Source organism: Chenopodium album, chromosome 10 (genome assembly GCF_948465745.1).
Source record: "Chenopodium album chromosome 10, dcCheAlbu1.1, whole genome shotgun sequence".
NCBI lineage: Eukaryota > Viridiplantae > Streptophyta > Magnoliopsida > Caryophyllales > Amaranthaceae > Chenopodium > Chenopodium album.
This window is the reverse complement of record NC_137843.1, coordinates 18,780,954-18,853,042: the sequence shown is the minus strand read 5'-3', so window position 1 is coordinate 18,853,042 and position 72,089 is coordinate 18,780,954. Positions and strand designations below refer to the sequence as shown.

Here is a 72,089-nt window from a genome sequence, read left to right as displayed (position 1 = left end):
AGAAAACCGCCACAACCGGGCTGTGGAGTGGGCTGCCTTCGCCTCTCCCTTGCTCCAATATAGACGCCCACAACCAGGTTGTGGCCAACATATTACACGCCACAACCAAGTTGTGGAGTAGGCTGCCACAATGCTCCCTTCGCTTGACGCTATAAACGCTCCATATAAAGAAATATCTTGCGATCAAAACGAATTCCATGCAAATCGAGCCCTAATCCTACAAAAACAAAAACAAACAAACCGAGAAGAGCAATATTGAAATAGGAAGAGTAATAGTTCAAAAAGGTTAGGAAAATGAAGAAAACACAATAAAACATGACCAAATATCACATATAGATCGTGTATAATATCGTGTTATCAATAGGTTATTTGTTTGGTGAACAAGGATAACAACTTCAATGTCAATAAAAAATCAAGATTCTTAACCCTACAACTGCAAACAAGCTAAAGAATAGTCTTGAAAAATGAAAATATAAAAAAAGTCCAAGTAGATTAAGAATTGCTAAAAGAAAGAAATAAAAGGGACAATAAAGAATGGGGATGTTGTTATTATTATTATTATTGTTGTTGTTGTTGTTGTTGTTGTTGTTGTTGTTGTTGTTATTGTTATTGTTATTGTTATTGTTATTGTTATTGTAATTATTATTATTATTATTATTATTATTTTTATGTTAATTATTGTTAATTATTATTATTATTATTATTTTAATTATTGTTAATTATTATTATTGTTATTGTTATTATTGTTATTGTTATTATTGTTATTATTATTATTATTGTTAATTATTTTTAATCATTATTATTGTTAATTATTGTTAATTATTATTATTGTTAATTATTGTTAATTATTATTATTGTTAATTATTGTTAATTATTATTATTGTTAATTATTGTTTATTATTATTATTATTGTTAATTATTATTATTATTATTATTATTAATTATTGTTAATTATTATTATTATTGTTAATATTGTTAATTATTGTTAATTATTATTATTATTGTTAATTATTATTATTATTGTTAATAATAATAATAATAATAATAATAATTATTATTATAAAAACTCAAAAATATTATAAACAAACAAGTGTATAAGAGTTGCAAGACTTGTAATACAAAAAGAAAAGTGTTTAAGAATTACAATAAGTTTGCATGGGAAGTAAATTATATTTCTTGAAACTTTTTCCCACATTGACAGAGAGAAACAAAAAGAAAGAACTTCAGCATTATAAAAGGCAAGCTTGTGCTTGGCATATTGGTAGTTCTGTACACACTTGGGTTTAGTAATTGTGCACTTGTAATTCAAGGTTTTAGGACTATGATGATTGAAATGAGATGCAAACTATTGAGATCTATACTACTATAAGACTAAAGCCTTTAAGGAGACATAGACCCTGTTCTCTTCAACTGATTTTTGCTGATCTAAACTATTTTTACTAATTAAAAATGATTTTTACTTATTACAACTTATTTTTACTGATTAAAACTTATTTTTACTGATTCCATGTTATATTTGTTCTTTAAGTTTACTGATTTTTACTGGTTAAAACTAATTTTCACTGAACTGAACGTATTTTTACTCATTAAAACTTATTTTTACTGATTAAATTAAACTTATTTTTATTGTATATTATTTTTTAAGGTGAGGAGAACAAGGCCTTACTATTCGTTTGCCAAAATGAAAAATGATTTTGCATACATGGCCTTTTCCTTTACAGCTCACCTAATTCCTTCCCCTAAACATGTCCAAATGGCTCTCCAGCTCACATCACTCCTCATCTACTTCCCGATTTGTTTTCTTTTTCTTGTTTCTTTTTCCGTTTTTTCAGCTTTTCTTCCCACCAGCTGATCTACTGTGGAGTAGAAAGCTTTTAGCCGCAGCACAATAACTCACAAGATTTTCATGGCAATTCCACCCCTTTTGACCTTCCTATTCCTTCTGCTCCAAGCATGTATGTTCTTCTCTTTCTCTTTTATTTTCTTCTTAGTTATCAACTTATTTTTTTTTTCTAAAGTGCGATTTATTTCGATGTTCCATCTTGTTGTTAAAATATCTTGAATCATTTTTCAGATTTTTTTTTCAATTATTTAGGGTTTAAGGTTTGATTTCAGGGATTTTGTGTGATAGTGTTTTCTTAAGAACGAGAAAAACAATAAAGAAGACAAACAAAGAACACAAGGATTTATGTAGTTTGGTCATATTAATCCTACATCCACAGGTAAGGGATTCGAAAACTTCTTCACTATAATGGAGAAAAACAAATAGAATATACAAGGAGTCCTAAATACTTATCGACTTAAAGGTATGATTGAATTGATCAATTAAAGGGTCCTTTTATAACACAAAGAAACCCTAGTCAAAATTCTAGAGTATTCCCCAAGTATAGCTCAAATAGGCGTCATAGAAAATATATAATTTTAGAATACATTCCATAAAACAAAATATGAGTCTAAACAAACTAGATTTCAAGACATAAAAATAACAAATTTCCACCTTGACTTGAAATTGACCAAACAAGGTAACTCCGCCTTAAACCAAAAATCCATGAAGTAATGCTCATAAAAAACGTAGAACCTCCACCTTAAGCAAAATTCCATAAGCCTACTACCTTTAGGCAATCAACAAACATACATCTTCCATAACTTGTGAACAGGTGTGTCCCCAAACACAAAATTTCGTACACGAAACCATCACATGGCCTAGATTGAGAGTATAATGTCACAACGCCAAGCATGCTTATTATCAAAATTGACCAAACTCTCTTCAAACACTTCTTCATCTCAACAACAAACTTAAGCAATTCTAGAAAATAAAAATTACGTTAATTATTTTTGGTTATCATTATTGACCATCCCATGGCCTAGATTGAGAGTATAATGTCAAGATGCCAAGCATGCTTATCATAATTGACCAAAGTCTCTTCGAACACTTCTTCATCTCAAAACCAAATCAAAAAAGAACTTGAGCAATTCTAGAAAATAAAAAGATTATATCAATAATTTCTAAAGTACAGTTGCACTTAAGAAATCATGAGTACCTAATTGAGATAAGTTATAGCATAACTAAAACAAAAATCTAATGCATAACCAAGATAGCTACTTTATTACAAACTCAAGCAATCTATCATAAACTTCATAACAAAATCACACAGTTTCTCGTTTCACCAAGAGATCTTAAAAAGGAACTTATCATGAAGAGATCGTAGAAAACGCAGCCCTGAAGCTTGTAACCCTAAAGTGTAATATCATCATCAAGGTCGGCGTTGGCGATATTTGTGGATTAGTCCTCATTGGAATTTTCCTCATTCTTCTTTTTCGATTTCCAACACTCGGCTGTATATTACTCTTCACATGACAATAGTCACAAATTTTTCCTTTACCAAAGTTCCTTATACCACCATCAGCAACCAGAGCATTAGTTCGAGCAGGATTATTAGATTTATTAACTAATTTATCGTCAATTAAATCTCTCTGAGTTAAGGCATCCTTTAAATCTTCCAAACTCAAATCATCTCTATCATACAATAAAGTACCTTGAAAGTGCTTATACAAAGGCAGTAAAGAACACAATAATAACCTAATAGTCATATCCTCATCATTGATCTTAACACTAATGTTTTGCAAGTCCATAATAATAGAGAAGAATTCATCTAAACGAGACTCAAGCAGTTTACCTTCTTCTAGACTAAGATCACGAAGTCTATATTTGAGTAGTAGACAGTTGGTCACACTCTTTGTCATATAAAGTGACTCCAACTTCAACCACAAACCCGAATCAGTTGTCTCCTCGGCAACTTTTCTCAAAACTTCAATAGATAGACATAATTGAATTGTTGAAAGAACCTTCAGATCGATCTCATCCCACTTAATATCCGTCATGCTTGTAGGCTTTTTGTATACATCTTCAAGAGCCTTGTGACAACCAATTTGAACCAAGATGGCTTTCAACTTCAATTGCCATAGGCCAAAATTTACTTGCCTATCAAATTTCTCAATTTCGAATTTCATTGACATAATTTTATCAAACTCTTCTATAGACACCTAAGACCTTGAAAAAACCTTGCTCTTGATACCAGTTCACTAGAAAATATGGGTGTAATTGTGTTTTATTAATGCGGAGCAATTCAATGAAAAATAAGAACGAGAAAAGCAAGAAAGAAAATAAACAAAAAACACAAGGATTTACGTGGTTCAGTCCAATTAGACCTACGTCCACATGTCATGGGGATTCGAGAACTTCTTCACTATAATGGAGAAGAACAAAGAGAATATACAAGGAGTCCTAAATACTTATCGGCTTAAAGGTATGATCTAATTGATCAACTAAAGAGCCTTTTATAACACAAGGAAACCCTAATAAAACCCTAGAGTATTCCCCAAATATAACTCAAATAGCCGTCGTAGAAGATATATAATCTTTTGAAACATTCCATAAAACAAAATATGATTCTAAACCAACTAGATTTCAAGTCATAAAAATAACACATCAAACTAACCAAAAGTAAGGTTTTTGCAAAGGAATCTATAGTTTAGCTTGAGGTTTTAATTGATTTTTATTTCATTGATTATTTGAGTTCCCTTTTGTACTTGCACCTTATTCGATTTCTCTAATAAAGATATTTGTGATATGGTTTTGGGTTTTAGGGAAATTTCATCTAAGAGTTCTCGGAAGCTTTTGAGAATTTAAATTGATCGAGATGAAAAAAAAATAATTTTGAGTTTTTTTTTTCAGATTACCATTATTAAAGCGAAGATTATGGTTTTAGATAAGCAATGTCACTGGACCAAGGTCTTCTTGGTTAATAATCGACTGAATGTTATAATGTTAGTTTTCTGGGTTTTTTTAATTCTTTTTTATGGAACGAAATATGATTTGAATGACAAATTAAATTCCAGAGTCATAATTTGACCTATAATTATTTTTAAATATAATATGAACTTTTTATCACAGGATGGCGAAATGCATTACAATAAACTTCTTTTGATTCGGCCAATGTGCTCTTAGCTAAATGACCCATATATTGGTCTATGTTTGTGGATGTAATTTAATGTTTTCCTGGATTCACAGGAGGAGAAAATTGTCAGTATCAAATAGTCTGCAAGTTTTAATATTAGGTTGGCCTCCTAGGAACTGGTATTATAGGTATGAAATCTTAAATTGTACACAAGTGGAGTAATTTTGTCGTTGTTGTAGTTGATGTTCTATCCTAGGTGGTTATAAAGTGATTTTTAAAGAGTTATACCGCATTAGAGGTAATCTGTTTGTGTTTAAACCAATATAGACATGTAATATCATCAACAATAGCTTTATCCATGTATAGTACTTCTGAAAATAATGTGTTATTGCTCACTTTAGAAGAATATCTCATTTACTTAACTACAAAAATATGGCCTGTCAGGCAATTAAGCACTTTCTCCCATTAGTTAAAAGCAAATGCATGTCTATGTATTAAACAACCAAGGTTTTGACTAATCTACACTGTTGTATATCCTTACTTCTTCCTTAGTATAGGATATGTAAAAGTTATATCTTTTATTATTAGAAAGCTCTACCTGACAGTTTTGGTTATATGACTGCTTTTCAGAGTTAGCTTTGTGGTGAAACATGGACTTGTGGACTTAATTTCTAAGGAAGCTAGCAAACATTGGAATGGAGTCGAAAGTGGGTGAAGTTTTTTTCTTGTCCGCGTGTTTGTGGACTATAGTGATGGATAGTTGTAGGGTGAGAGTCAAGTTGTCTCTTCCTTTCAGTTTCAATTAGCTTGTTTTCTAACAGTTGAGGTTGTGATTTTGAATGTGAATGGTTTGATATCTTGATGGGTTAGTATCTCCTTATTTTCTCTTGATTTTAATGTTAGTTGCATATGCTTATAGCTAAATTGGGGATATTCTAAGTCCCAAAAATGCATTAACATGTACAGCTTTTAGAATATTTATGTTGCATTTTAAGAGTAAGTAATCAATTCATGCATCATGATATCTTTCTAAATATTTATGTTTAGAGAGTATAACATAAGGTGATTGATATATTTTTTTTTTACACGATAAGGTGAACGGTTCCTTCCTATCTCAGGATGGGTGGGGGATAAGGATCAAATTTCTGCCACTTGGGGGGAGATGGAGGGACTAACCATCCCTCCACTCCTTGATCCCCACCTAAGGTGATTGATATGTAGGAGCAACGTTGACGGTATCCTTGATTGTGCTTTCAAGGGATTAAGAACTAGTTTCTTGTTTGTTGGGGTAAGTCATATGATTTTGCCTATGCTTATCTCTTTTTCTTTTAACTATCTAATTGACCTATAATCACATCAAGAATCTAATCAGTTATGGAGAGGAAAAACTTGAAAAGAATAATATACCCCAAGTTCCCCTAACTACCGGTTAGTTAGACCTATCTTCTTTAGAGCTTTAGTAGGAACATTTTAGTTTCAAAATCTGCGCATCTGTTAAATCCATAACTCTTGAAAATTTTTGGGTTTTTGTAGGACCAAAAAAGCTGCATGATTTTGGGTTCAAGTCATTGGAGAAAAAACACAAGCCTCTTTTTTTCAAAGAGTTGAACAAACTGTGGCAAACCTTAGCTCTATCAAGAGGACTAGTGTTTTCTGAATCAAACACTTTGCTGATTGATGATGAGCCCAGGGGCAATTTTGGGGTGTGCGGGGTGGGTGACTACACAGGGCCCCCAAAAACCAAGGGCCTCAAAATTGATAAAACTTTATTGTTTCCTATATATGCTAAGAGGAAGGTAATGGCTCAATGGTTAAAACGTGGGCCTTAGGATAACATTGGTCGTATGTTCAGAACTTGTCAGCTGCATTTTTAATTGTGAATTCCTAGTCCACAATCATTTTTTTTTCGGGTCATATTACCGAGATCCTTGGAATCTCTATAAATTTGAAGTTTGTAATTCCTTTTTTTTGGGTAATTTTTGTTAATAGTTTTAATTGACGAATCTTTTGATTATTTTTATATATATTTTTGTAGGTTGTAGAAATTAGTTTTTAATTAATTATGCTTTTTTCATATTAATCATGTAATTTGACAACGTCTCATACGTAGAGATGCTTTTTTTTTTTTAGCATAAATATGATATAAGGGCTTCCTAAAAAAATACTTAAATAAAACCTAAGTTTTAAGGGCCCTTAATTAAGAGCTTGCACTGGCCTCTAAAAGCCTAACCCCGCCCCTGGATGAGCCTTACAAAGGCCTCCTTAATCCGGTAAAATATCTTTCTTTAACTGCCAATTAATCTGACAAAGCAATGACTAAGCTGTGTTTTTATCCTTACAGCCAAGCACTGGCATATTTCCCAAACCATATGAAGCAGCAAATCGGAATGATGATATTTTAGGTAAGAAATCAAATCGAAAGTTTACCAAATACAAAGATTTTGGTGATTAATGTATTTAATTGTTAACAAGATCCAAAGAGAGAATTGTGCTCTTATCTCAAAGGTGTAGCGGGTGCTGATGATGTTCCATCATATGTCAAAGCACATGATTTCGAACAGCCGGTTATATGACCGCAACATCCAAATTGGGACTTTTACTCCATAGTTCTGCATCGTGCTGTAGGGGATGATTGGATTGTGTTGCCTGATTGCTATTGCCATGGAGTGAGGTGGATAAGATCATTGTTTGAGCATCTCTTGACTTAATTAGTCACAAACTTTGTAAAAGTGAACCATATTACTTTCAAGTTAGTTCTTGAATTTGTTTTCTTTTAAGTATAAGGGCTTTTTTTTTTTTTTTTTTTTTTTTTTTTTTTTTCATTTAACATATATTGATTATATCTAAAAGCAAATGTTATCATTTTAAAGTTTGATTCTTCTCTGAATAGGAAGCTATATATAGCTTTGCTATGATATACAACGTATATTCCATTCTAAAATTGGTGATCACATTCCCTGAGTATGGTATTACCAAGCAAGGTTTGACCTAGTTTTTATATGTTTGGTTTCAAGACTTGAAGGTCATAGGATCAAACCAAATTAAATCTTGACAAAGGGAATACAATACCTACATTGAAAGTGCATCATAGGGAAGTGTAGACACCTACTTTTGGCCTCCCGTCCCGTCGGACAGTGCGGTGATGAAACTATAACCCATCTTTTCTAGATTGGGTCGCCTGACATGCTATTATGGACTTCGGAATTGGAAAGTGTAAACCGGGAAACCCATAACGATAGTTGAACCCTTTGAAAAGCCCAAACGAGCTAGCTTGAGCCTTACAAATAGCCCACAGACCTGTACAACTCGTACAATTGACCAGGCCTGATATGTGCCTAAGGCCCAAAATCCTTTACACCGGAAATCCACGCGCAACCATAATAGTTGCGCGTGACAATTCAGCACATCCCACCTAGTTGCGCGCTGCATGCATGCGCAATAGGATAAGGCATGCTGACGTACGCGGAAAAAATAAAATCTTGAGATTCTGCGTATCTTACCAGTGCAACCTAATGGCTTGCGCACAGAAGTACCGCGCAACCAAAAAAGCTGCGCGCAACAGCACAACGCGACTGTGCTTGTTGCACGCAACATCTCTACAGCGGCGCATTAAGGCCTCCAAACCCTAGCTCCTCACCTATATATATGCCTATTTTTTCGAGCATTTCAGTCATGAACAATCATTCAAAAAACAATATTCATTCACGACCAACAAGTTCTGATTAAGAAATCTGACGAAACACTTCTCTTTTCTTCCCTTTCTTCGCTTAATTTCTTCGAGCACCCTTATTTCAATCTCCAAAAAAATGCTGGAAGGATTAAACCAAGAACGAGTTTATAAACAAGCAAAAAGGCGATCTAGCGCGGAAAAGTGGTAAGAATCTAAGCACCGAATTTAATCTCTTTTCTTCGTGTTCTTGCTTCATTCTTCGTTCTCCGCTTTCGTTCATCACCTAGTGTCGCTTTTCATGTTTTAAACAACTAAAACGAATACTTGGTCTCTAAATTCAGATTAAAGCACAAATTTACATCGCTTTCGCAGTTTGTAATTGGAATAACAAAGAACAACGACCTTGGTATAAACTTCGTGTTCGTCGTGTTTTGTAAATAATGTACTAACTAGTAATTAGGAATCACGTTGCACATATTCTCCTAAAAATGAAGTCGTGAATAAGAGGGGCTAGTAGAGGCTGCACTAGGGCTGGAATGATCGCACTTAGTACGACATTCCAGTACCCTCGTTCCCGAATCCATCTCTGGTTTTTAGGACCTTTGGTGGGCAATCCTTCCATAAGGATCAGAAGGAAAACCCATGTCTTGTATTAAAATCCCCTTGCATAACCTGTTCGAAACACAGAACGGGGGACCTGAGGTACGATGCAAATAGGGTTTTAGTGTTTATCCCACAGGAAAACACCGTGGCGACTCTCAACTTAGCTTACATCATAAAAGAGGATTCACTCTTCTCTATTCTATGTCTCCCAAACAGTCCGGAATTCCAATCCGACACCGAACAAAGTCCCGATTGTTTTTAAAGGACGAACGGGCCCGAGGCGGCGAGGACCCTGAAAGGGGGCGACCCCCTCACAGTGGCAACTCCATTGGGGACTTAGAACTCACATGCATAGCTCATGCTAACATGTGACTTTCTAAATAGAGAGTGAGACTTGAACGCTAAAAAAAAAATTACTTCTTCATTCACGAAAGTAAAGATTAGGCGAAGCAACATTGCATCATGCATAAATTATTTAGCACCCATTTTGAACTTGGGCGGCCATCGGATTTGAGGTTTCCCACTCCAGGATTCTTACTTCTCGAACTCCGGTGACAGTCATCCCACCCACTTCTGTCGACTATGTCGGGGGATTGCCTAGCTGGCTTACTCGAGAGAGCCTTGCAGCTTACAATCTCAAAGGAAGTGGTACCTTTCGGACCACCCTGGACTTACCTATTAGAGAGCATTATGTGTTGGACTTAGGTCTAGGTGCTATGTGTTTTGTGCAATGATGTGCTACGTGATTCAAGCCTTCAATTGAGACCAAGTTAAGGTTATTTTGGTCGCTTCACGCGGACAAACTGAAGGAGTTATGTCTTCGATAAGTACAATTACTAGATATATCGAGGATCACTATTATAGAGACAATAAGTTCGTTCTTTTGGGTCGTCATTATCTGTTGTTAGACTATGATCAATGATCTTTGGGCTAGTCAAATAGTCCAAAGCCCGCTAGAATGGATCCTATGAGGTCACACACAAGGGTATTGGGTTAAGCAAGTTAGAGGCCCATTTATGGGTCTCATGAGCAATTAACTAATCATGAAATGGATTGGGCTAGCATAGTTAGATTGGAATTAGGTTTTGGGCTTTTGACATGGGCTCTTATTTAGAGATGAGATCTATAAATAAGATCCATGCCTAGGGTTGCCTGCAAGCAGTCATAATTCACACACAGTGTATTTTGACATCAAGGCAACCAATCCCAAAAACCCTAATTCCTTTCTCTATCTCACGGCTATCTCTCTTCTCCCCTCGTCTGTATGGCCGGCCACCCTTGGTGGCGCGTGTGGTGGTTCGGTGCTCCCTCTTCTCCATAGAAGGTCAATTAAAGGGTTCAATTGCAACTAAATAGCATTAGTGGAGTTCTTAATCTGTGCCTGTGGACCAAGTAGAGGAATCACACTTGAGGTTCTTTATCTCCCTTGTTCTTGTTCGATCGCACGTGGAATCACGCTTCAAAGGTATTAATTCTAATTCTATATGTGTTATGCATTAGATCTTGGGATTAGGTACTGTATGAATATGATTCATGTTTATTCCGCAATTAGTACCTATAATCTCCTACAGTGGTATCAGTTAGCCTATGCATGTACATATATTGAATTTTAATTCTTTGATGATACACAATTTTAATTCAATTAGGAGGGAGAATAATTTAATTATGGTTCAATCTTTATATTAAATTAGATTTAATTTTTGGAATTGTTTAAATATGATCTAAATTGCTCAATTATTCTAGAAAAATCCGATTTAAGCCCTGGTCCTGGTCAGAGACCACTGTGTTCGCGCCGACGGTCCAACAAAGAGGCAAAGTAGTGGTCTTTGTGGCCCTTTTAGCCAATTCTTGGCTTAGTCATTATGTATATCCACCAAAAATATATCTATGTACATAGATTACATACAATAAGTTATTATAGTAGAGCGGCGCCCAATACACTGGCAACTCCCATCATATGAAATGGATTCAGTGTCCAATTATGAAACCCTTGAAAAAAGAGAATGAAAATTAGGCATAAATGTTATGTTTTAATTCAAAAGACCTAATATTAGTTTAATTTAACAAAAGTTGTTACATTAAATTAAATCTCTCAAAAAAAAAAAGGAATTAATTTTGGGAGGGGGCAACCGTGGCTGGGTTGACGAACCACCGTCAGGTCGCCACGGCGGCTACCGAGATGGTCGAAAAGGGTGTAGCAAGGAGGGCGGGAGTGGCGGCAGATAGCAGCGACGAAGTGTAACTGTTGCACTGTCGACTGCTGCAGCCGTGCTCTGCTTGTGGCTAGGCTACATAAGCCCTCAACCGCAAAGGGTGCATCAGAGTGTTCTGCAATTCCAATCAGACTGCCTGCGCCGTGGCTGGGATCGGTTCCTGGTTGCGTTTGTCTTGCGGTTGTGCGTTGGTTGGGGTCTTCTCCCTGACTGACGCACATCGGTGTCTCTGTTGCTGCGTTGGTTGGGTTCCTCCTGGCTGACGTGGCAGCAGACCTCAATAAAAAAAATTGTTTTTATTAAAATTATTTTTTTAAAAAATATTTTCAAAATAAAATCTGATTTTATTTTGGGGATAAAATCAAATTTCAAAAGTTGGTTTTTGATATTTATCCTTAATTAAAGTTGTTAATTTTGGATAAAATTTATTAAGATAATTTCAAATCTTAAAATTTGTTTTAATCTTTGAAAAATTTGAAGGATTGTTGAGCAAGATTCCAAAAAGATAAAGATTGATTTAAATAATGTGATTATCCCATAATTATTTTTGGATATAATTGATTTAAAATTTTGTGATTGGCTAGTAATTAGGATAGAAATTCCTAACATTCTTAGTATAATCTTTGAGGATAAATATGATTTATCTTTTAAGATTAAAATATGATTTGATTCTATCTCTTACCTTAAATAAAATATATGATATTTTATGGTTGGTTAGAAATAATATATGATATTATCTAATTGCAGTAATTAATTAATTAAAAATATGAGATATTTTGTGCCATGTTTCCTTAATTATGATCATTCGATGTTGTAGTTTAGGAAAGCATGATGAGTGATTTATTATGTGGTAATTTTATAATATACGATGTTGTTTATTGCTATATAATGACTAGTATGGCCCAGTAGATTACTAAATACGATCTGCGCATCGTGATGTATTTTTGTAATCTTAGTACGGTCTACGTACCGATAAAGTATTTTTGTAATTTTATTTCATTTTTTTTAAGTAGTAGATAGAATAGAGTAAAATTACAGGTTGTAGTTAATCCAAAAAGCCCATGAAGTGAAGGCCCAAAGGAGCAAGGTGGATGAGATCCATCATGATTCAAGTGGGAGCATTTACTTTATTAGTTTTCTTAGGATTAGGGGTCATGCTATGTCTTGTTTATGCATTCAGTATTTTATGCATGTTAGATTTTATTGATGTTTTGTGATGATGCGCTAAAGTTCACTAAATAATCACAACATAAATGAATCTAGGTCCCAGTAATATTGAGGTTGCTTTTCCAATTAAAAACCCAATGAAACCTTCGATATTTATGATGAGTCATGCCAAAGCTGGGTGTCATATTATATCTTGGGGAAGTTGGGGTAAATCAAGTTTTACAATTTTAATTGGTTATACTCAACAAGGTTACCTAAAGAGTTTATAACCTTGAAGCAAAGGGTAATAATTAAACATGTGATGGTTAATTATTCAACCATGAATTACAAGAGTTGTAATCAGTAAAGAGTTTACTCACCTTGAAAATGTAATGGTTGATGGTAGGGCCAAAGTCCGGTCAATTATTACACAATTAAAGGGTCTTGGAATCATTTTATTCAATAGGGATCAATTAAAATTGAATAAATGCTTTAAAGTTACCAATATTTAATATCGCTTATGGTACTTTAAATTTATTAAACATAATTGAATTTTGCGTTTACTTACAAGTAACATGTCGTTCTAATTTTATTATTATATATAATCTCCTCGATTGAAAATAAAGTTGAGAAACGTTCTCAAAAGGTTAAAAGATAATCCATAAACCTATTTTGCTAAGATGGTTCTAAAAGGCAAGTTTTAGAAACCCATGTCACATGTCTAAGGTTGGTTTTATTCAAAATGTTTGAGTAAAATGCCAACACATCTTCATTTTGAAAATGTTTCAAGGAATATAATGAGATGGGAGGTACAAACCCTCTAAAATACAAGTATAGAAGTCCAATAAAATCTCTTATCTTCAATATGATTGAATATAAGAAAGTGATTGGAAATCTCTATGATCAAAAGTTGATCAAGTGACGTTATTCTTCATCCATTTTATATAAGAGTTAAATAGTAGATTGAACTCTAATATGAATAATGATTGAATATACTTAGAAAAATCATGAAAGGTGCTTAAAGAAGTTAATCAAAGTATCATTTTGAACCTAAGAGAAATGTTCTAAGTGGCTCAAATAGGAAAGGTTTAAGAATATATGAGGATTGCATTAAGAAGTTATAGGCCAAGAAATGCAAACAAGTTGCTAATTCTCAACCTAGACTGCTTACATGCTAAAAGTTGTTATGAACAACAAATGTTTCAAATTAAATGGACCAATTTCAATTGATTAGAAACTACCTCATATAGTTGGAAGGTAAAAGAATGGAAATGTTCCAAATTTAAGAAGTATATTATAGAAATTGATTTAGCATATTGCTACTTCTTGGACATAAGATGTCTTGTTTAGATCACTCATTTCACAATGTGGTTGAACTAAAGGAAGAAGTTATGGCTAAAGGAGAAATAAATCTACAAGTTTAGAAGCAAATATTGCTACTTCACAAGTAGAATCTACAAGTTTGGAAGCAAAATTTGCAACTTTACAAGTAGAACCTATATTTCACCTCACCTTGTTATTGGCTAGAATTAAATAAATGTTATTCATTCTTGCCATCATCAAAACACCATTCAATGTTAGTAATGACTAAGCATCGAAGATTCAAAAACGTAGAATAAATGTTATTCCAGGCTTCATTGAGTCATAATGTGTTTTGAATTGCTGAATAGGTTTAGAGTTTTATATGATAGAAATAATTAAACCATTTCTATATATATAAATTGTCTCTAATATGTCAATTAATTCGAATGAACAATGAACATTGCATGCAGAAGATCCAAAGGGATGGACTTTCAATATCATTAGGTTATGAATCCATTGATATATGTAAATATCATTCTAATTTGAAAAGTCTTGACAAAGTCACCATTTAGGGAAATAATGATGCAAACTCGAGGTCGAATACATATTGATGTAAGAAAACCAAAGGTTCAAAGGCTAGAGACGGACAATGAAACTTCATTTGTGATATGATCATAATAATGAGAATTAAGCCAAGACCTTGATGAACATCTAAGAGTTGTAAAATCGTTTTACAACAAACTCCGAAAGAAAACCTTATGAAGTGTTTATGAAGGGAGATATCAATCTATATAAGATATATTTTGATAATGGATGAAAATTACCTATCTTCCAACCATTTTTCAAGGGATATACTTTTAAGATAAGCTACAAAACTAAACAAAGATACATAGGTCAAATCAAAATGTAGTAAAGGTTTCATATATGATATGGATAAGAAAAGTTCTTATAAAGTCTTTCTACAAAGCGAGAAATAAAAGTTGTATTAAATCGTTTAATGCACGATCAATTCCTATACGGAACACAGGGTAACAAAAACAATACTTGGCACAAAATGTTTGTTGCTCAAGTCGGTGCCCTTATGGAAATTGTTCCAAAAGGTCAAGTGGGAGTAGTATAAATCTCGAAAGAGTTCGAGAAAAGCAACAAACAAAAATGGTTCAAACCATGGTTGGTTCACCCAATGCGGAATATGCCTCTTCAAAAGGCAAGTGGGAGTATAAGAATCTCGAAAAGTTTGAGAGCCTTGAAAGAGTTCAAGAAAAGTGATTTCAAAAATCTTGAAGAAATTTGAGAAGTAATCGAATCAAAGCAACAATATGAGCATGATTCACCTCATGTTACAAGTGACAACGCGTGGTCTCATTAAGTGTAATGGGAATAATAACTATGTGTCGAAGGTAGTGCATTCCAAGTGCACATCCTCTATTGTCGTTTCTCATTGAAAGCTAAACAAAGTTGTTGTATGAGTTTCAATTGTTGCATAAAAACCCACTATGATGACTAGCATGTGTAAAACTTAGCCAAAGAAATATGATTTCATATTGACTAAGAATTCTAAATTTTTTATTTTGGAACATGATGATTATGCAAGTAATAAAGATGATTTGACAAGTGATAACTCTAAGTGGTTTAAAAACCAGGAAATCTGAAATAGATTCTTAGTCTGTAAGCAAGTGTATGACACTTGATTAATTTGCCTAATTGGGTGAGACCCATTATAAGCAAAACAAACAAGAAAGAAAAATGTTTTCTAAGTATAGCAAAGACTTGTTAAAGGATTCAACTAATTCATAGTATGACTATGACTACGATGAAACCTTTACATTAGTCATGTTGCAAAGATCTATTAAAGATATTTTAGTGATTTCTACCTTATAAGATTTGGTAGATGGATTTCAAAACACTTTCTTGAAATTATTCATTATTTATTTTGAAATTGGCAGATGGAGTTGATTAATGTTCTTAATTTTGTGAGTTAATCAAATCATTTGATGTTCTCATAAAATGAAGAAAAGGTCTTGTGTATACAAGATGTTTAGTGGGAGTTATACAGTCTTCTTGGTCTAGTATAAAGAGTCATTATTCATTGCTTGAAGAGTCAAGTGGTGGGTAATGCATTTTGTATGAAAAACCTGGAAGAGGAAGATGAGTACGGTTGGAATTCAAGATCTATAGAGATAGGTTTTGAAGTATGTTTGAGCTTAGTTAAGAAGCTTATATTGATAAGATTCTTATAAGGTTCAACATTATATTGAAAGGAGTTTCAATCCCATTTAACATGGCACATTGCTTAATGATTCAATACTTTGAGAAAGGTTGATGAAATTAAGGTTTTGAGTGATGCTCCGTATGCATTTTGCAAAGGATGCATAATGCATGTCATGGACTATACTCGTCTATTTAATTTACATGTTTTAAAGAACTAGCGATGATAGATTTCAATCGAAATCCAATGTGATGTTGGAATATGAACTAGAAATTCCTAAGTTCCTTGCGAAAGGGGCAAAGGAAAATTCTTAGTGTATGGAGGTGAATGTTATTATAAAATTTAGAAATTGAAAAATTCATGTTTATGAGAATATCTCATGAACTCTACTTACTAAACCCCTTCCATGACCAAGGTATGAGAGTCATACTAAGATTCTTGGATTGAAGCAAGTTATGTAATTTAGGTTGTGTATGTTTTGAGAAAACATATTACATAAGTAATACATTAACTTGCAGAATTATGTTTATCAATTGAAACAAAGTTTCAATCTTATTTAATTATGGTTTTTAATATTAAATAAAATGTCCAAAATAATTATGGATTGATGGGCTCATCAGGTTAATTTATTTAAATAACCTGGTGAATGAAACCCCATAGGTGAACTAAATTCATATATTATTTAAGTTCCTAGTTTGGAATCATTAAACTGGACATAAATGATTTCAATTAATGGACTAGCATGTAAGATTGATTGGATAGCGCTGTTTCTTGGGCTATAGGAGCATAGTGAAGCTCGGTCAATCACATGGATATGCATGAATGATGCATGATCGAACTATAGACCTACTTTGAAGCTCAAGTATAGAGCTTTCGGATATATTAGTGGATTCTTTTGACATGAGTGGAACATTGATTTCATTCAATGATTGATGTAACTGTGTACATTCAAACGTCTTCCCGTAACTGGAGATTATAAACGGTGTTTCCTGGTTACTTCATGATTTGAGTGCAAGCCTTGGTTGCCACAAAATTGGATTGAGTCTACCTATTTAATTAGGAATGTGTCTTGGCCCCTTGAAGAGGGAAAATTCAGAAAATGCATGGTCGTGCTCAAATGGATTACATAGTAATCATTTGTTTTGTAATTCTAACTCAGTTTTTCAAGAAAAGATTTGTAGATTAATATGATCACGACATGAGATGCAATCATATTATCAAATCGACACACATTGACTTAAGGAATTTGAATATTGCGCACTTGTCTTAGACAAGTGGGAGATTGAAGGAGTTATGTCTTCGATAAGTGCAATTACTAGATATATTAAGGGTCACCTGTTATAGAGTTAATAAGTTCGTTCTTTTGGGTCATCATTATCTGTTGCTAGACTATGATCAATGATCTTTGGGCTAGTCAAATAGTCCAAAGCCCACTAGAATGGATCCTATGAGGTCACACACAAGGGTATTGGGTTAAGCAAGTTAGAGGCCCATTTATGGGCCTCATGAGCAATTAACTAATCATGAAATGGATTGGGCTAGCATAGTTAGATTGGAATTAGGTTTTGGGCTTTTGACATGGGCTCTTATTTAGAGATGAGATCTATAAATAAGATCCATGCCTAGGGTTGCTTGCAAGCAGTCATAATTCACACACCGTGTATTTTGACATCAAGGCAACCAATCCCAAAAACCCTAATTCCTCTCTCTATCTTACGGCTATCTCTCTTCTCCCCTCGTCCGTACGGCCGACCACCCTTGGTGGCGCGTGTGGTGGTTCGTGGTGGTTCATGGTGGTTCGTTGCTCGCTCTTCTCCATAGAAGGTCAATTGAAGGGTTCAATTGCAACTAACTAGCATTAGTGGAGGTCTTAATCTGTGCCTATGGACTAAGTAGAGGAATCACACTTGAGGTTCTTTATCTCCCTTGTTCTTGTTCGATCGCACGTGGAATGACGCTTCAAAGGTATTAATTCTAATTATTTATGTGTTATGCATTAGATCTTGGGATTAGGTACAGTATGAATATGATTCATGTTTATTCTGCAATTAGTACCTATAATCTCCTACACTAACTAACCCTAGTTTGGGTCAAGAACGTACTAGCTAGGTTCCACCCCGCGAGGAACCTTTCTAGTGCGATCCCACTCACTAGTTGGCTTCTAATGTGTAAATAGAGTCTAACCCTTAGTTTGGTTTACCACGGAAACTCGAACTTATTAGCCTAATCATGTTTAAGACTAAGAGCGATCCAAGTCGAAACTATGGTTGGATTAATAGAGTTAATTCGAAACTATGCTAGCTTGGTGCTTTTCGTCAAGAACCTTATTAGCACTGTTTCTCTCCGCAGTAATCCTTTAGTCTTCGTCCTAGTCTTATCACGAGAACTTGACTTTATTAGCTTAACCATGGGCAAGACTATGAGCAATCAAGGTTGAACCTATGGTCAGATTAATAAGGCTTGGTCTGGATCCATGCTAGTTTGGTTCTTTTCATCAAGACCTTTATTAGCACGGTTCCTTCTCGAGGTAATGTTCGAGTCAGTTTTAGGTTCTAGTCCGACCACGAGGGCTAGACCCTATTAACTCAACCATGGGTAAGACTATGAGCAATCAAGGTCGGACCTATGGTCGAATTAATGGGGTCCAAGCTCGAAGTCATGCTAACTTGGTTCTTTTCACTAAGACCCTTGTTAGCACGATTTCTTCTCGTGGTCATGTACTAGCTGTCGTTATAGTCAAGTCTCACCACAAAACACCTAACTTTATTAGCCTAGCCATGGGAGAGACTACGAGCAATCGAGGTCGAACCTTTGGTCAGATTAATAAGGTTCGGTCGAAACCATGCTAGCTTGATTCTTTTCGTCAAGAATCTTATTAGCACGGTTTTCCTTTTGTGGTAATCTAAAGCCAGTCCTTAGTCCAGTCTTACCACAAGACCTAGCTTTATTAGTTTAGACATAAGGGAGATTACGAGCAATCGCAGTCGAACTTATGGTCAAATTAATAAAGTTCGGCTCGAGACCATGCTAGTTTGATTCTTTTCACAAGGAGCCTCGTTAGCACTGTTTCTTCTTGTGGTATCTCTTTCCCTTTTGAGTCCCACTTAGATTAGTGAGTATTATTTCCAAAAAATACCATTACCTACTAGGTTGACATAAAAACGTAAGTCATGCCTTGAAAGCAAATAATAACCCTTCACTTAACAAATCAATTCAATCCCGCGATTTGACTAAGACTAAGCGACCTTACTACTGTTTGTCGTTTAGAAACGAAGGAATGTCGACCTTGTAGGCTAGTGGTTAAGTTTTCAAAAATCCTAAGAAGTGTTCTAAAAGTCTTATGTCATCCTTTAGGTCTCGTACTTGGCAACGAAGTTCCGGATCACGCCTTATTCGAACCTCTGCAAGCACCTTACCCTTAATCACTTCAATCTCTACTTCACCTTTAGAATCGTTCGAATCTTCACCTAATACTCCGTTATCTCTAGTCCTACAAAGTCCCTCTCCAATTCTCTCATCATCACCGTTACCCACCGAAATGGCCGACAGTATTTTGACCACCATTGAGGCGCTAAGACAAAAACTCGAGGCCATGATGGCCGCACAAGAACAAGATGCCCAAATGAAGGCACATGCGGAATTGGAAAAACAAAAGCGATAGGTCGAAAAGCAACTTCTCCGCGAAAAGGAAGAGAAAGTTAGGCTCGCTCGTGAAAAAGCCTTAGACAAAAAAGAAAAGGCTATGGAGCAACTTGTTCTTCGCACTACGATGGGGGATAAGTACTTTGACAATAAGAAGTTAGCGCCGCCCACCGGACTAACTCTACCAGAAAAGTTCGTGGCTACGGATTTACCCATCTTCAAAGTAACGGATAATCCAAGGATCCACTTAATGAGCTTTACTGGAACCATGGCTTTAAAGGGAGCCGATGAGAAACTATACCCATTGACTTTCCCTTTATCCCTAGACCAAACCGCAAGGTCTTGGTTCTATGACCTCGATGAAAAGTGAAAAACTTCCTGGAATGAAGTTTCTGCGGCTTTCTTGAAACAATATTAAAGCAACATCGAGCTCAAGACTACCATGCGCGAGCTTCAATTACTCAAGCAAGGTAGTAACGAAGGCTTTTTAGCCTATTACGGTAGATGACGGGAAAAAGGCGGCCCAACTTACACAAAGGCCACCCGAACCCGAATTGGTACAGAAGTTTGTTGATAACAATTCTGAAGCGTACCATCAACATCTACGATATCTTGGTCTAGACTCATTCCAAAGGGTTTACAAAGTAGCCACTCAAATTGGGGACGACATCGCTAAAGAAAAGTCCTTGAAGCCTCAAACAAGTAGCTACAAGACCAACTACAGGAAGTGTAACGAAGCTTCCTCTTTTACATATGAGGTCCACGCTGTCAACGCCCTTAAAGGCGAAAATAATAGGTGGACCAAAGATAAGAAATTTACAAAATTCCCTGTGCCATATAAGGAGGTCTTCGAGAGGTTACACTCTCGAGGTGCTATCCTTCCCATAGGGCCTACACCGGACGCCCTAGTTGAGAAAAGGAGTCGTTTCTGGGACAGAAATTCCTATTGTGTCTTCCACAGAGGCAACAACCACGATACCAAGCATTGCTTTGTGCTCAAACACACGCTCGAAGACATGATCGAAGACAGGAAACTACCTATCCCTTTGAAATCCAATAACAACACAAGTCCACTAAGTGTTTTTCAGGTTTCGATCCGTGACCCTAAGGATGATGCTTTCGACCCTACGTCTTACATCACCCTATAAGGGAACCTCTCATGGAACTCCTACGCATAAATGACCATAATGAAATATGCGGTATTTGGGGAGACAATACCGATGATGTTTATGCATCATCGCATTATACGGCTATACCACCTCCGGCAAATCTCCAAAGTGCCGTCGAGTGGATCCAAAAACTCATAAGAGATGTTAATTCCAAAACTCCTCAAGACGAAGAGGAAGAGTGGCATCTTGACCAAACTAATCCTACTTTGAATCTTCGGCTACGCCAAACATAGTCGTAGATGAAGATTGGTATCTAGGTCCGGTGACCAAACCAAGTGAGGTAGATCACCTCACTCGTTCTGGGCGCGTGTACCAAAATGTCACGCCTCCACCAGTCACTAATCCAACGGCCCCTCCGGTTCAAAACTGAACCAATCCTCCAAATACTACTAAGGAAGAGGACCCTCTTGTCAGACAATTACGTCGAACTAAAGCTGACGTCAACATTTGGCAACTTTTGAGTACCTCAAAAGAACACAGAAATGCTCTCATGAATGCTCTAACTGAAATATCCGTAGGCACGGATACTACATCAGAGTCTCTCGTTAGCCTTCTTACTAACGACAAGACAAGTATGTCCATCATCTTTTCAGATGAAGACTTACCTACCGAAGGCGCAACCCATAATAAGGCATCATACCTAACCGTGGAATGCAAAGGGTACAACGTGCCCTTAACCTTGGTCGATAATTGGTACGCCGTGAATGTGTGCCCATTAAGGACGGCAATACACCTAGGTCTCAATCCCGAGAAGGATTTCCTTGCCTCGAATCAAGGAATACGAGCCTATGATAACTCTCGAAGATCGATCTATGGAACGGTAAAACTTCATGTTACCACGGGCCCTATCCAGAAGGTTGTTTCGTTTCAAGTGGTGGACATCAAGCCCACCTTTAACTTCCTTCTGGGACGACCTTGGCTCCATGAGCTTGGTGCGGTGCCTTCTTCACTTCACCAAATGGTCAAATTGAACCATAATGGGATCCCCATGACCATTCCGGCATCTCCATTAAAAATCGCCATCAATGATGCATCTCTTCTAGAGATCACTCATGATGACAAAGATGGAGACCTATGAGGCTTCACTACCGAAGAAGTCCATGCCTTAGAGGACGATCTAGCTTCACTCGAACTAGATCCACACTCAACCAGATCATAAATAGCATGCTCTGTAAGAGTATCTATTTTCCGGGAATGCCACTAGGCGTAGGGTTAAAACCCACATTGGTGCCTCCTATGCCTACTAAGAGCTTTACCTTCGGGTTAGGGTATAAACCGAGCCCCAAAGAACTCAAAAAGAACGATGCTAAACTAAAAACTCCTAACACTCTCATCAAAATGGGGATAGCTTCTTTCTTCCCACCATACAAACGAACCCTCAATGGCCAGTTTGTTCGGGAAGTCGAGAACTTCCCCTACTACGGATTCCCTGAACCAGTAGTTCAGAATGGAATCAAGAAACCCGGATTTGAGATCTTCCATGATTGTCATTTCCTTGACAGCGCACCTAATGTTGTCTCCACCTTGCACTCTACCACATAGTGCTACGAAAAGCAAGCCTTTGATTTTCTTTTCAGACTGGAACGGACCTTCTATCCTAACCACGCTGCAGCTACCCAAACTACCATCCAAGATGATCTCTTTGACCCAACTCTGCTTATCACCCCTTCAGCCGACACTGAAATCGAGCACGGGTGGAGGAAGACCTTCAAATGGATGACTAGCCAAGGTGTGACCATCAAAGTCACCGCCGGGAAGGGACCTATGTTCGAAGAGTTTGAGTCAGAATCAGAATCTGAGTCCACATTAGAGTCAGAATTAGATTATAAGGTTGTTTTGATCCAGTCCATGTGACCACTCTTGAGTGTGTATTTTGCTTTAGTTCTGAGGATCCCAAAAAGGATGCTTCTAGTGATGTAATTTTTCTTCCAAGTAATAAAGTGAACTCTGTTTCTAAGTATATGCCTTTGTCGTTATCTTTTGAATGCTTAAAACTGATGATTCTAATTATGACTTAAATGATGAAATCCAAAAATTGGCTGAATTAATTGATGAACGTGATAAGAAAACCCCAATTATTGAAGAAACCAAAATGATCAATATAGGGACCACCGATGATCCAAAAGAGGTCAAAATCGGTCTAACGTTAACTTAAGAGGAGCGCTTGAGTCTCATCTCAACGCTTCAAGAATTTATGGATGTCTTTGCTTGGTCATACAAGGACATGCCTGGAATAGATATGGACATTGCCGAGCATAAAATCCCTCTCATTCCCACCATGAAACCAGTGAAACAAAAGCTTCGCAGGATGAAACCGGACGTAGCTTTGAATATAAAATAAGAAGTTCAAAAACAATTATACGCTGGATTCATACAAGTATGTAACTACCCCAAATGGGTAGCTAACATCGTCCTAGTCCTAAAGAAAGATATGTAGGAGTTTATAGGTACTACGTAGCGGAAAATCATGAATCATATTCATAAAAGTACCTAATCCCAAGAACACATGCATAACACACATGACACATAATCATACCTTTGAAGCGTGAATTCCACGTAGCAATTTGATTGACAAATCAGGGAGAGAATAGAGCCCCAAGAGTTGCTCCTCTACTTAGTCCACGAGCTTCGAACGAGCCGTCCACCAATACTAGATTGGTCGAGTGATTGAGGAAAACCGCGATCACCACCTTTAATGGACTAACCGACCACCACGATCTACCACCACCACGAACCACCACACTGGCGCCAAGGGAGGAGGAGAGGGCTGTAAGAGAGAGGAGAGTTTGAGAGGGGTTGGTCTCGTGTTTGCTAATTAGGGTTTGATCACACTGATCAGATAATTACATACTACTTAGCAAACCCTAGGCACCTAGTCTATTTATAATCATATTACAATTAGACTAGGGTTAGGAAGCCTAAAACCCTCAAACTTACTCCATATGGCCGGCCATACTAGAGGATGAGGCCCATCATAGGCCTTGTCCTCTCGTGCCCAATCTAGACTCTTTGTGTGACCTTACAGGATCCGTTCAATTGGGCTTTGAGCTATTTTACTAGCCCAAAGATCGTTAGTACCTCTAGCTATGATAAAACGACGACCTAAATGTACGAACTTAATTATCTCCATAATTTGATCCATTTATATATCTAGTAATTGCACACGACGAAGACATAAATCCTTCAATCTCCCACTTGTCTGAGACAAGTGTGCAATATTCAAATTCCTTAAGTCAATAGGTGTTGATTTGATGATATGATTGCATCACATGTCGAGATCATATTAATCTACAAATCGTTTCTTGAAATCTGAGTTAGAATTACAAAAACAAATGATTACTGAGTAATGCATTTGAACGCGGCCACGTATTTTTTGAATTCTCCCTCTTCAAGCGGCCATGACACATTCCCTAATTTAATAGGTAGACTCAATCCAATCTTGTGGCAACAAGGCTCCCACTAAACTTTTAAAATAACCGGGAAACACACTTTATAATCTCCAGTTACGGGTAGACGTTTGAGTGTACCACAGTCACAACATCCATTGAATGAAATCAATGTTCCACTCATGTCAAAGGAATCCACTAATATATCCGGAAGCTCTATACTTGAACTTCAAAATAGGTCAATAGTTCGATCATGCATCATTCATGCATATCCAAGTGATTGACCGAGCATCACTATGCCCCTATAGCCCATGAAACTGCCCTATCCAATCAATCTTAGATGCTAGTCCATTTATTGAAATCATTTATGTCCACTTTAATGATTTCGAACTAGGAACTTTAATAATATATGAATTTTGTTCGCATGTGGGGTTTCATTCACCAGGTTATTTAAATAAATTAACCTGATGGGCCCATCAATCCATAATTATTTTGGAAATTTTATTTAATTTCCAAAACCATAATTAAATAAGAGAAATGAAATTTTTATTTTAAACATAATTCTGCAAGTATATGCATTCCTCATGTAATATGTTTTCTCAAAACATATATACAACTTGAATTACATAATTTGCTTCAATCCAAGTCTTTAATATGACTCTCATACCTTAGTCTATGGAAGGGGTTTAGTAATTTCTCACTCATAATAAAACTTTATAGGTCATAAAATTCGGCTTGTCATTGATCTCATAAATGAGGTGATATCTCATATCTATTTGTTTGGATTTGTGATGTGACCCTGACTCTTTTGTTTTGGCAAAGGTGTCCTTTTAGTCACAAGACAATTTGATCCAAACTTCCTCCTTAACTACTCTTACTGTAGCTAAAACACATATTCTGACAATGAGTATGCAACAGTATTCTGCTTTGAACTCTTTCAAGCTTACTGTCCTTCTTCATACAGACACGAAATGTATCTAGATCACTATCTAAAGTCATCTTGCCTGTTTGGAAACTTGCATCCGTATAACCTTTTGACAACTTATTCACTTTTAACACCATAAGCTAGAAAAATTCCTTTAGTTCTTCTCAAGTACTAAAGGATTTGTACTTTGCAACTTTTAGTATGCTTATTCTGAATTTACTTGAAAATTGCTACACATGCACTAGTCATATGTAATATTTTTCTTTGTACATATCATGGCACATATAATGGACCCTTTTGCAAAAGCATAAGGTACACTATCCATACAACTCACCTATTAGCTTTTGAAAGCACTGAGTTTTACTGAGCGTACTACCATGAAACATGGGAAAACATCCTCTCTTAGAGTCTTGCTTCATGAACTTGTCAAGATCCTTATCAACATAAGTCTCTCGATGTTGTCCAATCATTCTTCAAGATTCACATCATGGATCCTAATTCCCAATATGTACTCAACATCTCTTAGTCTTTCATATAGAAACAACTCTCTAACCATTGCTTGACTTATTTAAGCATTGATATGTCATTTTATATGAACTGTATGTCATCTACATACATGACCAAGAAGACCAATTTCTCCCACTAGACTTATTGTCTCTACAAGATTCCTTTTTCGTTCTTTGAGGAAATCAAACTGTTTGATTGCCTAATCGAAACGAATGTTTCAACTCCCTTATGCTTACTTCAATCCATAAATGAATTTCTGAAGTTTACAAAACTTTTTGTGAATTCTGGATTTCAAAATTCTTAGGTTGTATTATATACATACCATCCATCAAGAACATTTCATGAAGGTGATTTTGATCTCCATTGCTAAACTTCGTAATCGAAATCAGCAATCACTAGAAGAATCCGAATAGGTTTACACATCTAATAGGTTTGACCCTATCTGTAAGACTATCATGGACTAAAACATCTTTACAAACATGGAGTCCATACTGGATTTCTTGGCTTTAAGCCATTTCTTGAGTTGGTACTTATCCAAAGCTTGCTTGTACGACATGGGTTCTAACCACTCCAATAGGAAAATTTTAGAATCCACCTTTTCTCAAGATTTCAACAAACTGTTTGTTTTGATCCCAAGTAACCTACAATAGGTATGAGCAACAATAGAATTATTCTCTTCAACTCTTTGAAGCCTTTCATTCAAGTTGGGACGATAGAAGCCTCGCTAGTGGAATTAGCTTTCTTCGACACATGGTTTATTAAATTAGCTGATTTCATATGCCTTCGTCTCTGATGTGGTGTTATCCACATCCATTAGTTGCTCGTCTCGAATCTCATCGAGATCTAATTTTACTCCCACTTGGCTTTGTAGGAAGCGATTTCTTTCTATAAAGACACTATCGCGAGCAACAAACATTTTGTTTTTACACGATCGTAGGAATAATACCTCTTAGTTTCCATGAGAAAATCCATGAAGAACTATTTGTCTGATTTAGGGTGCATTATGTCATCTTTGTAAACATTTTACATCGACTTCATAAACCTTAATCCTGTTTAGAAAAGATAACTTTTAGAACATTTCCAAATCATAACTCTTATGACATCTTTTCTACTGCTTTGGTTAAGTTTTCTATTTAGTATATTTGCAATTGTTGTTGTAATGCATACCCTCAAACGATATTTGTAAATCATTAAAGCTAATCTAGGATCAAACCATGGCAAGCAAAGTTTGATTCCTTCTTTCTACAAACACTTTAAATGTAATGTTTTTGGATTGTGAACTAATTCAACAATTCCCTTTAGATGATCATTTACTTTTTGAGTTAAATATTTATCACAATAATCATATTGTGGTGTTAAATTCCTTATCTCAAACTGATTTTACATTTCATTTTGGAATTTTGAACATTTCAATGATTCCATGCTTTACTTCATTAAGTAATTATCGATATATTTACTTAAATCGTTAGTAAAAGCAATGAAATAGTTAAATCTTTTTGCTAATTCTTGAACTTATGGTCCACGCACATCATATGTATGAGTTCCAAAAGGTCATTTTAGCTCCTTTACCCTTTCAACTAAAAGGCAACTTGGTCATCTTACCTTATCAAGCATGACTTCTAATTTTCAAGTGATTCATAATCATATAAGAATAAGAGTCCACCCAATATAACTTTGGATGTGCAAAATGGTTTATGTGACCTAATCTTACTTTGTACTAAGTAAGTTTACTTTAAATCATCTAATTTTACTTTTGTGATCTACTTATATCAATGTCATAAAACAAAATAACTCATATCTAGCATAAATGAAAATAATTTATTACCTTGGTCATGGATCAACACTTTTCCAAGCCAAGTAAAAAACGAATCAGCATTCAAACTAACATTGAAAATTGTCTCATCAAAAACTGGAAATGTTCTAAAATCATCATAAAAATTCAGAAATTAAAACTATGAAGCTATCTCTGGCCACTCAAACACTTTTAGTGCACCTTCAAGCTTCATTTCCATGCTAACCTCACTTCTTTGCAACTTCTGCACAACATTAATAATGTTAAGCACTGCAACTTGGTATCACATACCTAAGTGAAAGTTAAAATGTTTATAACATAATACCTGAGTTTGATGCTCCATTCTTCTTGAGGAAGTCAAGGTATTTCTAGAAATTACGTTTCCAATGCCCCTTCTTCTTGCAGTAAAAACATTCACTTTCACTTGCAGCCTTGGGTTTTGGATTCGCCTTAGGCTTCTCAGGAGCCTTGGCAACTTGATTGCCCTTGCTCTTAGCACTAGCCTTTGCCCCTTTTTCTTGAACCCCTTTCCCTTTTGAATCATAAGAACTTCCTTCTTAGGTTCCTTAGGGATTTTCTTTTCAGCACTAACCAGCATTGTGTGCAATTGATTCATAGTCTTTGTAGTCGCAGTCATGTTAAAGTTCATGATAAACTAGTTAAAACTTTCTAGAAGTGAGTGGAGAATGATGTATGTTGCCATCTCATCACTGTATGGGTGCCCCAGTTTCTCCATACTTTGAATAAGGCCGATCATTTTGAAAACATGATCATGAACTGTGGCACCCTTCTCCATCCTACAATCCAGAATCTCACGGTGGAGCTCGTACCTTTCTACTCTTGCTTGTTTCTTAAACAAGGCTTTGAGTTCTTGCATGATTGTGTACGCATCCTGATCCTCAAAATGCTTTTGAAGACTAGGTTCCATGGTAGCAATCATCAAGAAAGTGATAGGCACAGCTCTATCATGAGCTTCCTTGTGCCTCTTGACTTCTGCTGTAGTTGCATTTTCTGGCAGAGGTCCTGGCAATGGGGTGTCAATGACATCCTCTCTACCTTCAGATTTCAGAACGAGCCTTAGCATTCTTTCCCAAGTGGAAAAGTTTTCTCCTGTCAACCTATCCTTCTCAAGGAATGGTTGCAGATTGTAAATATTGTTGTCATTGTGATTACGGCTACCCATCTATGTCAAAATAAGGCAAAGTTTAATAATTATGTTTAATTTAACATTAAAGTACCATATACGAATTAATTAGGTAACTTTAAAGCACTTTATTCAATAATTAAATGATCCCAATTGAATTTTAAGTGATTCCAAGATCCTTTATTTGTGTAATAGTTGACCGAACTAAGGCCCTACCATCAAGCATTACATTTTCAAGGTGAGTAAACTCTTTACTGATTACAACTCTTGCAACTCTTGGTTTAATAATTAACCATCACTTGCTTAATTATTACCCTTTGCTTCAAGGTTCTAAACGCTTTAGGTAACCTTGTTGAGCATAACCAATTAAATATGTAGAACGTGATCTACCCCAAATTACCCAAGATAACAAGTGACACTCTGCTGAGGCCGACCCATCACTCATGATCGAAGGATTGTTGGGTATCTAATTGGAAAAGCAATCTCAATATTTCTGGGACCTAGATTCATTTATGTTGTGATTATTTAGTAAACTCTAGCACATCATCAATCAACATAAATAAAATCTAACATGCATAATCTACTAATGCAATAAAACATGACATAGTATGGCCCCTTAGTCCTAAGAAAACTAGAAATGAAAAGCTCCCACTTGAATTATCATGGATCTCCATCCACCTTGCTCCTTTGGGCCTTCACTTCATGGGCTTCTTTGGACTAACACTATTTAAATAACTAATCTATTTGCTTTAAATAAAAGTTACAAAAATACTTAACGGTACACAGACCGTATTTAGATTACAAAAATACATCACAATGCGCAGATCGTATTTTAGAATCTATGGGCCATACCAGTCTATATATAGCAACATAATATCATATATTATAAAAGTGCCATATAATAAATCACTCAACATTCTTGTCTAAACTACAACATCGAATGGTTTATAATTAAGGCAACACATTTCCTAAAATATCATATATTTTAATCATAATTAGATAATATCGCATATTATTCATGACCAATCATAAAATATCATATATTTTAATTTAGGCATGAGATAGGATCAAATCTTCTTTTAATCTAGAAAGATAAATCATATTTAATCTTCCATGAATATACTAACAACTTTTAGAAGATTCTATCCTAATTATTAGCCAATCAAATAATTTTAAAATCAATTATCCTAATCTAATTATGGGATAATCACATTATATAAATCAATTATTATCCTTTTGGAATATGCTCAGAATATCCTAATCAATCTTATCCAAAATTAACCACTTTAATTATGGATAATTACTAATTTAAAAACTTTAAATATGGATAATATCAAATATAACAACTTTTGCAAGATTTGATTTTATCATAAAATAAAAGATTTTATCCAAAATAAAAGATCATATTTTCAAAATATTTTATTTTATCCCAAAATAAATCATATTTATCTTGAAATAATTTTCAAAAATAGATTTTTTATTTTTTTTGAAAAAGCCGTACTGTACGGCTGCTGGCCACCGTGGTTGGCTAGCCGGAGTTAGCCACGGTGGCTGGCTGCTTTGCAACAGCCACTGCCGCAAGGCAGCAGCAGCCAGTAGTAGTGGCAGCCACGACAGCAGCGTGCAACGCTTGCACAGCTGCTGCCCCAGCCACCAAGACCGCCTCCCTCCCCTCCCCCTCCCTCTTGGACTAACACCAGGTCGGCAGCCGCCGTGGCTGCGCCACCCAGCCGCGGCAGCCGACCTTAAAACAATCTTTTTTTTTTGTTTTTAATTTAATTAAAATAACTTTTATAAAAATTAAATCAAATCAGTCCAAAATTAAAATTAAATCATCATCCAATATTAAAATTAGGGTTCATCATAAAATTAATCCCAATTTAATTCTAACTCTTAAAATTAAATCGATGATCAACATTTGTATGCATAAATCAATTCGATTAAAATTATGAATCATAAAACAAATCGAATTAAATAAAAAATCAAGCACCAAAATCATATTTTAAGCTATGAATTTTCGAAAAAAATCGAAATTAGGGTTAAGGGCTTCGAAAATTTCAAATGATCTAGGGCTTAATTCGGTCCTCTTCATGGCTATTTGAGCATAATTAAATCACATTTAATCAATTCCAAAAGTTTAATCACATTAAATATAATAATTGAACCATAATTAAATTAATTTCTCCCTCTTAATTGATTATAAAATTAACATGGACATCAAATAATCGTATTATTATGATCTAGCACGTTCATGCAAGAGGCTAACTGATACCACTGTAGGAGTTTATAGGTACTACGCAGCGGAAAATTATGAATCATATTCATAAAAGTACCTAATCCCAAGAACACATGCATAACACATAAGACACATAATCATACCTTTGAAGCGTGAATTCCACGTAGCAATTTTATTGACAAATCAGGGAGAGAATAGAGCCCCAAGCGTTGCTCCTCTACTTAGTCCACGAGCTTCGAACGAGCCGTCCACCAACACTAGATTGGTCGAGTAATTGAGGAAAACCGCGATCACCACCTTTAATGGACTAACCGACCACCACGATCTACCACCAGCACGAACCACCACATTGGCGCCAAGGGAGGAGGAGAGAGCCGTGAGAGAGAGGAGAGTTTGAGAGGGGTTGGTCTCGTGTTTGCTAATTAGGGTTTGATCACACTGATCAGATAATTGCATACTACTTAGCAAACCCTAGGCACCTAGTCTATTTATAATCATATTACAATTAGACTAGGGTTAGGAAGCCTAAAACCCTCAAACTTACTCCATATGGCCGGCCATACTAGAGGATGAGGCCCATCATGGGCCTTGTCCTCTCGTGCCCGATCTAGACTCTTTGTGTGACCTTATAGGATCCGTCTAATTGGGCTTTGAGCTATTTTACTAGCCCAAAGATCGTTAGTACCTCTAGCTATGATAAAACGACGACCCAAATGTACAAACTTAATTATCTCCATAATTTGATCCATTTATATATCTAGTAATTGCACACGACGAAGACATAAATCCTTCAAGATGGGCGTGTGCGAATGTGCGTGGACTTTCAAGACTTCAACAAAGCTAGCTAAAAAGATGACTTTCCTCTACCACACATTGATGTATTGGTAGACAACACGGCTGAACACGAGCTTCTATCCTTCATGGATGGGTACGCGGGTTACAACCAAATCCTAATGAGGGAGGAAGATAAAGAGAAAACTTGCTTTATCACTCCATGGGGCACATATTTCTACCGAGTCATGCCATTTGGACTTAAAAATGCAAGAGCTACGTATCAACGAACTGCTACGACTCTCTTGCATGACATGATTCACAAAGAAATAGAGGTCTATGTAGACGACATGATCGTCAAAGCAAAAGACCGAAATGACCATGTGGTGGCGTTAAGAAAATTCTTTACTCGGCTGTGAAAATACAACATGAGATTAAACCCACAAAAATGCGCTTTCGCAGTAACTTCTGGAAAGTTACTCGGTTACGTAGTAAGGACGCGGGGAATAGAGATTGATCCCTCGAAAATTAAGGCCATCACTGAGATGTCCTCCCCAAAAACCGAAAAGGAAATAAGGGGATTTCTAGGGAAGCTCCAATACATTAGTCGATTTATTAACAAATTGACTATGACTTGCGAGCCAATCTTAAAAAAACTAAAGAAAAATAAGCCAGCCGAGTGGGACGATCAACGCCAACTAGCATTTGACAAAATCAAAGAATATTTATGCAATCTGCCTATATTGGCTCCACCCGTATCCAATCTACCCTTGCGACTGTATCTCACAGTAAATGACACGGCGGCAGGTGCCATGCTCGCGCAAGAGGTAGATAAGAATGATTGCGCTATATATTATATAAGCAAGAAGTTCATTCAATATGAAACGCGATATACTCCACTTGAGAAAACCTACCTAGCACTTGTATAGGCAACTAAAAAGCTCAGGCATTACATGCTTACCCATACCGTTCATGTAATTTCGAAGCACAATCCGATTAAGTATCTGTTCGAACAGCCCGCCATACAAGGCCGCATCTCTAAATGGATGGTCATGTTGGCTGAATTCGATCTGAAATACCTTCCTAAAAAGACAATCAAGGTTCAGGCGGTCGTAGAATTCTTAGCAGATCACCCGACCGACACAAAACATGCAGAATCCCCAAGTTTTCTCGACGAAGAGATTCTCATGACTCATGACGACAAGTGGACCATGTACTTCGATGGTGCATCTAATCAAAAAGGATGTGGAGTTGGATTTCTGCTTGTTAGTCCAGATGGAGCACATACTCCAATCTCGGTCAAATTAGACTTTGAAGCCACTAACAATGCTGCCGAATGTGAAGCTTATATTATAGGGCTAGAAGCAGCAGCTAGCCTAGGTGTGCAACGATTGGAAGTATTCGGTGATTCGACATTAATTATAAACCACATACTAAAAAAGTGGAAAATTCAAAACACCGTCATGATGCTTTACCAAACACACCTAGAGCAACTCGTCGAGTGCTTTGAGCACATTGAATTTAAATATCTCCCTCGATACGATAACCAATTCACCGACGCATTAGAAAAAATGGCTTCAATGCTTAATATTCCTGACCAATTAAACATGATGCCTTTATGTGCGGAAAGACGTGATCAACCTGCGTTTTGCTACGTAATTGAGGAAATAAACGACGTTGAAGGGGAAGAACCCTAGTACGCTGATATCCTCAAATACATCATGCACAGGACATACCCACCAGATACTTCACCTAAGGCCCAGCGAGCCCTAAGGTTGCTTGCATCCCAATATGGAATAATCCATGGGCGATTATGCAAAAAAGGCCATAACGGTCAAAATCTAACCTGCATCGATAAACCTGAGTCTACACAACTCATGGAGGACACTCATAAAGGGGTTTGTGGACCTCACATGAACGGAATAATGCAGGAAAAGAAAATAACTCGTTTAGGGTACTATTGGACCACTATGGAACAAGATTGCATTAATTTTGTAAAAAGATGTCCTAAGTGCCAAACGTTCGCAAATTTGCAACACCATCCTCCTTCGGAGCTATACAATCTTACCTCCCCCTGGCCATTCTCGACTTGGGGGATTGACATAATACGTAAGGTTACTCCAACAGGAACCGGAGGCCATGAATACGTACTAGTGGCCATCGATTACTTTACTAACTTGATCAAAGCCGTTTCTTACGTAAATATCACCGCAAAGCATGTCTCTAAGTTCTTGGAAAGGAATATCTTTTGTAGATATGGAGTTCCTCATGAGCTCATTAATGACCAAGGATCTCAATTCAAGGCAAAAGTTGAGACCCTGTTGGCTCGCTATAAGGTGAAACACCACCACTCTTCTCCTTATAGACCCTAAATGAATGGTACAGTGGAATCAGCCAACAAAAACATAACAGTCATAATTAAAAAATGGCGGAAAATTACAAAGATTGGCCGAACGAATTACACTTCGCACTATGGGGCTATAGAACATCCATTCATACGTCCATAGGGGTTACACCATACTCCTTAGTCTATGGAATGGATGCGGTTCAACCAGTTGAACTTGAAATACCTTCGCTCAGAATTGTACTTGAAAGTAAGCTCCCAGAAGTCGAATGGGTACGAGCAAGGAATGAAGAGCTCTTATTTCTCAACGAAAGGAGATTAAGAGCATTGCATCACGTACAAGTATACCAACAACGTCTCACACACAATTTTAATAAACGGGTTCACCCGAGAAACATTAAAGTTGGAGACTTTGTGTTAAAAGAAGTTAGGGGCCCACCAATAGACCCAAGAGTCAAATTCAAAGCTAATTGAGCAAGTTCCTATTGAGTTGTCGAAATACTTTCAGGTGGGGCAGTACGTCTCGTGGACATTGGAGGCGATGAAATACGTCAACTGATCAATATGGATAGGCTCAAGAAGTACTACATATAAATCAGTGGCTTGTCGCACTAACGATAAAGCATACGAGTTAACACTGTTCATCAAATTAATTAATTCAGCCAAATTAATCAATTTCATTCAAATGCATTCAATAAGATTTTCAAGTGTGCGAAATTTTCCTGCTTTAATTACATAAAATTCCTCACACTTGGGGGGGGGGGAGAATTTAAAAAAAATCATCTCAAGTGTTCAAAATTTTTACCGCACACAACGGAAAAATTTCTCACACTTGGGGGGGGGGGGGGAGAATACGCAAAAAACGCAATAATTTTGCGCTAATTTTTGCGCATTTTTACTCCATGGAGCTGCGATAAAAACATTTAGTGCGCAACAGATAATGCTGCGCGCAGATGCAGCGCAAAACCCTAGTAGTTGCACTGAGCAGCAGCGCGCAACCTCAAGGTCTGCGCGCGACACCTGCTTCAGTGGTGTTATACAGATTTTTTCGAGTGATTTTTGATTAACGACTTTAATGTCGAATTAATTTTCACCGATTATTCTGCACTAATACACTACTCTAAGCGCAATTTTTCAATAATAAATATTATGTTCTTGCTTTTATTACAAGAATTAAGTATTGTTATTGCATAAATAATTATTTTTCTCCCTCATGGCATAAAAAAAAAACTTTTCTTCAAATGCAAGAACTACGCAAGGCCTGATTCCATATTTTGGATACGTAGGCAATTAATAAATATTCGGCCGATATAATGCAAAAAATTCACAAATACTTGGAAGCAAAAATTACTTGTTTTTATTATTAATCTAGAGCAAATTACAAACTTGAACTCAAACAAAAAAACAACAAAGAATGTTTTGATGCTACTACACCTTATTAAAAAAAAAATGAAATGAACTAATAGTTTATTTCTAATAAAAAACTAAGGTGACATCTAGGCATCCTTTGAAGGATCCCAAACTATCTCCTCGATGCTTGTTGCTTTGCTCCCAGAATCGACCTCCATCGCCTTAAATGCGTGGTTGCCTTCCGGGACCATAAGAGTAGCTTTGGGAACTGTATCAGCAGTCTGACTAACCGCCTTCGATGTCCCTTCCCCAGGTTGCACTTTTCGCGTCCACACGTTACTCTTTTTATTCCCTTGAGTCGTCGGTGAAGCTTGTGCTTCTTGTTTTCCCTTCCCGGGAACTACCTGTGGCCTTCTTTGTTGGTGCGTTGTTGGTTCACGAATCACAACACCACCTTGAGCCCTTGGAGCAACTTTGGTTCTTTGACTGGCTCGATCTTGCACCACCTTAGCCCTGGCGTCAGATTTTCTTTTCGGACCATTTCTGTGGTCTGGGACGATAATGGGATCCTCGGCTAGCGCAATACTATTAAGTGGAGGAATTCTGCTAATTTCTACCCTTTCGGTCATACGAGCTTGAGCTCTTACAGCAGCATCAATAGTATCCATCCAAATTTTATAACTCCCCGTCAACGCAATGGTAGTCGGATATTTTGCCACCACCCAGAAAGGTAATTTTCACCAATATGAGGTCCAAGTTGCAGCTCGCTCCGTCCTAAATTCAGCAAGGGACGGAGGTACAGTGTCAACACCAGGTATTACTTGTTGCATGCCATATTGTCTAAGTCCCCTGCAAGGAAAAATGTAAGTAATACCAGTCAAGCTGTAGACACCTAAATTGGTGTCTCCCCATGGGGGTTCTATGACGACTCGGAACATGACGGTTTGTCCGAACCGCGGAGATGGCTGAAGTGGTGTTGCAGAATCCGTTTCTCACCAAAACTCCAAAAAGCACCTTTTTCTATGCACAATCAATCTTCAAATAGCATTCGGGCTCATTCCGAGTCCTCTGAATATATATCCTTAGGTCACTTCCGAGTCCTCTGAAAAAGCACCCCGGTCTCATTCCGAGTCCTCCGAAATTTCAATTAAGCAATCCTTTTCAATTTTGAACCTTTTCAATCCTTCTTGAACCTTGAATCCCGAGTCTAAGTCATTCGAGAATCAATTTACATCCTTTTCCAGGGTCTCTAGAGATGTGTCCAACGTCATATCAGAGTCCTGAGGGCCGGAATCCTGAAACCAAGCCCCGAATTGAGCTGGTTTGGGCCTAAAATCTGATTCAGCTCCGTAACTGTCAAAATTACATTGCAATCATGATGTTACGACATCAAAATCCAGCATCTAGTCTCAGATTGACCAGAAAACCGAGGGAAGTACTGTTATCTGCCACGTGGCGACCACAGACAGCCTGCATGCCACGCAGGAACTCTGCGTGCCACGCAGGTTCCCTCCCCCGGGGGGTTATAAATACCCCCTATTTTCTAGCCATGGAGAGACTTTTTTGGAGCATTTTACACACCCATATTCAGCAACCGAGAGCATTTTACGAGAGTAAACATACTCTTTAACACACTTTCAAGCACCTTCAAGCATCCGATCTAGGATTCCGGGCACCATAGCAAGCATCAACAAGGTTCGACGAAGACCACTCCAAAACCAGTATTTCCAAGGACCTCCGAACCAATTTCCATTATTTTTATTACATTTTCTATACACTTCTCTACTTCTACTCCTTCTCTTTTTTCAAAATTAGATTTACTCCAAGGATGTTGTGATTAGGAGAAACTCCTAATCACAACTAGGAGTTATTAAGCAAGAGGAATCTCCTAGTTTGGTTTTTCATACTTGAAATCCCCACTAGTGATGTCCAAACCCTCTTAAACAAGTTTTCAAAACAAACTTAATTTTTGCTTAAGGATAAGGTGAAAGAGACTCCATTTTTGGACTCCTCATCACCTTAGCATCCTAAACATGCAAGCCTCATATTTTTAGCACATCTCTAAGGAGAAATCTTAGGCCTTTATCCATTTTTCACCTTTACTTATGCACTTTATTCTAGCCGGTTTGTTCTGGTGTCTTTTGGGAATGTAACAATTAATTCCCCCCCCCCTTTACCGCTTTCCTTATCATGCTTATACTTGTGTGATTCATGCTCATGTGCTCTTTCATGTCTTATACCATGTTTATGTGCTAAGCATGCCTTTTTTCAAAGCTTTCAATCATGCAAAACAGACTAAATGCAAAGAGATCACCAAAACAAGCATGTTTAGATCACCTAATTCACTTAAAACCGAACTAGTGAATGTGTGTGTATGCGCGCCGTCAAAACGGCCCTTTATTTGATTTGGAAAAAGAAAAGTAAGTGATTCATCTCGGACCCACTCTCTAGGTTCGTTAGACCGGTACATGAAGTCATTCAATTTGCACCCCGTGGGAAACAACATGATAAAGTCATAAAATGGAACTTGACTTAAAAAATGAACCTTTGGTGGTTTAGTAACGGCGACTCACTAGCACACACTTCACCCCTTCTAAATCGACTTCCCGAGTCGAAAGAAAAGGGGAGGTAAGTTAAAATACACCCCACAATCTGGCTCAATCTAAGCCGGATCCAACCGCAACCACGCAAAGAAAAAACAATCTCCCACAATTTGGCGACTTCAATGAGGATTTTCAACCTAATTTCCCCTTCCCCTTAACTAAAGGATGAACATCGAAACACTTTTTCCAAATCAAACAAAGGCGCCTCAACGGCTTGTTTTTCGCATGTCTTTATCGCTTTGCACTTTACACCCACCTCATACGGCGTGTTCTACGTCGAGGTACCGTCGGGGGTGACGGCGAGGGCTCGTACGGCTCACGGCCAATAAGGGACCTCTCCCGATCCCATCGAAGCGTGAAATTTTCGGGAATCCCTCGTGATCCCGCAAGGGGAATCTCCCGACTACGACCGCCTCCTTAAAGTGGATGCGCGCCGCCTCGGGTTATTCTCTCAAATCACGTACCCGAGCCTTCAACTTAAACCCGACCACATATGTAGACCACATAGCACCGGACCTTAGGTGGCTTCACCTAAGACTTGCACTTTTTTCCATGTATGCTTATGCTTGCTTACATTCTCATATGCTATTCCATGCTACGTGTTGTATGCTTTGCTTGCACACTAACCATGAGGGTTCTTAGTCGAGTCAAACCTAAGAGCCACACAAGTCAAACTCGAGTCCTAGGGTTCATCGCATCAAACACCGTTGCATCAACCATTTTAGGGGTGCCATTCCATGCGCCTCGAGTCAAGCCAGGCCAAAGGCTATGCATGGCCGAAACGATTCTCAAACGAATCAAGGCCCATACAATGTTGCATCATGTCGGCCCCTTTTGCTTGCTAAGTAGCCGAGCATGGCCATCTGTCGCATTATGCCCTAGAAACTGACATAGGCGTCGAGTCTTAAGGCCTCAAAACTAACATAGGCATTGCATCAACCACGCTAAGAGTCCCATTCAATTCATGCACTTCAAAGTCCTAGAAGTAAACCTAGGCACCGCATCAATGTCACACCATGATCACAAGTCCTAGACTTAAGGGCATCACCTCACAAACCGCGTCAAGACCTAGAATCTGTTTTGGGCGCTGTGTCAAGACCTAGAATCTGATTTAGGCACCACGTCAAGACCTAGAATCTGATTTTGGCACCGCTCAAGACCTGGAATATGATTTAGGAACTGTGTCAAGTCCTAGAATCCGACATATGCACTATTTTAAAGTCCTAGAATCCGACATAGGCACTATTTTAAAGTCCTAGAATCCGACATAGGCATCACCTTTTAACAACCCTAAAATCTAAATGCATGGGTTCACCTTGTTCAACAGCCCTAAAATCCGAGTGCATGGGCTTTAAAGTCTTTAACAACCCTAAAATCTGAATGCATGGGTTCACTTTGTCTAGCAGTCCTAAAATCTGAACGCATGGACTTTAAATTATGTCGCAACCCTAAAATCTGAGTGCATGGGTTAGTCATAAAATCGAGTCCTAAAATCTGAGTACATGGGCTTGGTCTCGGTTTTCAATTTCCTAAAGTCCTAAAATCTAAAATCATGGACATGACCTCGTGAGTTCTCCATGAACTTCGCCATTAAAGCCCGGCTAAAGCCAAGGTGCGTGGAAAAACACCGAAGGGTCCTAGATCGAGTCAGCATCTTGCATCTTGCACGGGAGTAGTATCCCCGTCCCCGTGTCATGTGTGTGTCTCCTTTAGGGTTGAGTGTCTTCTCTCAAGTCAGTCCCTAAATTGAGTCACTTGGTCCAGGGGCAAGTTCTTGGTTCGTCAGTCCAAAAGGTTGAACAGGGATTTGCTCGCCTTTACAGAAGCTCAGAGTATAAGTTCGGGAACAAAGTCTCCTTCTCTTTCCGAGCCAGAATTTGAAGCCATGTCTGATCAAGCCTCTCAGATGGAACAGCTTATGGCCGCCGTAGCCAACCTGTTTGTGAATCTTGAGAAAATCGGCAACAAAGTGAATGACCTCGAAAAAGGGGAGTCAGCCTCTCTGGTTAAGCAGATTGAGGGTCTTGTGCACAAGGTTATCGGGAGTGATCAATACTTCGAGCATGCCGAGGATGATAAGTTCAGCAGGAAACTGAATCTGCCTGAGAAATTCTCTGCCAGTGACATTCCGAAGTTCAAATCAACAGATGATCCAAGGTACCATCTTCACAACTTCCGAGCTACTATGGCCATCAAAGGGGTCCCTCAGGAATTGTTCTCTATGGTTTTCCCCATGTCTCTTGAACCTGTCTGCTAGAAATGGTTCTACTCCCTGCGCGAGAAAGAGGTTGCAGCCTGGGAAGATGTGACTAAAGCCTTCCTCAAGCAGTACAAGGCCAATGTTCAACTTCAAACCACCATGCGTGAGCTTGAAATCCTTCGGCAAAGCCAGAACGAGGGGTTCACAACCTACTTCAACCGCTGGAGAGAAATGGCCTCCCAAATGGTCACTCGACCTTCTGAAAAAGAGCTGGTAAAAACTTTCATAACTGGTCTTCAAGATCAGTACAAGAATCACATGAAGTACTGTGGCCTCGAATTATTCAAAAAAGCCTACACAATCGGCATGGAAATTTAGGATGATCTCATGAAAAACCCTCATTCCTATGCCCGCAAAGATAACCGGTGGACGGGAAAGAAAACTGACTATGCTCCGAAAGCCAAGGAAGTGAACTTTGTGGAGAGCCAGACTCCACAAGCCACTTAGAGCAACTCTCAAAACCGCCCAAGGCGAGTGTTTTCTAAGCTCGACATGAGCTACTCAAATGCCTTCGACTGTTTGACCAAGCTAGGTCACTTGTCTCCACTTGGGCCCACTCCAGACCCACCTGTGGAGAAAAGATCACGGAATTGGGATCCCAATGCATACTACAAATACCATAGAGGGAACGGTCACAACATCGAAAACTGCTTCAGGCTGAAACATGTCATTCAGGACATGGTTGATGAGAAAAAGTTGCCTCTTCCTCCTGGGGAGAAGCAATCTGGAAACCAAGCAAATGCGGCTACAGTTATGGCCATCTCTGTGGGTGACTCAGCAGACAATCATGGCTTCTCGCCGACCGATCTAATCACTCTTGTAAGGATTCCCAGTCTCAGAAGGTGGAAATGGGTGCCCTTCCCACGCCCTCCAGACCAGAAAACATCCGATGATCTTCCTCCTTCTAGTGATCCCATGGCTTGTGACTGTTGGAAAAGGGTTCAGATTGAGAAAATGAAAACCGACTGGGATGGTGAGGCCCATTCGAAGAACCGGTACTTTCAGTTGCGTAAGTGGTAGATTTTTGAGCTTGAAGACCCTCAGCAGAGATCTTTCGCAGATCTTCCTATGGATATACTCCATGAGATATGGAACCGTCTGTCTAAAGAGGCTCTTGGCCTGTGCATGTCAGTTTGCAGACAATGGGGAAAGGAAATACCATAGTTCGTGCATCACTCTGTTATGGTCTCTCCTAAGAAGCGAGACTTCCTTACTAAAGGGTGGTATTGCAACTTCTCCTTGCCGCCTCAGTATCCGCCAGCTAGCACCTTGCCTGCTGAAGAAGGTATTTACTTTGTCAGAGACTCATTCTCTAGTGACGAAGAAGCAAAGGAGAGGAGCGGCCCTCTGCCTCTCCCAGGGCACAGTCGCATTACATGGGTGGAAGTGAATGGAGTTTGGGGCAGTGATGATGAAGATGTCTTCATAGATGAGATCACCCCGGTTCCTTCAGACAATGTTTGCCAAGAGGTCTCCATCGACCCATACTGGTACGTCGAATCAGATGAAAAGAATGACAATGAGGTTCAGGTCATGACCAGATCTAGCTGCCTCCAGAATTAGGGTAATGTTGTGAACGCTCCTGCAACTCCTCAAGCTCAAGAAGAGGACCCCTAATCAAGCAGCTCTAGAAGGTGAAATCTGATATCAACATCTGACAGCTAATCACCTCCTCCTATGAGCATCGGACTAAGCTCCTCAATGCCCTCACCAACATTAATGTGGCTCTGAACACAAGCCCCGATGAGTTTGTTGGGTTGTTAACGGCCAACAAGGCTCGGGCTGTAATTTCCTTTTCCGACGAGGATCTCCCTCCGGAAAGTACTCATCACTACAAGCCTCTGTACCTCACTGTGATTACGAGGTAGAAAAATGTGCCTATGACCTTGGTCAACAATGGCTCTGCAATCAATGTGTGTCCTCTTAGAACTACTCAGACTTTAGGGTTCAGCGAGAAAGATTTTGCCACTTCATCTCAGGGGGTTAAAGCTAATGATAACTCCCGCCGTCAGTCAATGGGAACTCTGACTCTCAACATAGCAATCGGGCCAATCGAGAAGAGTGTCATCTTCCAGGTCTTGAACATCAAAGCAAGCTTCAATCTGCTCCTCGGACGACCTTGGATTCATGTTCTCGGGGCCGTTCCGTCATCTCTGCATCAGAAAGTCAAGCTGATAGTCAAGGGTGTTCCTGTCACCTTAAAGGCCTCTCTCGTGTCAATCCACGTCAATTCCATTCAAGTGGAACATGGTGAAGATGATGAAGATCTATGGGGTTTCGATGCCAAGACTGCCATGATCAAGCTGGAACCTCCTAACCCTCCATTTACTAACCTCAAAGTGGAGGAAATGCTCAGAAAGCAGGGCCCTTCCCCAGAATGACCTTGGATAAGGTCAAGTCTCTCGCCTCATCTCCTCCGAGGGGGTGTGGAAAACAGAATCTCTTTGGGCTAGGATATGAGCCAACCAAAGAAGAGCTCCACGACTACGTCAAGAAGAGAGTCGCTGAGAAAACCGGCAAGCAGTCTATCGAACTCACAATGAATCCTCATCAGTACACCCTGAATGGTCACTTTGTGAAAGAAGGAGAATAAGAGCCATACCTTGACTTCTCTGAGCCTTTCTACTGTGCCCGAGAGAGCAGAATGTATCCAGGGTTTGAGGTCTTTCAGGACTGTTACTTCATCGACGAAGGAACCCCTGCTATTAAAGCTATAATGCCATAAAGCACTGATCTTAAGGCTCTAAGCCTTCTCTTTGGCGAGGAAAAGCACCACGTCCTTCCTGAGGATGTGAAAATCAACATGCTAACTAAGAGTTTGGATTTTGATCCTACCAAGCTCATCACTTTTGAGGACAACATAGTCCATGGCTAGAGGAAGACTCTCAAGATCTCCGCACCAAATGACAAGCAGCTCTCTGTAACTGTGGGACAAGGAGAGATGATGGGAGAGTCTAAGACAGAGTCTGAGTTGTCTGAGTCTGAGTCTCTCGAGTCTAGGTCTCCTAAGGCCAAGTCCTATCCTAAGCCTATTGTAACTGAGTCTATCATAACCGAGTCAGTGCCGTCTGTGGCCAGTCCAGTCAGCGTCGAACCTTTCGATGTAATGATTGCCGAGTTCAATAATAACAAGCTTTCTGCTTACTCTGTGCCTCATGCCCCTTCCCCTTATTTTGATTGCTTTGCTTTGCATGATGATTCTGAATTTCAAAAAGCAATTAAAGAGCATGAAAACAAAATGCCAATAATTGAGGAGACATAAAAAATTAACTTGGCAAGTGAAAGTGACCCAAGGCTGGTTCAGATTGGGTTGACTCTTTCTCAGCAAGAGCGTGCAGAGCTCATTCAGTTTCTATCTGATTACATCGATGTCTTTGCATGGTCTTATCATGATACGCCAGGGATCAAAGGAAGTGTGGGTCAGCACACCATTCCGCTTGATCCGGGGTCTAAGCCAGTGAAACAAAAACTGAGAAGTATGTAACCGGATGTTGCCCTCAAAATTAGAGAAGAGGTTAACAAGCAGCTTGCAGCAGGCTTCATCAGAGAGGCCCGGTACCCAGAATGGATTGCCAACTTGGTGCTAGTTCCGAAAAAGGACGGAAGAGTTCGCATGTGCGTGGATTACAGGGATCAGAACAAAGCTAGCCCGAAAGATGGCTACCCCCTTCCACATATCGACGTCCTGGTCGAAAACACAGCTAACCATGCTCTTCTCTTCTTCATGGACGGTTATGCCGGATACAACCAGATTCCAATGTTCGAGGAGGACATGGAAAAAACAACGTTCATCACTTAGTAGGGAACATATTGCTACACGGTCATGCCGTTTGGTCTCATAAATGCTGGTGTAACCTATCAAAGGACAGCCACCACTATCCTTGAAGACATGATCCACAAAGAGATCAAAGTCTATGCGGACGATATGATCATCAAGTCCAAAGACAGGGCAGGGCAAACTGCCACCCTCAAAAAATTCTTCGACAGGCTCAGAAAGTTCAACATGAGGCTCAATGCTTATAAATGTGCCTTCGGCATCACATTAGGCAAACTATTGGGGTACGTCATTAGTTTTCGTGGAATTGAGGCGGACCCTAGCAAGATCAAATCAATACTAGAAATGAGACCTCCTTCGACCGAGAAAGAAATCAGAGAAAGAAAAGAGTTCATCGATTATTTCACAAAATGGGTTGAAGCAAGATCCTTCAAATTGTTGGGTTCCAAGCAAGTGGCCCAGTTCATTGAAGAGAACATAATATGCCGATACGGCGTACCACATGAGTTCATAAGTGATCAGGGAACTCACTTTCAAGGTGAATGTGAAGATTTGTTTCAGAAATACCACATTTAGCACCACTGATCCTCTCAGTACCGTCCTCAGACAAACGGTGCGGTGGAGGCAGCAAAAAAGAACATCAAGGTCATAATCCATAAAATGACCGAGAATTACAAAGATTGGCCGAGAAAGCGCATTTTGCCTTATGGGGGTATAGAATATCCATTCGCACTTCTACAGGCGCAACGCCTTATTCTCTTGTATACGGGGTTGAAGCTGTACAGCCGGTCGAGCTAGAGCTTCCTTCCTTAAGAATTATGCTTGAAAGCCAACTTCCCAAAGCTGAATGGGTAAGGGCTAGGTATGATCAGCTTATTCTTCTAGATGAGAAACGTCTTCAAGTTGCTCACCATGTGCAAGTCTATAGCAAAGAGTGGCTAGACACTTAAACAAGAAAGTAAAGCCAAGCAAAGTCAAAGAAGAGGACTTAGTCCTCAAAGCCTTGAGAAAGACGGTCATAGATCCAAGGGGAAAATTCAGACCCAACAGGAATGGACCATACATTGTCAAGAAAATACTGTCTAGCGGAGCCGTAGAGCTAACAGACATGGATGGCACCAAGTTTCGTTCCCTGACGAACTTGGATCAACTCAAGAAGTTCTATGCATAGGACTCAGTCCGAACCGCCTCGATCACTGTCCGGGGAGAGTTACGTTTGGCCTGATTCTTCACGGGATACGTAGGCAGCCTCTTTTAGGGGTGCGGCCATATTAATAAAAAAAAATTGTCTCCTTAATTGGCAATATACATGCTCAGTTTTCGAAAACAAATTGAAGCATTACAATTAGAATTAAGGCAAATCAATACTCTAAACTTGAAATGAGTCAAACAAAGAGTCAAACACGAAGTCAACAGCCTAAACACATGCGGCACGCCGTATCGGCATATTATGTTCTCTTCGATGAACAGGGCCACTTGCTTGGAGCCCAACATTTTGAAGGATCTTACTTCAACCCATTTTGTGAAATAGTCGATGAACTCGTTTCTTTCTCTAATTTCTTTCTCGGTCGAAGGATCCCGCTTATCGTACCTCCATGTACCAGCCCTCCAGTTATCACATCAACCCTTTTTCCAGTCGACAATGGCGGCAAGACTCCATCCCCTTGTCGGACTATTCCATTTTGTGGCCTTTCAAGCCTTGCTTCTAATTGCTGGCGCTCTATCTGCCGATATGGTGGAAGTTGACTTCCTCCTGTATTCAACCGATATTGAGTCAAGTGACCCTTCCTTATCAGCTCCTCAATGTTATCCTTTAGCTGTGTGCACTCCTCAGTATAATGGCCTACTTCTCGGTAAAACATACAGTATTTCTTAACATCTCTCGGCCTTGCTTTCATTGGTATCGGTCTTGTCCATCCTTCCTTATTCTGATTCACTGAATATATGGTAGCTCTCGGCGTATTCAATGGTGTATATGTGCTGTACCGCATTGGTGCTTTTGCAGTCCTAAACTCCTGCTGACTTCCCCCTCCCCTCATTGGGACCGAGGCTTTCGACCTTCCATTCCCGAGGCTGCTCCCTCAGATGGGTGTTGGACCTTATCAGTTTAAACGTTCCTGCTACTTGTTTTCATCAACTCCTCACTTTTAATGTAATCATGCGCCTTGTTAAAGGCCGCCGCTAACGTTGGTAAACTCTTTCTTGTCAAATAACGCTTGAAATCAGAGTTATTCAAGCCGTTCATCAAAGCCATAACTTCGGAATTGTATTACCTTCATTATTAAACCTTCTTATAAAGTCCCTCAAGGACTCATCCGGCCTTTGTTCCAATGCCATCAGTTCACCAGATGTTCTCTGCCGCACGCTATTGCTAATATACTGCCCCACAAACATTTATGTCAGCTTCTCAAAGCTGTCTATTGTGCCATTTCCCAAATTGTTAAACCAATCTGCTGCAGCCCCAGTTAAAGTGGTCGGAAAAACCTTACACCAAATGGCATCCGAGTTGGTATATAAGATCATGTGCCCTTCATAGGACGTTATGTACCTGCTTGGATCCCCTCTTCCATCATATCTACACGTCGGCATTTAAATCTTCTCCATCGGTTGATCCAAGATACTTTGTGTAAATGGTGACGCCCTTAACTGGACCATGGTCCGTATTACTTGCCTTTCAACTTGGGAACTTCTTTGCTACTGATTTCCTGTATTAACGGCATGGCTTGAGGATTGAGCTTTTGTTTCCCGTGGAGTTGTATGCGTCCTTACCGGCGACTCCTCTCGGCGGTGCCTTGGTGAATTTGCTACTTGATTGAACTGTCCTCCAAGGTTGGCAATCGGCACCCCTCCTCCAGCCCGAGCTATCTCAGCTTCTTTCCTTTTCCTACTCATCACACTCATCACCCTGGCTGCTATCTCCAAATCTTCTAGTGTGAACTCAGCCATAGGGTCTGCAACTGTTCCGGCTTGCCTTTCTGGTGTTAGCAGAGTATTAAATTGATTTTCTTCCAAAGTATGAGTTTCATCCTCTACCACTATTTCAAGATTTGTTGTTTCATTCCCAACCGTTATCCTTTGGTTAATCACCCTACTAATTATCGGAGTTTCTTGATTTCTAGTCATGATCAATTTTATTATTATTTATTTTTGTGAGGTTCTTAGGCGATAGAAGTGATCACTGCCCCCTCCTTCTAGCGCCAAATTGTTTCGATTAGGATCTGACAACTCGAGAACCCGAGCCCGAGATCCGTAAAGCTCCTATCGTCCAGATGAGAACCTACACAGAGAAAAGAGATTAGCTAACCCCGGAGTGATCCGGGGATAACCACTCCGATGGTAAAGTAAGAAAGTGTTTAAGAAGATAAGAATTGATGAAGAGAGAGAAAGAAGAGAGAGAGAGAGTAATAAAATGCCACCACTAATTATGGGATTAAACCTGATATTTATAGCAGTTCCAGATGAAAGGTGGCTATATGGAATGCAGACCATTTCTTCTGTCTTTGAGCAGCAAGAATTTTCCGATGAAGATCTTATCAACCTTGAGCCTACTGCCGATGACGGCCCCTCAGACCCCAGCATCCTAAACTCTCCCGAGCCTGAAAATCTGCAAGCTTGAAGGGGCGGGCAGTCATCACCAACGTCATCTTGCGACTCTTGTGTTATGGGGCCTTATCTGCCATGATTTTAGACATTGAACTTTTTTTTTTGTATAATTATTTTTTGACAATGTTGTTTTATCGGCATATACCCTTTTTTGTGGTGATGCGATTGTCATTCGTAACTTTTTCTTTTCGCAAAAATTTTTAAGTTCTCTGCTTACCTGTTATTTATTTATTATGCTTTCGTTAAGCGCTTCGCAACAATCTCTATGCCTTTATTAGCAATTTATCAACATGCTTAACGATTATATCGGCTTTGTAATTATATCTACTTCATAATTAATCATACTTTGTAATCAACATGCCTAACAACTTTACTTGTAATGCCAAACAACTTTTACTTGCGGGCTACTTTAGGCACCCTCTTCTCTTATATCTCTTGCTCCCCTAGTGCGTGTATCTGTAGTACAAATATGTGCACTAGGTATTTTATACATGGAGCTTTTGAATCATTTTGTTTTATTTGCAGTTGCTACTTCAGAGTATAATGCTGGTCACTTACTGGTCTATTTTCATAGTCAGTTAAGTACTCTTCTCGGCGATTGTTATCATAGTTGTGCCTCAAATCGGCACATACTATGAGTCGATTTTGCCGGTATTACATTTTGAACCAGCAACCTTGTGAGTTAACGAATATAACTGATCAGGTTATAAGTGCGTTATCTTCACGGAAGCAGTTTTAAGCTGTCCGTCCCACTTAATGATGGTCTGTTAAGTGGAGGATGCCTGTTTCATGCGCAATAAAGGATAATTGTCTTTTTTTTTTATTACTCGTATCGTTTACGCTGTATCAATTATATACATATAAAAGTAATTTATACTACTTCTTCAAACATAATACTTCTTAAGCACTGCTGTATTCCAGACATTTTTTAATGGTTTTCCTTCCATTGTTTCTAAGTAAAACGACCCTTGCATCACCATATCTGTAATCCGACATGGTCCTTCCCAGTTTGCTGTTAACTTTCCGTCTTCATTTCCCTTTTCCGTTGCTGATGTTCTGCTCAACACCAGATCTCCTATACTCAGAGGTCGATAGTTGACTCTTTTGTTGTATGACCTTGACATTCTGTTTTTATAAGCTGCTGATTTAATTGTCGCTTTCTCACGTAATTCTGGCAGGAAATCCAGTTGTTGTCTTAGTAGCAAGTCATTCTGTTCTTCACAATAATGCTGGATTCTGAATGTCGGCAATCCCACCTCTGCCGGAACCACTGCTTCTATCCCAAAGACTAAGTTGAAAGGGGACTCACCTGTTGCTTCCCTAACTGTTGTTTTGTTTGCCCATAATATCTCAGCCCTTTGCATCTTCTATTTTCTTCTTTATTGCCATTATGATCTATTTATTCGCCGCTTCTGCCTGATTGTTTGATTGTGGATGACATACCATAGCATAGGCAAATTTGACCTTATACATAGCCAAAAGATCCTTTACCGGCTTATAGTCAAACTGAGATCCGTGATAGAAAACCATTTCCATTGGAAACCCAAACCTTGTAAAAATATTCTTCCAAATGAACTTTTTCACCTCAGATGCTGATATCTTTGTTACTGGTTCAACTTCTATCCATTTTGTGAAATAATCTATGCCAACTAGGAGGAACTTTCTTCCTCCTGTTGCTGACGGAAACGGCCCTACTATATCCATTCCCATTATGCAAAAGGGATTGGATTAAGTATCGGCATCAAATCATTTGGCGGTTGGTTGATTGTCAGGGCAAACGTTTGATATTTTTCACATTTCTTTACGTATTGGGAGGCATCTTCATTCATTGTTGGCCAATAATACCCCCTTATCATTGCTTCTTGTGACAGAGCTCGGCCACCGAGGTGATTCCCACATGATCCCTCATGTATCTCTTCAATGAGTCTTGCGGACTCATAATCTGTTATGCATCTTTGTAACAGCAATGAGAATCCTATCTTATATAACTGCACCTGGTGCATGATGAATCACACACTATCCTTTCTCAGTTTTTTGGACTCTCCTTTATCTATTGGCAGTGCTCCATGAAGGAGGTATGCCAATATTTTATCATACCATTGGCTGTCGTTATCAACACAAAGAATTTGCTCTGATATCTCATCTATACTTCTCTGCTTCAAGACCTCCACCATGATTGTTCTTTCTAGGTCATTAAAGCTTGAGCTGGCTAATCTTACCAGAGCATCAGCCTGTGCATTTTGCGCTCTCGGCACTAGCTTTACCTCGAAATATTGTAACTGTGCTGTTAACTGATTAATCTTTTCGAGATACTTTATCATTGTTGACTCACGTGCTTCATACTCTCCACTAAACTGGCTGTATACTAATTGAGAATCAGTCTTTAGGATCAGACGCTTTGCTTCTGCCGCTATCGACAGCTGAATACCTGCTATGGCTGCCTCATATTCAGCTTCATTGTTAGTAACCTTGAACTTAAACTTCAGAGCATACTCAAAAGTTCCTCCATCTGGGGCTGTTATCACAATACCTGCCCCAGATCCAGTTAACGTCGCTGACCCATCCACTGATACCTGCCATGTTCCTAACCTATGAAGTTTCCACAATGAAATCCGATAAGGCATGTGCCTTAATTGATATCTTAGGCTTATAATGCAACTCATACTCCGACAATTCCACTGCCCATTTCAACAATCGGCCTGACGTATCCATCTTTTGCAATGACTTTTCATGTGGATGATTTGTTAGCACCTCTATCGGATGAGCATCAAAGTAAGGTCGTAGCTTTCTGGCCGCAATCACTACTGCTAGTGCCATCTTCTCTATTATTGGATATCTTCGTTCTGCCGCATTCAAGACATGGCTAACAAAATATATCGCCATTTGTTGTTTTTTCCTTTCAACCAGCAACACTGCAGCCACTGTTTTTGGTGAGGCCGAAATGTATATCTGTAGCTGTTCACCCCGTTCCGGCCTTGTAACTGTTAGAAGGGATCTTAAATGATTTCTCACCATTTCCAGAGCTTCAATCTGATCCTTTCCCCACTCAAACGCCTTATTTTATCGCAGTACCACAACGAATGGGAGTGCCTTATCAGTTGATTTACTGATTAATCGAGTCAGCCCTGCCATTCTGCCCGTTAGCCTCTGTATATCCCAAATAGTTTTTGGCTGCTTCATTTCAAGGATTGCGCTCACTTTATCAGGATTTGAATCAATACCTCGTTCACTCACCATAAAGCCTAAAAACTTCCCCAATCGAACCCCAAAGACGCACTTCTCTAGGTTCAAATTCATCTAATATTGCCGTAAAGTCTCAAACGTTTCCTTCAAGTCAGCTATGTGATCCTTTTTCAACTTACTCTTCACAATTGTATCATCTACATACACCTCCACATTTCGTCCCTGCTGCTTCTCAAAGATCTTATCAACCAACTTTTGGTAAGTTGCCCCTACTTCAACCCAAACGGCATAGCCTTGTAACAGTAAACCCCAGCATCTGTTATAAATGTCGTTTTTGCTCTATCTGACTTGTGAAGACTGACCTGGTGATAACCTGAAAACGCATCCAAGAAACTCAGCATTGCATGGCCAGAAGTGGAATCTACCAGTCTGTCTATCCGAGGCAACGGATAACAGTCCTTGGGGCAAGCCTTGTTCAGATCTGTGAAATCCACGCACATTCGCCACTTTCCAGTCGGCTTTTTCACCATCACGACATTTGCCAACCATTCTGGGTATGTGCATGGCTCTATGAATCCTACCACTAAGAGCTTATTAACCTCAGCTTGTATTGCTTCAATCTTCTCTGTTGTGAAATTACGCTTCTTTTATCTTATTTTAAGGAGGGTGTTCCCATCGTAGGGGATCCTTCTCCTTAGATGCCCATGGCCCTTTAAAATCCTAGGACTCTACACTTGTTAGGGTATATTAGGATTTGAATTCCTGACTGTTTGAGGGACCTTGAATTAGAATTGATCTTGTCATCACGCTTTTTTTATAAGGAACAAGTAGGGAGTCGCCAATGAGTTTTAGAAAAACTCATAAACCTCGTTCATGCCTTTCTCCCATGTGGAGTTCATGGGATAATTAGCACGAATCGTAAGTTTACCCATGCCCAAATTGGTCTACATAAACCGGAAATGAGTTCGGGAGCGAGGGTACTAAAATAACGTTCCCTTTAGAGGGGAATCGCTATTCTAGCCATAGTGCGGCCTCTACTAGCTCTTTCTTTTTCACAATTTCATTACCAAACAATATATGCAACACGTACCTAAAACTAAGTTAGTTGATTTTATTTACATGCATCAATCACGTAGGAATTACATCGCAAAGTCGTTATTCTTTATTTAATTAATATACGTGAAAAGAACAAAATAAACAATATTCGCCTTGTCTTAAGTGATAAAACAACGATTAATTATCGAATTCTAGTCTTGATTAATGAAAGAATACTATGTGAATTAATTAATTAAAAGTTTATTTAAAGTGATCAAACAACACTATTTATTCAATTAAAGTTATTTAAACAATAAAAGAAAAGTGATTTATCTAAGTGCTCAAGAAACTAACCGTTCTTCTTTTATGTTAAATCTCCGTTTAATGCGTTTATGGACTTTTTTCTTCTTTGTACCTCCAAGGACTTCAATGGATTCAATTAGGGTTGGAAAGTATTTGGGAAGAAAGAAGAAAAAGTAGTATAATAGTAAGAGAAGTTGAGAGATTAGGGTTTTGAGAATGCTAGGGTTTTAATTCTGATTTTTCTGGTCCTCATACTACTGAACGAAGACCCCTATTTATAGGCGTAGGGATCTAGGTTAAGGGTTTTAGAGTCGCGCCGTCAGGTGGCGCGCGCAACTCTCTGAGTCGCGCAGGGTTTCGCGCGCATCTCAATGAGTCGCGCACGCAACTTACTAAGTTGCGCTGGGATGCGGTTTGCCTTATACGAAAATGCGTTTTTGAAACTTCCATAACTTTTGATTGCAAAGTTGGATTTAGGAGTGTGAGATATCATTGGAAATATATGAATGTCTACTTTCCAATGCCGTTAGAATTAGGTTAAAATATGTTATGGATCAAAAGATATGGCTGTTGGAGTGCAAGGGTGTTGGTTTTAGGGCCCGGTTTAGTGTTTTGATCATAACTTCTTCGTTTTAACTCAGAATTGGGCTTATAATATACCATTTGAAAGCTCTTTGAAAGGGCTATCCATATGTATAGTCCATGAACGGAAATATGATGGTTGTTTTATCTGTTTGGCTCGGTTTTGAACAATGTAAGATCCATTGGATCGAATCATTGCATTTGCCGCATTTGGGTCCGTTATTAATCAAGTTTAAACATGTATGAGCACGTTTTAGGCCTAATTAGTAATCAGACAAGGCTTTAAGATTAGTTGGTCTTATATATGAGTTTTAACTTACATCATAATGCATTTCATAATCCATAAACACTTCAACTTTGATCTAACATGAAGAACGGATTTTTGTAACATCATCGCACTTCCTTTCGGGACAAGAGGCCAAAAATAGGTGTCTAAATTTAGCCCCCACTTTTATCAAGTCTAGAATAGACGATGATCAAAGTAGTCAAGGAAATAAACCCGAGAGTCATTCTGCGAAGTTCTCAAAGAATAGAGAATCTTTCAGAATTGTTAAGAATGTCGAAACGATCCTTAATTCGCTAAGTGTTTGAGACAAGTAGCCATTAAGGCAAGAAAAAGTATTTTCTAGTCTTAGTGCGCTAAAGAATCTAGATTGATCCTTTGCAAATGTAGAACACTTTCACAAGTAAAGGTGCTCTGGGCGATGTCATGTCATGAGAAGAAATCGGTTTAAAAAGGATTAAAAGGGGATGATGTCCTCCCAATCATGTCATCGTTGGTTTAAAGTCCTTCGATACGTCATTGAAACTTTAGCCTGATTTAAAAAATTTGAAAAGATGATAAAAAGCATTTCGACTTTCGCAGCCTAAATGTTTCCACTTTCGCAGCCTAAATGTTTCGGCTTTCACAGCCTGAATAAAGTTCTCGATAATTTGCTTGTCAAACAATACTCGGTGTCCACAAGATAGAAATACATGTCTCAGGACTGGAGGCATATATCTAATTCCAGTGAGAGAGAAGAAAATCGGCAACTCTCTCAGCAGTTTTGTCCACAAGATGAGTACACGTGTCTCAAGACTGGGGGCACGTGCCTACATAGGTGAGACATCGTCTCGTCACTCTTTATATAGGGGGTGGACGACACCCTAACTATCCGGTAAGCTAGTAAGCTCACTAACTACCGTATTTGCTTCAAATCAAGAAGTGTCTGTTCCTGAATGGTTCAGCGCGCCTGTCAACTCGTAAGCTAACGCCTAAAGTAAAGTAATTCTACCTTTTAGTTTCGAGAGGTAGATCGTGCAAAGCTGGAGAAGAGGTGAAATTTTCCGCAACACCTATGCCATACAATTTTACGTTGTATGATAACGCCTTGCATTTTTACGCTGCATGATAACGCCTTCCTTTTTTCTGTGGACGTGAAAAAAGAAGAAAAGCCGGACATTTATAACATCAGTACAGTAAAGTGACAAACCTGTCTATGGGAGCTTTTACGTGAAGCACCACTGCGGAACGTCTTAAGACACTCTTACGAAAAACGTCCAAAACGTATGCTTAGGGAAGGCACAAAGCACGGTGTGCATGCAGGATGATGCAAAAAACTATCAAAGAAGAAAAGAAATTTCTGGATGCAAAGCAATTTTAAAAGATTTCAATAATTCGCGCGTTATTACGTCTAACAACGTACAAGACCGTTGGGAAAAATTCGAAACGGATCGAAATCTGAGTACTGGTCTTTTAAGTGACCAGTGTCTGCTCGCAACATAGTAAGTCGCGCTGGCCAGACACGCGCAAGAAACTAGGTTGCGCTAGGATGCCACGCGCAACTTGATGAGTTGCACGCAACATTTGAATTAGTAAAAGAGTTGGAGAAGCGCGATCTGCAGCTCACTTTCTTCTTCTCCTCTTTCTCCAATTTTGATCTCTTCCCATTTTTTGGTTGTCGTTTAAAGCTAAGGAAAGTAAATCTTGCTCCTTTTATTTTACCAGACTTTGATCTTAGTCAATAAAATGGAGAAATCGAATGAAGAATCCTAACTTGGAGTTGGGGTTTTCGATTCGACTTGTTTTCATGAATTTGTTTGTTTGTTGTTGTTTTAAGAAATATATGGCAACAAATTTCATGCGAAGTTGTAAAGTATTGATCCTGTATGAGCATGTTAAGCATATATGTGTTTTTTTTTTTTGTTCATTCTAATTTTAAATTTGTGCTTGAACTTTATTTCTCTTTTTTGCTCACATAGACTATACTTGTTATTTTTAATGTAAATTGAAGTGTTTAGAACAACAATTATGCATTAAAATTATAAATGAAATTTTGAACTTTGATAACAGCATGAATTTGTTCTTGCGACTCATGTTTATTTTTTTTCATGCGTGGTTGCAAAATTGGCTTTATCAATGATAAAAATAACCGATGGTTATTATTATTCACTTATGAAACTGTGATTTCAAGATTTGCACAAAACTAGTTAGTTTAGGAAATTCTTAAAGAGATCATCGAACTGGAGTAGCTTGGTTATATTTCGGGTTCGTAAGCCCCCATTTTATATTTTCGAATGTTGTAGCCCCCAGTGTTGGGTGACTTCGATGATTTGCTTGTTGTTAATAATTAGACCCTTTCATGTTGCTTGAAATGGGTCTAAAAATCCTGTGTTTCTTCTTATTATGATAACAACTAGAATCTTGGAAACGATTAAACTAGTGTGTTTAAATCGTTTTTGACCATTCATAGTTTTAACAAAGGAAATTTTCTAAGTTTAGTAATATTAGTCATTCATTAGAACAAGTGAGAGGAAAAATGAAAATGTTGTTCAAATTTTTCGTCTATTCTTGCTACTTTTGAATTCTTTCTTTTGAGTTCAAATTTTGTCACTGTTTTGAAGCTCGAGAAATTAGATGTTATCCTCCTTGTAAAATTCCAATGTGTGCAACAATGGAGAATAATTTTAAATGAAGACTCCTTAATTTAGAATTTAGGAGTCTTTTGTTTACATTCTAACTTATGAAATTGTTTGTCTTATGTTAATAAAGTGTCTTGATACAATTTTCATGATGAATGATTGAGTACTAAACTTTCATATGAGCAAGTATTTTTTTTATGTATCATGATTTTGTTTCTTTTCTCTATACTAGTCATACTCTTTAAACTTTAGAGTAAATTGAAGTATTGAAACAACAATTATGCGCTAAGATTAGTTTTTGAAGTTGAACTTGAAAATGGCTCGAATATGTAACCTGTTTAATGCCCAAGTTCAATTGCAAACTTAGTTAAAGGAACAAAATGATTATTAAATCATTGTGATGCATTTGAAAATTGTAAGGCTCGAGATCTACGTAAACCATTTGTAGCTTAGGCGATTCCTGAAAGTAGCTCGAATGGCATGAATATCTCTTTTTTTTTGTGGATATTGGAGCCCCCATGTGTCGGGTTATGCGCATTCTTGCTATTTCACAAGTCTTGGAGCCCCCAATTTGGGGTAGTTCTAATGACTTGCTATTGTTTAGGCCATTCATATGATACTGAGATGGACCTATGTATATGTCCTATTTTTGTTTTGAGATATTTAGGACAATGACATGGCTTTCACATTTTAGTTAAAATCATGTTCAAGAAAGCAAGTTAGTTCTTTGCTTGTTTATATTCCAAAACAATTGTGTTTAAGGTTTAGTAATCTTACCTAATGTCTAAACGGTTGTAAAGATCATTGCGGTGATTTTATTCTCAAAGTTGATTTAGAACATCAAATATTTTCTTGTTCTTATCAATCTTTGATTTTGGTCTTGTAGATGGTTCGTTTACCATCCCTAAGCCAATATTCGCAGGAGAACTAAGAGAGAACAAGTTCGAGTTAAGAAGAAGTCGAATCTTAATTCATTCCTTTTGGAAATATTTATGTATATACATTTATTATCCAAACGGTTATTGAGAATCTGAAAATTTATTTAAAAAATTCAGAAAGAAAATTTTGAATACTATTTTTATTAGAAACATGTTGTTTCGAACTAGAATTCAAAATTTGAAAAGGGTCTATAAATGAAAGTTTGTTTTGAAAAGCAAATGTTTCTAGTTGGAAAAATACATAATCATATCATTTTCAAAACTTGACCCAAAATGGAAAGAAAAGTCTAGCTCGTAATTGAGTGTGACTTTTTTGTCCAAGATTGATGAAGGTAAGTTGTAATTTGCAACTTATTTCAACAAAGATATGAAAATGTGGGAAAACTTTTGTATATCTAATTTTGTCATCTCTCCCTTTTTAGTGTTTGTCATCATTGTTATACTTCAATAATTGAAAGCGAAGTTCTTCCAATTAAAAGGTGTTGTAGTTTGAAAATGAATATTTACCAAACTTAGGTTTGATGGAGTGTTAGAATAATTTATAAAATCATTCGAATCACTTTCCAAAATATGGTCTCATTTCAAAATGAAAGTTAAGGTGAGACCTATATTTTTAATTTGAAGCCCCCAAGCGTAGACTTAGGTGGCTTTTGGAATTCATGTATACATATGCTAGGGGATGTTTCTCATGTTTATTTAAAGCCCCAAGATTTGTATTTTCAATTTGTGGAATATTGCATATGTTTATCATAAATTATTTGATCAAGTAACATAATTAATTATCTTGGTCAAATAATAGGAAGTGGTATTCTTCCCTTTGTCATTTAAAGTTATTAACATGGTTCGTAATAAGCTTTGCATGACATTGATTTCGCAACATAAATAGCGTGTTCAAATCTGTAAATAGATAGAAGTGGGGATGTCCAGGCTTTTTTAAGCCCCCTGTTTGAGGCAAAAAGCGAAAAAATTATACTATTATTTAAAAAATTATACTATTTTTCAAGTATTTGAGTTGCCAAATGGGAGGGATCATCCCGACTTACCCCCCAAAAAAGACGGATTTGCATAAAAAGGAAGGGGAATCCAACTTTCCCGTAGAAGAATAAAGAAAGAGAATTAGACATGTTTTCGAAGCAAGAATTATTGACTTAATAGTTGAATCATTGTGATGACTTGGCAGTGAGGTATAAGTGTATTAGTGATAACGATCATTTTTTCATGTAGCGATCATGTTCAATCAATGTTCCTCGCTTATTAGAGAAGATGGAGATATCCCACGCAGATGAACATATTAGTTGCTCATGATAAGTGAGAAGACCAATGCTCAAGAGTTATAAAAGACATCTAAAGTTGACGTCGAGGCTATCGATATATCAAATCAATTTATTGTATTAACTCTTTTTTCTTTCTAGGCAATGTATATAGAACTTGAATTACCTTGGTAATAAATAGCCCTATTATTAAAAGAAAATCAGATGATTTTTTTTTTTAAAGTGATAGTCATCTCATTTTTCTTTGGAAAAAGATATGGAAAACATCAAATTTAGTTTGATTCGATTGCTTTACTAACATGATGTAATCAAGCCAATGGCTATCAAATCATCCAAATCATTTGAATTTTTTTTATATGATTTTTTAATCATAACTCAACACTTCATGCATTTTATTTATGGGCATGACTACTCAATAGTAGGTCCATATGTGCAAAGGCCTAAGGTTGGCCATTTTTTCATGGTATGATGATTTTGGTACATGGTTATGGTCTACTTCAAGAAGGGCCTTTCCAAGGTGGCTAGGCTTGAGGTTATGAAGAATGGACAGGCTCAAGTATACTCCCAAAATCCCTTACTTTTGGTGCTTCTCACATTTAAACCTTTCTGCTTTGTGTGGCAACTTCCTACATTAGGTGCCTTTTCCTTGTCATCTCTCTCTTTTTTTTTCTTTCTTTCTCTTTTTTTTTTTTATTTGACAAGTTTTGTTTTGGGTTTAGAACGATTTTTTTTTCTTTTGCATTTGATTTTTCCTTTTGGGTTTAGACTAACTTTGTGTCCCCCTCTTAAGTTTCGTTCCCCCAATTTCCTATTTGTATCTTTTTGCACCATTCTCATCCCAAGGTATGGAATAATGTAGGTTGAATAACTAAGGCTTAACTGACGAGGCTCAAAAGGGTTGCCAAAAAGATGGATTTTTTCTAAGGTTAAGAACATGGGATTATATTTGTGGAGTTTCAAGTTGCCTCCTGTTGTGTTGGTGAAATCATCATATCCTTTATTTGTGGGCCTAAGATGGGCCTCTTTTCATTCAATACATCTTGTAAGCCAAAGCTCATCAAGATTCTTAAAGTGTTGAGTATGCATGCCTTTTGATATTGCCTGTTTGTATGTATACGTTTTATGTAATTCGAGTCAATAACAATAAAGAGATTGAAAAGAGAACAAGATAGACGTACTTGAAAATATATTTTTTATTCATTAATTAATGAGAGTACATAATAAGTAGATTCGACAGCATGAATCTCTTAGTCTATCATAAAAAACAAAGGAAATAAACAAAACAAGACCTAGGGTGCTACATCTTGAATTGTTGACAACTTCTTGAGTTTGCGTCTTTGAGCTTTGTCTGTTTCCGACGTAGGTGAAATCCTCTCTAATAATCAAGTCCATCTATATGATTCATGGTTTCATTTATCAAGTCCTTTTGGGTTCAATTAATGGCACTTGTATGGTGGAGAAATATTGTCTATGAACTTTGGGACAAGTTCATGATCCGGAGGTCTTTGATCGCCACCTAGAAAAGAGCAACCTTTGATCGCCACCTAGAAAAGAAGTCAATGAAGCCTTCTTCTTCCCCTTGCTTAAGCAATTCGAGATCGTGCAAGGTAGTTCTAAGCTCAATGTTATCTCCATATTTGGTTAAAAACGCTTTTACAACGTCACTCCAAGTGGAAGTTTGTTTTGCATCAAGGTTATAAAACCATGATCTAGCAGTTGGGTCCAATGAAAGAGGAAAAGTGCATGCATATAGGCTTGGCTCAACCTCTTTCAATGCCATAATTCCAATAAAGCTCCTTAAGTGAGTCCTAGGATTGTCTGTAACCTTAAAGGTTGGCAAATCCGTAGTCAAGAACTTTTCTGGGAGAGTCTTGCCACTAGGTTGTGGTGCAAGCTCATAATTGAAGTACTTATTCCCTGAGTTAGCTCAAAGGACAAGTTTCTCCAAGGCCTCTACTCTTTCGGCTCTTGCTTTTTCTTGCAGAATGTTTTCTTTTTCTTTTTCTGCTTTTATTTTAGCCTTTTCTGCTTTTTAATGAGCCTTTATTTGAGCTTCTTCTTCTCGTAGGGGCTTTAGGTTTTGGAGTTCCTCTCTAAGTTTCTCCAATGCTGCTTTGTCACCCATGATTGGACTAGTATGCGAATGTGGAAGATGATCTAGTAATGTATATCACGAGAAATTGAGCACGTTCACTTAAACCTTTTCTGCCAAGTATTCAAACAATGAATCAAAGTCAAAATGATTGTTTTATTTCTTTTTTTTAATCCTTGTAATACGAATTCACTTTAAGCAAGTTTGTTGATGAAGAATGTCAAAAAAATTCACGAACAATCATTAATGGAATGTCATGATTTGTGTTGACTTCAACAAGGTAATCATCTAAGGATTTTACTTTAAATGAATTGTTTTCGAAAAAGGTAGAAGAGAAAGACAAGAAAGTTGGATTGAAAATTCTCATCAAATTTTAGGAATATTAATCAACCCGAACATACTCCTTAAAATGATCAAATATACTATGCTATTTGTTGATCACTTAGATTGCAATAGAGATCTATATCATTTTTTTTTCAATTATGATTCTCATATTGCTCATCTTTAAAGGATAATATTTTACTATTTGCTTAAAAAGAATGATGGCCTCCGAATGTAAAATCCAAGAAATAATTAAATCATTTTCTCTGTTTTATCATTCATTATCTTCTCTCTTTTTTTTTGAGAATTATAATAATTTTTTTTGTATCATACCTTTTTTTTTTTAAAAAAAGAACAAATTTTTTTTTTCGTTCTATTTCTCTTTTTCTTTTTTGTGTGAGGCAAACATCCCAAGTAAGGTTCTTGGGATTTTCTTTTTAAACCATAGAAGAGGTAAATAAATTATACTCTTAAATCAAGGTTGATCAATTACAACTAAAACATAATGAACACAAAACTAGGCACGTTTAAGAATAAACATATTGATGACGTCCTATTAAGGGATACGAACTTCTAATGACGAACCTCATAAGAATTAATGTCATTAGTTTGATTATGAAGTACGTAAACGAATCATCATAAAAAAAATAGTATCGCGCAAAATTTTCCGTCTTGCGCTAAGGTGGAAAGTGCAACTTTTTTTTTTTTTTGCGAAAACGCAAAAAGAACAGAAAAAAAAAACATTTTTTCGATTTTTTTTTCTTTTTTTTTATTTTTTTTTTTTTTTTGAAAAAACGAAAACAACGATCAAAGTAAAGGTAACTAAGTTAGACAATGTTGTTAGCCAAAGAGATATTTTTAGCACCTACTGAACGATTAACCTTGAAGAGGTAATATCATTTTCTCCGTATGATATTGCTCGTAATGAGTCAAAGTCAACGTTGAACAGTGGGCTCGCGCAAGACACAGAGTTGCGCGGAGGTGCCGCGCGCAACTTATGAACTTGCGCTTGGAGGGCGCGCGTAACTTTGACAGTTGCGCATGCCACCTGGTAGGTTCGACAATTTTTCAATTTTTTTTTGTTTCTTTTTTTTCTTTTTTTTTTTTGTCGAAGTGTAGACACCATTTTTTTTTTTTGTTAAACCATAATTTTCGCGAATTTTTTTTAATTATATCTCTAGGTAATAAGTTGGAATTAGTTATATTAGACACGAAGCGTATATTCATGTAGTCACAAAGCACATAAAAGCAACCATTAAAGCATACAATGCCATTCTAAGGTCAAGGCTTGGGTGTCCAAAGGTACCATATCTTAAAGGCCGATGCACAAATCAATCACTCAACGTGTTGACCCATGACATAGCCCTCCCAAAATTTTGTTGGCGATATGGGTGGGATGATTGTTATTGATTTTGGGATAGAAGCCTAGTGTTGGCAACCCCTAGTCAATGAGCCAATCCCCAAAGGTTAAAGTGTGCTATGATTATGAATGATGCAATGTTGCTTGTTTGGTTTTTACTTTTGTGAAAAGGGAAGATATTATGCATTCGAGTCTCGCTCTCTAACTAGAGATTATCCAAGTTAATTCTCATTACAATCCATAGGCAACCTAGTGTTGGAAACCTTGAACCATAACTATGAACTAATCTTGTAACCTCTAAGTCCCCAGTGGAGTCGCCACTGTAAGGAGGGTGCTCCCATCCTAGGGGATCCTTCTCCTTAGATGCCCATGGCCCTTTAAAAGCCTAGGACTTTACACTTGTTAAGGTGTATTAGGATTTGAATTCCTGACTATTTGGGGGACCTTGAATTAGAATTGATCTTGTCATCACGCTTTTTTTATAAGGAACAAGTAGGGAGTCGCCAATGAGTTTTAGGAAAACACATAAACCTCGTTCATGCCTTTCTCCCATGTGGAGTTCATGGGATAATTAGCACGAATCGTAAGTTTACCCATGCCCAAATTGGTCTACATAAACCAGAAATGAGTTTGGGAGCGAGGGTACTAAAATAACGTTCCCTTTAGAGGGGAATCGCTATTCTAGCCCTAGTGCGGCCTCTAATAGCTCTTTCTTTTTCACAATTTCATCACCAAACAATATATGCAACGCGTACCTAAAACTAATTTAGTTGATTTTATTTACATGCATCAATCACGTAGGAATTACATTGCAAAGTCGTTATTCTTTATTTAATTAATATTCGTGAAAAGAACAAAATAAACAATATTCGCCTTGTCTTAAGTGATAAAACAACGATTAATTATCGAATTCTAGTCTTGATTAACGAAAGAATACTATGTGAATTAATTAATTATAGGTTTATTTAAAGTGATCAAACAACACTATTTATTCAATTAAAGTTATTTAAACAATAAAAGAAAAGTGATTTATCTAAGTGCTCAGGAAACTAACCGTTCTTCTTTTATGTTAAATCTCCGTTTAATGCGTTTATGGACTTTCTTTCTTCTTCGTACCTCCAAAAAATTCAATGGATTCAATTAGGGTTGGAAAGTATTTGGGAAGAGAGAAGAAAAAGTAGTATGATAGTAAGAGAAGTTGAGAGATTAGGGTTTTGAGAATGCTAGGGTTTTAATTCTGATTTTTCCGGTCCTCGTAGTGCTGAACGAAGACCCCTATTTAAAAGCGTAGGGATCTAGGTTAAGGGTTTTAGAGTCGCGCCGTCAGGTGGCGCGCGCAACTCTCTGAGTCGCGCAGGGTTTCGCGCGCATCTCAATGAGTCGCGCGCGCAACTTACTGAGTTGCGCTGGGATGCGGTTTGCCTTATACGAAAACGCATTTTTAAAACTTCCATAACTTTTGATTGCGAAGTTGGATTTAGGCGTGTGAGATATCATTGGAAAGATCTAAATGTCTACTTTCCAATTCCATTAGAATTAGGTTAAAATCTGTTATGGATTAAAATATATGGCTGTTGGAGTGCAAGGGTGTCGGTTTTAGGGCCCGGTTTAGTGTTTTGATCATAACTTCTTCGTTTTAACTCGAAATTGGGCTTATAATATACCATTGGAGAGCTCTTTGAAAGGGCTATCCATCTTTATAGGCCATGAACGGAAATATGATGGTTTTTTTTATCTATTTGGCTCGGTTTTTAACAATGTAAGATCCATTGGATTGAATCATTGCATTTGCCGCATTTGGGTCCGTTATTAATCAAGTTTAAACATGTATGAGCACGTTTTAGGCCTAATTATTAATTGGACAAGGCTCTAAGATTACTTGGTCTCAAATATGAGTTTTAACTTACTTCATAATGCATTTCGTAGTCCATAAACATTTCAACTTTGATCTAACATGAAGAATGGATTTTTGTAACATCATCGCACTTCCTTTCGGGACAAGAGGCCAAAAGTAGGTGTCTACACTTATCGGCTTGAATTTTCTATCAACATTCAGCTTATGTTCAATAACGTCAGGATGTATCCCAAGCATCTCATTTGCCGAGAAGGCAAACACATCTGCATTCTCACGCAACAAACTAATCAAATGACACCTCATATCGACATGTATCTCTGCCCCAACCTTCACTGTCCGACTTGGGTCGCCTGGTTGGAGCTCAACTTGCATCGTTTCTCCCCCGGATGTTGGCCTTGGTGCAGTTTCTGGCCTCGTATCAAAGTTTTCCATTGACATATCTCGTACTGTCGGTTCTCTTTCTCTTTTAGGATTATTCGATATCGGACCATCCTGTACTGGATTCTTTAGGGCTGTTACATAACACGATTTTGCCATTACTTGACCTCCATGTACCTTCACTACAGCTCCCATATTTGAAACATAGGCAATTGTCAAGTGATAAGTGGATACCACCGCTTGCACATCGTGGATTATCGGTCTTCCGATAATAGCATTAGGCTGATGGCATGTTAACCACTAAGAATTCTGCCACCACATCTCTTGCTGCTGGTCCGTCACCCAGTTGCACTGGTAAAACAATGCTTCCCTTCGGCCTCACTGTTGATCCATTAAATCCAATCACTGGGTAAGAAACCTGTGTCAGATACTGCCTTCCAATCATCACTTCATTAAAAGCTTTCATGAACAGAACATTCGCTGAGCTGATTTCATCTACTAAGACTCTTTTGATATCAGCCCCATTTATCTTTGTTAACAACAACAACGGGTCATCATGAAGGAAGACAATTCCCCTTGCATCTTCCTTTGTGAACACCACATCAGGGATACATGTAGGTCGAGGTCGGCTATCAGCATCCAAGGCATTGATTATGTGTCGGTGTTCCGATAGATGCTTTCTAGCCCCGCTTATCGTTCCTCCATGCACCGGCCCTCCGGTTATCACATTAAACCTTTTTCCAGTCGACAATGGCGGCAAGCCTCCATCCCCTTGTCGGACTATTCCATTTTGTGGCCTTTCAAGCCTTGCTTCTAATTGCTGGCGCTCTATCTGTCAATATGGTGGAGGTTGACTTCCTCCTGTATTCAACCGATATTGAGTCAAGCGACCCTTCCTTATCAGTTCCTCAATGTTATCCTTCATCTGTGTGCACTCCTCAATATAATGGCCTACATCTCGGTGAAACATACAGTATTTCTTAACATCTCTCGGTCTTGCTTTCATTGGTATCGGTCTCGTCCATCCTTCCTTATTTTGATTCACTAAATATATGGCAGCTCTCGGCGTATTCAATGGTGTATATGTGTTGTACCGCATTAGTGCTTTTGCAGTCCTAAACTCCTGCCAACTTCCCCCTCCCCTCATTAGGATCGAGGCTTTCGGCCTTCCACTTCCCGAGGCTGCTCCCTCGGATAGGTGTTGGACCTTATCAGGTTTGAACGTTCCTGCTACTTGTTTTCATCAACTCCTCACTTTTAATGTAATCATGCGCCTTGTAAAAGGTCGCCGCTAACGTTGGTAAACTCTTTCTTGTCAAATAACGCTTGAAATCAGAGTTATTCAAGCCGTTCATCAAATCCATAACAGCTATCTCTTGTTGTAAATTCGGAATTGTATTATCTTCATTATTAAACCTTCTGATAAAGTCCCTCAAGGACTCATCCGGCCTTTGTTCCAATGCCATCAGTTCACCAGATGTTCTCTGCCACACGCTATTGCTGATATACTGCCCCACAAACATTTCTGACAGCTTCTCAAAGCTGTCTATTGTGCCATTTCCCAGATTGTTAAACCAATTTGCTGCAGCCCCAGTTAAAGTGGTCGAAAAAACCTTACACCAAACGGCATCCGAGTTGGTATATAAGATCATGTGCCCTTCATAGGACGTTATATACCTGCTTGGATCCCCTCTTCCATCATATCTACACGTCAGCATTTTAATCTTCTCCATCGGTTGATCCAAGATACTTTGTGTAAATGGTGATGCCCTTAACTGGACCACGGTCCGTATTACTTGCCCTTCAACTTGGGAACTTCTTTGCTGCTGACTTCTTGTATTAACGGCATGGCTTGAGGATTGAGCTTTTTTTCCCGTGGAGTTGTATGCGTCCTTACCGGCGACTCCTCTCAGCGGTGCCTTGGTGAATTTACTGCTTGATTGAATTGTCCTCCAAGGTTGGAAATCGGCACCCCTCCTCCAGCCAGAGCTTTCTCAGCTTCTTTTCTTTTCCTACTCATCACACTCATCACCCTGGCTGCTATCTCCAAATCTTCAAGTGTGAACTCATCCATAGGGTCTGCAACTGTTTCGGCTTGCCTTTCTGGTGTTAGCGGAGTATTAAATTGATTTTCTTCCAAAGTATGAGTTTCATCCTCTACCACTATTTCTAGATTTGCTGTTTCATTCCCAGCTGTTATCCTTTGGTTAATCACCCTACTAATTACCGGAGTTTCTTGATTTCCAGTCATGATCAATTTTATTATTATTTATTTTGTGAGGTTCTTAGGCGATAGAAGTGATCACTGCCCCCTCCTTCTAGCGCCAAATTGTTTCGATTAGGATCCGACAACCCGAGAACCCGAGCCCGAGATCCGTAAAGCTCCTATCATCCAGATAAGAACCTACACAGAGAAAAGAGATTAGCTAACCCCGGGGTGATCCAGGGATAACCACTCCGATGGTAAAGTCAAAAAGTGTTTAAGAAGATAAGAAGTTATGAAGAGAGAGAAAGTAGAGAAAGAGAGAGAGTAATAAAATGCCACCACTAATTATGGGATTAAACCTGATATTTATAGTAGTTCCAGATGACAGATGGATATATGGCATGCAGACCATTTCATGCCAAGTGTCAAGTTGTTGCTGCCACGTGTCAAGCGCCGACAAGCCGACATGTCTACTTTATGAAGGATGACCGACATGTTTGATAGCTGCTGAAGATCCATAGCTGTATTCGTTAAGATGTCGGTCCGTTTTCCATACCTCCCCATACAATAAGTAGAGGGAGGAACACAACACACAATTTTCCTGCATGCCCCCTTCGATCAAATACTTGGATTTTTCCTGACAAATACAACGATAGAAATCCTAGTCCTGCAAAAGACCCTGTATCGAGTTCCAACAATTACCTTGTATGATACAGGAAAGTAAAACAAAACAAAGCAATAATAATAAAGATAAAGGTTGGTTGTTGACATTGTCGCTATATCAACCAGATAGAGTAATCCAACAAATAATGGTTATTGGTTACTCCCTTTGTGATAAAATAAATGAAACGTTATTCTTATCCAGTCGTGTTTAAATAAATAAAACGTTTCCTTTTCTTTATTTAAATAATTTCGCTCTATTTTTTAATAATATTATCTCTATTTTTAAATAACATCCTACTAATTAATGGTCTTCACAAAACCCCTGAGTGTCTTTTCTCTCCTTAACTTATATCCTACTACCTATTATTTTAATAAATTCAACTAATCTTTCTAATACTTCGTAAAACTCAAAACATTTCATTTATTTAAACACGGAGGGAGTATAATATAATACAAGAAGCAAATATAATGTAGATTAGGTGTTGCTGTTGCTTACATGATGTGTGACCACTGGGAAAACTCTTGTGTCCCTCCTTAATCACACTAGCATCACCATTGCATATTACATTACCAAAGAGATCATAAATCTGTGATTAAAGGACACAACTCCAAAAGTTAGACTTCGATTGCACAACAAACTTTTTCAGAATTTCACAATATTTTTTTGAGGTTATAAAGAATGTAAAACAATAAAAGATCATAAATCTTGGCCATCAGGAAAGCAACGCCAAAAGAAATTAGGTCTAGGACGACCAACTCCATCTTTTATAGCGTCTGTAATAACGCCAGTAATAAGCACAGAATATAATAGGCCTGCATATTGTAGGAGACATTGTAAGTTAGTTGCACTTCCACAGTTGACAATTTAATACGGTATGATTCTAGAAAAAGTAGTAGAATAGACTATTATTAGACCTAGAACGGCATGATGTAAATCATGGACATCTCTTCTTTTAAAGTAGCAGATGCTGAAAATAAGTATAGGTAGCAAAATTGCATAAATATGTCAAATACACAACAATAGGTCTAGCCTTCAATTTGTTACACATATTGAGGTGTATCATAAGTATTTTCAATAAATAAAGGGAGACTTACTGGAACTGCCCATACTGGAACTGTATTTGGTTTCAAAGGATACTTAAGATCTTTCATCATATCCTTTCCAACAAAGCGATAATATGGACTTATGACATTCAAAGTGATTAAAATGACCACCAAAAGTAATAGTATTAACTAATCATGTAGGTGTGTTCTTGCTCCTGTCATTCCATGGGACTTAATCGTATATGCTCGAACTTGATCAGCACCCAACATCCTGCATTCACACACACCACGCCAATCACGGTACCCATGTTATAGCTAGAAGTGGTTATTGGATAGGGTAGGGGGTAGCTCAATGGGTATAAGGTTTGGATCAAATTTAAAGGGTTTTTATAGGACACCCCTTTAATAAATAAAACCTTTATTAGGTAGGGTTAATGTAAGGTTAAAGTGATAGCTCAATTTATTAGAAAAAAAAAAGATGTTTTCCTAATAAATCGGGTTATCAAAAAACAAACAAAGAAAAGCTATTTTTATAATTGTGTTTTTCTTCCATAAGTGATGTTTTCCGTTAAAACAAACAGAGCTTTAATTTAAGGTAAAATTGGTATAAACCACCTTTTTTGTCCAACTTTTTAAAAAAACCATCTTTTATATTTTTTTATTTAGTAAACCACCTTTTAAGTACCTAAATTTTTTATTGCACCACCCCTATTTCAAATCTAACAGATTACATCTCAACCATCCACTTCCAAATCATCAACCATAGCAAAATCTTCTCTTCCATCTCAACCATCACTTCAATTACCTCAATTTAGGGTTTGAGAATAAACAAATACTACAATTTAATTTTTGTAGCATAATTAGGTTTGATTTTTTAGAGTTTTACTCAATTTAGTCATGCATTTATATAGAGGGAAGGGTCAAATGTTTTTGAGGGTGAAAAAATACATGATTTAGGAGCGAAAGGCACAAGTTATTGGCCCCTTTGACGTCTCAGTTAAATTTTTCGTCAAAATTTGAAATAGGGGTGGTGCAATCAATAATTTTGGTACTTAAAAGGTGGTTTAGTAAATAAAAAAACATAAAAAGTGATTTTTTCAAAAAAGTTGGAAGGTGGTTTATACCAATTTTGCCTAATTTAATGATAAAAAACATTTTCCTCTATAAAACAGTTAAGGGAAGTCATATTTTTCTTCCTCAGGGCCAGCCCTGAGGGGTAGGCCTCGAGTGCTAGAGCCTAGGGCCCACGCCAGAAAGGGGCCCCAAAAAAAAATCAGTTTGCATAGTTGTAGAAATTTACTCTGTAGTTTTTACTCGTTAGAAAAAAGCTACTTTTTAAAAAGATAAGTATTGCATTTAGTTAGCAATTAACATTAAATTACTTAGATGTCAATTATGTGGAGATAAGACCATCTCCAATGGTGAGACTCAAGTTTGAGTATTGAAATACAAAATGAGTTGTTTTTTATCTCCAATGGTGATACCATACCCACTTCTCAATTTAGCAACTCATATGAAGTCTAAATTCTCAATGGTGAGACTCTCTAAAATATACAATTGTCACTTTCAATTTATGACCCACCAATAATTATAAGATTAAAAAATAATAAATTAAAAAAAAGGTAAAACTTAAATAAATTACAAAATATATAGAATATTGACATGGGCCCACATTTTTTGTCAAATGAGACTCAAAGTTGAGTATCTAAACTTAGCAACTTTCTTTTGGAGTTGCTAAGTTTAGATATCAACTTATTGGTATACATTGCAAAAAATACTCTCTCTCTCCTAAAAATACTCACTTGAGTTTCACCATTGGAGATGGTCTAACAATGCAATATAACCCGGCCTCTTCACTTCTTCTTCTAATCTTCCGGATTCTATGAGTATTAATCTTCTCCAAAATATTAATCTTTTTACTTGCACCGTTTCATATTTATTCAATTATCGAAACATTATGCAAAGTTATTACTCTAATATTGTGTATGGAGACTTACTATTCAAATAATATAAGTTATTTTCATTATCTTATATTTAAAGCTATTGTGTTTTAAAAAAAATTGTTTACGTAATTAAGGGACCCTTTTCTTATATTATGCTTAGGGCCCATAAATTTCCAGGAACGGGGTTGTTCTTCCTCCTCCTTGCCTCCTTTTGACTTTTCTCTCGTTCATTCTCATAAGTTTTCTTATAAGGAATTAAAATGACGAAAATAATTTGCAATTTTAGTTTTTCTTGAAAATATGTTTTCCATAAAACTAAATTTTCATTGGTGAAAATATTTTACATTAAAACCAAAGGGGCCCTAACTTCAATCAAAAGGTAAGCAATATCCTTGAAGTCTAAGAAATCATCTAAAATGTCACGTTAGACACTTAAAATGCTACTCTCTTCATCTCAAAAATTCTTCCTACTTGGATGCTGTTTTTCTCACAAAAAAATGAAAGTTATTTTTTAGAGGAAAAAGAGTACATAGCATGACCATGGCTTAAAAGTAAACTTCCATATTTGCTCATGAAATAACTTTTAAATTTTCATTCCGGCCATCTTTAACCAAAAAGTCACTAAAAAATTTTGTCTTCACGTCAATAATCTATTAATCTAATTTCAAACAATAATAAACTGATCATAGACATAGGATTAATAGAAATCTATTTTTACAAGTCTGTTCTTTTTTTTTTTTTTTTTTTTTGAAAGGTTTTACAAGTCTACTTCATGGATTTAAACTGTAAACAATATGAAATTATTATAAAAAATCGAATTATGATAAAAATGGCACAAAAGAAATTATGAGAAATAAAGAAGAAGAACCAAACCTTGATGTTGTGTATGCCTATATGGCTACTTTAATTTGCTAATTGCTAGTGACCGTCGCGAATGGAGAACAGAATATGCCCAACCTGAAATTTTCCAATGTTGTAAACTTGTTATATGAACAATATGGTGTGCTTCAAAAAAAATAATGATGGATGATGGGGACAACGGTCAAATAGTTGTGACATTTTAATTAAATAGTGAGTAATAATTTATTGATTTATTATGGAAGTTAATTATAAAATATTATTCCTGGACAGCGTAGTTGTTAACTTGCGTGTTATTCACATTAATGACATGCTCTCTTATTAATCGTTGCACAATATTCATTGGTGATAAGCTATGGAGGGATTATATTTTAAGGTTATGAAGCCACTTGTGTATTACGTTCATCAATTAAGAGCAGTCGCATCTCCAATGGTTTAATGATTTACTAGTATTCCATGGCTATTTAGAGTACGTATTGTCGAATTCATAGTGAGTGTAAAGTAGTAGCATGGCTATGTAATAAAGTTGCTCATGAATGAGTTAGCTTAGTGCTTACCATGGGGAATTAGTAGTTTTATTTGGCATTCCAATTTTCCTAGTTGTATTGTTCCGATTTTGAGTTATGAACTCCCTAACCCCTATGAATGAAAGCCAAGTGTCTTTTGGCTTTGTTTCAAAAAAAAAATTGTAGAATAGCTACGTACATGGGTAGCATAAAGCAAAATGAAATACAAAACGATGAAATGTCTTAATTGACGATCTTACTGTCGTCACCTTTAGGCATATGTCTCATTATGATTTACAAGTAGTGTATAGTGCATATAGTTTTTAACTCATTTCATGACGAAATCTTTTTTATATGATATAAAACAAAACTCCAGGTCAAGATTTGGTGACACTAACCAAATATTTTCCAACTTTTTTTTTTTTTTTGATAATGTTGTCATTCTCACAACTTCACCTGGTGTCAAATGTGTGAGAATGCAGGACAAAATCCCATCTTATTTTAGTGGAGCTAAACAATCCAAGATTAAGAAATAATGGAATCTCACCACCTAATTTCTAGTATGCGTTAAGTTTTCTATACAAGGTTACCAAAATACGGGTATTATACTATTATGGTGGTGGAGTTTGTAGAAAAAATTTGAATTATTGGTCAAAGGGGATGCATGTAAATATTGGTTAAAAGAATGTATGTAAATAGTGTTAAAGTTAAAATAGGACACTTAATAAAATGGATGAAGTATAATCTCTTTCAGAAAAAAAAAAATTGCTACATTTTCTAATATAGTCAATAGTAATTAAATTTAACTAGTAGCACTATCAAATCATCTACTAAATTGAGTTTTAATGGTTTTCGATTGACCAAGGTTGAGATATATAAAGTGAGCAAGGCTTTATGTATTGATTATTTGGACACAAATTCTTATATTTGGCCAGCCATTATTGGGGTTACTCGTTAGTGTTATAAGAGTTACTCGTTCAGTGTTATAAGAGTTACTCGTTCAGTGTTACACGAGTTACTTCGTCAATACTGTAGGGGTTAT

The 72,089-nt window shown here is 37.6% G+C and overlaps 3 protein-coding genes and 1 pseudogene across 3 annotated transcripts; all 4 read right to left on the bottom strand.

Moving 5' to 3' along the window:
- Positions 1 to 48,492: 48,492 nt before the first annotated feature.
- On the bottom strand, positions 48,493 to 48,972 carry LOC145564996 (uncharacterized). Its single transcript, XM_081625127.1, has one exon. The coding sequence runs from the start codon at positions 48,970 to 48,972 to the stop codon at positions 48,493 to 48,495; it is 480 nt and encodes a 159-aa protein (XP_081481253.1).
- A 645-nt stretch (positions 48,973 to 49,617) lies between these two features.
- LOC145564994 (uncharacterized) lies at positions 49,618 to 50,623 on the bottom strand. The gene is made up of 2 exons (XM_081625126.1): positions 50,237 to 50,623; positions 49,618 to 50,181 (listed from the first exon to the last, which is right to left on the bottom strand). The coding sequence occupies exons 1-2, from the start codon at positions 50,621 to 50,623 to the stop codon at positions 49,618 to 49,620; spliced, it is 951 nt and encodes a 316-aa protein (XP_081481252.1).
- A 13,481-nt stretch (positions 50,624 to 64,104) lies between these two features.
- On the bottom strand, positions 64,105 to 65,560 carry LOC145564993 (uncharacterized). Its single transcript, XM_081625125.1, has 2 exons — positions 65,051 to 65,560; positions 64,105 to 64,659 (listed from the first exon to the last, which is right to left on the bottom strand). The coding sequence occupies exons 1-2, from the start codon at positions 65,558 to 65,560 to the stop codon at positions 64,105 to 64,107; spliced, it is 1,065 nt and encodes a 354-aa protein (XP_081481251.1).
- A 585-nt stretch (positions 65,561 to 66,145) lies between these two features.
- LOC145564992 (putative lipid phosphate phosphatase 3, chloroplastic) lies at positions 66,146 to 68,010 on the bottom strand (annotated as a pseudogene).
- Between the last annotated feature and the right edge of the window lie 4,079 nt (positions 68,011 to 72,089).

Excerpts from the sequence above, each read along its gene's own strand:
- LOC145564996 (XM_081625127.1), bottom strand. The coding sequence starts at position 48,972 with ATGCAAAGGGCTGAGATATTATGGGCAAACAAAACAACAGTTAGGGAA.
- LOC145564994 (XM_081625126.1), bottom strand. The coding sequence starts at position 50,623 with ATGGTGAGAAATCATTTAAGATCCCTTCTAACAGTTACAAGGCCGGAA. Across the intron at positions 50,182-50,236 it reads AGCCTAAGATATCAATTAAG|GTATCAGTGGATGGGTCAGC; the intron begins GCACATGCCTTA and ends GGAACATGGCAG.
- LOC145564993 (XM_081625125.1), bottom strand. The coding sequence starts at position 65,560 with ATGGAGAAGATTAAAATGCTGACGTGTAGATATGATGGAAGAGGGGAT. Across the intron at positions 64,660-65,050 it reads TGAAAACAAGTAGCAGGAAC|ATAGAGCGCCAGCAATTAGA; the intron begins GTTCAAACCTGA and ends CCATATTGACAG.